The sequence below is a fragment of the Crocodylus porosus genome, unplaced genomic scaffold (genome assembly GCF_001723895.1).
Source record: "Crocodylus porosus isolate Cpor-Errol unplaced genomic scaffold, CroPor_comp1, whole genome shotgun sequence".
Taxonomy (NCBI): Eukaryota; Metazoa; Chordata; order Crocodylia; family Crocodylidae; genus Crocodylus; species Crocodylus porosus.
In genome coordinates, this window is record NW_017728914.1 from 33,587,032 (window position 1) to 33,640,905 (window position 53,874).

The 53,874-nt window shown below is 58.3% G+C and overlaps 1 protein-coding gene and 1 long non-coding RNA gene across 3 annotated transcripts; both read left to right on the forward strand.

The window, feature by feature from the left end:
- Positions 1-10,805: 10,805 nt before the first annotated feature.
- NDST1 (N-deacetylase and N-sulfotransferase 1) lies at positions 10,806-28,074 on the forward strand. Of its 2 annotated transcripts, XM_019535232.1 has the most exons (15): positions 10,816-11,141; positions 13,964-14,719; positions 15,647-16,129; positions 16,795-16,882; positions 17,693-17,847; positions 19,700-19,885; positions 20,586-20,714; positions 21,068-21,250; positions 21,723-21,819; positions 22,213-22,336; positions 23,934-24,108; positions 24,337-24,507; positions 25,401-25,510; positions 26,397-26,499; positions 26,757-28,074. In XM_019535232.1, the coding sequence occupies exons 2-15, from the start codon at positions 14,210-14,212 to the stop codon at positions 26,874-26,876; spliced, it is 2,634 nt and encodes an 877-aa protein (XP_019390777.1). In that variant the 5' UTR covers positions 10,816-11,141; positions 13,964-14,209; the 3' UTR covers positions 26,877-28,074. The 2 variants fall into 2 exon arrangements, with proteins under 2 accessions (XP_019390778.1, XP_019390777.1); XM_019535233.1 differs by lacking the exons at positions 25,401-25,510; positions 26,397-26,499; positions 26,757-28,074 and adding an exon at positions 25,167-25,256 and having other exon boundaries at positions 10,806-11,141.
- A 13,585-nt stretch (positions 28,075-41,659) lies between these two features.
- LOC109310169 lies at positions 41,660-49,340 on the forward strand. Its single transcript, XR_002101149.1, has 2 exons — positions 41,660-41,946; positions 48,813-49,340. It is a non-coding gene; the product is annotated as an uncharacterized LOC109310169 (long non-coding RNA).
- Positions 49,341-53,874: the final 4,534 nt, after the last annotated feature.

Genomic DNA, 53,874 nt, shown 5'->3' on the forward strand with positions numbered 1-53,874 from the left:
GCTGACCCCCCCTGACCAGTTTGTAGCAGGCCACAAGGTCCCCCCTTAACCTTCTCTTGTGGAGGCTAAACAGGTTCAGGTCCCGTAGCCTCTTGAAGTGTGGCGCCCAGAACTGGACGCAGTACTCCCGCTGCGGCCTGACCAGTGCCGCATAGAGGGGGAGGATCACCTCCCTGGAGCGCTGTCATCTGCAAATTTGGTTTTGAAATGGGGTGCCCTATGGTTCACAACAGTAACAGAAGGGCCTGGAGTCCAGAAAGGCTGTGACCACTGTATTAAAGAGCATTGGGTCGGCTGTGGCTCTCCGCATCGTGAAGCCGGAGGAAGGGGAGATTGGATGTTGTCTAGGAGGGAAGTGCCTAAACTTCTCTCTCTCTGGCTTTGCCTTTCTTCAAAGCACAGACGGGATCCAGCTCTGCGCTGGATACTTGCGGTCATGGCCGGGCTTGTGTTTTGTCACCTCCGTGTGCGAGGGGACAGAGAGGGCTGCTATCACGGGTGGGACCGGTGCTTTATCAGTGTGTCGGGACGTGTCTTTTAGGCGTCTTGCAGCTGGCACTAGGGCAGGAAAGGGGCTAGGTTGCTGGTCACACCTTCTCACCTGAGACCGCAGCCTCCTGGCGCTGAGCCCCGCCAGACAGTCAGGGCTGTTTGGCTGGAGCGCCGGGTTGAGCAGGACGGACGCGTCCCCCATGTCATGCAGCCTCGCCGCGGATGCTTGTGGCAGGAGGCCACGTGCGGTGGGCTCTCTTGCTGAAAGGCTGTCTCCAATAATAAGGACCTCGACTCCCACTCCCATCCCAAGCAGCCCCTCTTGGCACCCGGGGTACAAGAGCCTCCTCTTCTTCCCCTCCTCTGGGAAGGCTTAGGTGAGGTTTGTTCACCTGGGTTACTTTATGCCAGTGCCCTTGGGTCTCCTTGCTGGTTGCTTTGTGCCCGGCCAGCCTGCTGGCTCTGCTGCGGAGCACAAGCCAGGCACCCACCCAAGGACTGGAGTATAGTCCCTTGGGCTTGCTAGGGGCTGCAAGAGGTGATCCGGGCCAGGCTCAGGGATGGAGGGCATCACAGCCCTGGAGGCTGAGAGCACCAGGTGATGGGAGCATTATGAGGCTAAGGATGCTCGTGCCATTTGTGGCCTAATTTGTGCAGGCTGGAGTCTGTCTGCTGCTTTGCTTCCTCACCCCCCTGCTGTTCCTTTCACGTGAGGGTCAGGAAGATCTCGGGAGGGTGTATGCGTGTGTCTCGGTAAGATTTGGGGGGGTGCCTATGTGATGGAGGCTGTTGACCGCACCTGGGCTGAATTTGGCGCCGGCGCAGTTAGCATAGTTGGGAGGGACTTTTTGGCTGGGTAACCCTGGGTGGGTCAAGTTTGGATCCTTTGGGATCCACCTCTTCAGAGGTGGGCAAGAGACTCATTCGTTGTCGAGGCCGAAGCAGCTAGGTCCCGTGAGACCCGTCCTAGGATGACTTCCTTGGTCACGTTACCCAGCAAGGAAAGAGAAATGGTCACGTGGGTGACATCTCACAGTGGGCCTCTGCAAGCACTGGCTCGCTTATCAGGTTGCAGGGAGAATTTCAACCCGATTAGACCCCGATGGCTCTGATCGGCTGCCAGGAGCTGTCTTAATTGGAGGCGTTCAAGTGTGGTTTTGTCCCTCTGTTCCCAGCTCAGGGTAGAGGTGATCTTTGTTGCCCTGGGGATGGAGCTAGCTGTACCGTGTGCCACGCTTTCCCCCAGGAAACAGGCCGCGGAGGGGCCAGCACCCAGCTGCCACACGTGCTTTGGCTCTACAAACCGCACCTCTCGCACAGGTATGGCCTGGCAGCGATGCCCTGACCCCTTCTCTTAGATGCATTAGGGAGAAGGGCAAGGAAACGCTGTGAGAATTGCAAAAATTAAACCTTGCCTGCAAAGCGCCCCCCTGAAGGCAGCACCTTCCTGGCTTGCATCGAGGCCTGGCTCTAAAGTCTCGCCGGGAGCTCGCCCTTCTCTGGGCATTGGGGAAAACCCGGCAGAACGCAACAGAAAAGCAGCGTTTTGTTTTCCAGGAAATAAAAGGCTTCTTTCTGTTTCCCCGGGCGTCCGGGGGCAGCGTGGTGTGACGGGCCATTGATGCTAGGCAGTGGGAATCGCCTCCAAGCTGCAGTGGGAGGGTGGAGGGGGGCAGCCTTGAATTTTTTATTAAGGGCAATTAGACTTCTGGGCCTAGCTGTTAATGAGCAGCGGAGAGGGCTCAGCACATGCGAGGGTTGGGGGCTGTACCTTCCCCCCCTCGTCTGGAGGAAGTTGTTGCTTATATGGATCCCGGCGGCTGCAGGAGCATCGTGAAGCGATTATTTTGCACAGGCAGCTGCTGCATCATCCCGTGGTGAAAGCTCCTTTGTCTGGAGGGTCACAATGGTCTTTCTGCAGGCTGGGACCCAGGGACCGGCTCCGTCCCAGCAAGGCCAGACGTTTCTCTGCTTTTGGCTTCTCCATTTAGAGTCGGAGAGTCGCGGCAAAGCGGGGCTGGAGGGGACATCCACAGGCCACGTCTGGTCCAGCCTGCCCGGGGCAGGATCCGCCCTGTCCAAACCATCCCAGACAAATCCATTGTCTAATTCTTCCTAAAACTACCGTCGACCCAGTCATAAATCACTCGGTGCTTCCCCCCACCAAGCCCTGCACGAGCGGTTCCAACGCCCCTGCTCGGGAGGGGAGGGCTACGTGAAGCTGGGTTTGTGCCCCAAGGGCACGTTCATGAAACTTCTGCTCTTGAACCGGGATAGTCTTATGTCTCGACTTCACAAGGGTGGTTTGCTGGAAGGCCGAGGCTGGCTGGGTAGACTGGCAGATCTCCCCAACCCGAAGGACGTGGCGGTCCAGCTCAGCTCGGCACAAGCTCTCGATCTCCGTCAGCCCCCTGCACACGTGGATTCATAGGGTTCACAGACATTTGGGCTGGAAGGGACCTCGCGAGACCATCGCAGGTTTCCCCTGTGTCCCCTGTGGCTCATTGCTATATTCCTTGCCTTGCACCACCTTCATCATCATCACTGCCCATCGCATTGGCACTTGCCGCGCTGGGAAACTGGGGATTCGGGTACCATTTCGCAGAGGCATTCTCAGTGACACATTTTTCTGCGGACGACAATAACGTATTACCCAGTGTCTCACCTGGGCCTGAAGCCTGAGGAACGTGGGTTAATAATTGTACTCCGTGTTCATGCAGGGCTTTGCATTGCGGGTGCGCTCTCCCAAGCACCTTCGGCACCGCTCAAGGCACGCAGAAACGGAGCTGATGTAGTCCCGTGAAGACGGGAGCGGGTTTATGCAGCCCGCGTGTGCATCTCTGGTTCTCCCTTTCAAAGGCTTGGCCTTTTCACCTTGAATACATTTTCCGTGGCTTTGAAGATGGCGTTGGAGAGGTGGTTCTACATGTCGCTTATCTCCCTTGCAAAGGAGCTTCTTTAAAAAAGATCTCCTTCTTTAAGCTCAACGTGCTGGCTTCGCTTTCATCTTCGAGCCGTCTCTGTTTTTAGCCCGTGGTCGTCTCTTGAGTGATGGAGCGGCATTAAGCTTCTGTCTGCGGCCTCGTTCCGACAGCCTGAGTCTGGACGTTTTGGCTCGCGCCTTGGCGAAGCGTGATGTGGACGAGACGGGCGGCGTGTGTTGGAAGCCAGGCATTTGTAGCCCGATCTTGTGTGGAAATACCAGCCTGGCCTTTGTGGCTGTCACGTGCTAACATTGCACCTTTAGATCCCCATCTCGACCACACCTCCTCTAAACTGGGATCTGAAAGGGTGGCAGTCGGCTATAGGGAGAGGACAATGGCTATGTAATGGCTTTGCCAAGAGAAAGCAGTGTGTGGACTGTGGCAGGGGCTAAGCGGGTTGTGCAAAGGCCTAGAGGTCTTGATTATAGCTGTAGTTTGAGCTCGATAAGATGCTCGAGTAGCACTTTTCTGTCCTTTCCCAGCCAGTGGGGGTTTGTGAGGCCAGGCATGGTGCTAGCGGGACGCTGGTTTAGCAAGAGCTGTGCAGGTGGGCACTGAATCCCAGTGCAGAAGTAGCTGGACCCCGCCACGATTGCACTGGGGAGCCCGCGGCGGACAGCACAGCGGCTCGGGCACTGTCTTCTGGAGCCGGAGGCGTGATGAGCAGGAGCTGGGCTCTGCTGAAGGCTGCCGGCAGTCTGCCAGGCTCTTTGGGTGGGGGAGTCCTAGGTGGGACAGGGAGATGCTGGCCGCAGGAACTGGTGGACCGTAGGCCAGTGGTTCTCAGTGGGTCTTTTTAGACCCAAGGCATCCCTCCATGTGCTCGAGGCCCCCTTGGAAAATGCCAGCTCTTCATTTTCACTTGTGTTTTGGCTACCGAAAACATATTGCAGCGGTTCTTCTATGGCAAAGGAGGTGGAAAGACCCCAGCAGGGCAGAAGACTTTGAACCTCTGGATTCCTATTTGAAGTCTCTGCGCTTACCTTGTGAATCCCGTGTGCCCACCTCACCCTGCTACAGCCATGGGGCACCCTGTGGCACCCTTGAAAGCATCTCCCTGGCTGAGAACTGCTGCTCTAGGCGAGCCTTAGCTTGACTCGATTTTCCTAAACCCTGCTTGGACCAGAAATCTCCTTTTAATGAGTCCGCAGCACCTGCTATTGCTGCCTCACCTGCCTCAGTCCAGTGCCTGGGGTGCCTCGTGGTCCATAACGCCCCTTCCTCTGCCTCTGCTCTTTGTGTCTGAGTCCTGGCAGCATTGTGAGAGGCTTTGCCATCCCAAGAGATTATCAGCACTCAAGCCAGGGGTTGCAGAAGGAAACCCCTTCTTCTGCAACCTCCATCCCCTGCGCCCTCCAGCAGTCGGGAAAGCTCATCCTCTCGCCTCCCTGCTCCTTAGCCAACCTCCCCAGGCTGGGCTGGTGCAGACTTGGCTCAGAGCTCAATTGTTTTTTTCTTTTTTGGTTAAGGAGTCAGCAAGTGGATTCCCTTTGCCTCCCCCAGAGCGCAAGTCCAGACAGACTCCCCCAGCGCCTCCCCAAGCAGACGGGTAGCTGAAGGGGAGAGGAGAAGGGATGCGGGAAGGGCAGCCCGCGGGTCGGAGAGGAATTCTTTTCTTATTAAAATAACCACGAACCAAATGCACGTGTGCGGAGGAGCTGTGCCGGAGGAAAGGAATGAAGGAATTTGGGGCGGAGGGAGGGAGAGGAGGAGCGTGACCCCGAGAGGCCACGGTGAGCACAGAGGGAGCTCCCCACCCTTCCTCTCCCAGGCCTGGCTTTGCAGCCCATGGAGCTGGAAGTGCTCAAGGAGAGGCAGAAGATTTGGGGGGAGGTTGGGGAAGGCAGGTGCTGCCCTGTTCTGGCGCCTGTTGAGCCCTCCAGAAGAAGGGGCTGGTTTCTGGGCCTGGCTGGCAGCAGCACCAGCAGCCGCCTGCCCTTCAGAGCTGTGTGGGGGACTGGGATTTCTGCTGCCATTAACGCAGAGAGGCTTGGGATTTCCCGCTCCTCCGCGTGGCTTTGCAAATCCCAGCCCCAGCCCCTCCGACTCGCGCTTCAGCCCCTTGGCTGCGGCACTCGCGAGCTGGTTTCTTCTGCAACCCCTGACTTGTGCTGCACCTGCATCTTGCAGTCATTATCCTCCTCCCCCTCTTAAATCAGCATTTCCTCCTGCCGTCGCCATCCTCTGGCGAGACCCGCAGCCTCTTCCTCCTCCAGGCCACACACACACACACACACACACACACGGGTCCTGCATGATTCACCCTCCTGTCAGATCTCGGTTGTATCCTGCTCCAGACCAAGGGGGAAATGCCTGCACCAGGTGCCGGGTTGGGTGTCAGACCCTTGTTCTCTTCCCTTCCTTACGTTTGCAGCTCTTGGAGGCTTTCATCCGGGCAGGGCCCCCTTGAAAGCTGCTTGCGCGTGTTGAGGAAGCCGGCGCGCTCGTGCTTTCTCCTTTGCAAGCAGTGCCCCTACCTCTCCTCCCCCCATCTTCATTCTGGGAGAGAAGAATAAGCAAATCCCATGTGGCCAATTAATACAGCTGGAGCTGCTCACCTCCCTTCCTGGCGCAGCTGCTGAGAGCAGCTACCTGCTCGCGCGCCTGGGAGCCGGAGGGGGAAGCACAACAGGCTGGAGAGGGCCATCCCAGCGGAGCAGGGAGGAAGCGGGAGCACGTGGCTAAGGGTGGCACTGGGGGAGGTTTCCCTTGGCATGGGGCTGTGGGGAACACGTTCGATGCTGCCAGCAGCGAGTGGGAGGAGGTGACTGGTGTTCTCTAGGGGGTCTACACGGCGCAGCCTTGCAGAGGTGCCTGCGTGAGCTCTCCACCTTGGGGGACGTGGGCTGGGGCAGTGCTCGGGCAGCACCATGCATCCTGCAGCTGAACGCGGTCCCCACGGTATAGTCGTAGCCTCTGCATCCTCTGGCAGCCGCTCGGGCATGACTGGGGCACGGGGCAGGCCCGTGTCCCTGCAGTGCTGGCAGGGAGGGAGGTGGGCGGCTGATGTTCCTCCCAGCTCAGTGCCAGGCTCCTGCCCACATTTTCCGCCACGGCTCTTCTCCCTGGCTCCGCTTCCCAGATGACCTTTTGGGAGCGCTGTCTTTTTCCCAGCATTGAACTCTGACTCATCGCCTGGCCTTGCTGAGAACCACAGCCCCCAAGCTTGGGAAGCCTGTGAGATGAGAAAACCCTTTCATTCCCCCCCCTCTTTTTTTTTCCCCTTTTCCCCAGCAAGCTGTTGCATGCCAGTTAAATCGGGGTGGAAAGCGGGCACTCACCAGGCCCTGAATTATTGCTGCCTATGTCTCTGCCTGGTTGCCTCCACCCTGGGGAAACTGGGCACCTTCTGGCCTGGGATGGGGTGGAGAGAGCGCCGAACCGGCTTGGGTTGAGTCCTTGAAGCTGCCACTGGGTGGAAGCTGCTTGTGTCTTATCCCCTCTGCTTATTTCCTTGTCTTGGGTAGCGACACGGTCGCACAAAGCAGCTCGACTCATGCGGGAGCCCAAGCAGGTTGCGAGACGCATGGCAGGCTACTTTTTTGCTTTATAAAAAAAAAAAATTAAATTCCCCATAGGACCGGGCCTGGATGCTGCACGCCCAGATGAGAGATCCCCGCTCCTCCCTGCCCTGCGAAGCTGCCTTAGACCACGGCATGGCAAATCTGCCCCTTCCCCTCCCCCTGCCGCCTTCGATGATGAGCTTGAGCAAAGCAGAGCTATTCCCCTCGGAGAGCAGCTGGCCCAGATTGGAGACAAAGCACAAATGAGTTTGGAGCTGCCGTTAATGTTTCATGATGACTGGCACGCTGGGGCTGGCTGCGAGAGCGAGGGGGGAGGGTGCCAAGCCGGTTTGACGGTGATGCTGTTTGTCAGGGCCTCGGATTAAAGTGGCCGCGTGGAGTCCCGCGGCGAGCGGCCGGCTGGCAGGGCTGGGCCCGGGGCCGCACGGGGTCTGCCCCACCCTGCCTGGTGCACACACGTGAGCTGTGCTTCCCTTCTCCCCTTTCTGTTAATCCAACTTTCCCGTGCTTTGGTCTTGCAGAATCAGGAGCAATGCATGCTGCTCGCAGAGCCCCTCGCTCTGGGTTTGAAGCTGCAAAGACGGGAGATCCCCTGTGCTGTGATCTGCACCGGTGGGACTGGTTGAACCTACTGGCTTGGCCACAGACCTGGGCATGGCAAGGGGCTGGGCGCGCCAGGGCCGTGGGAGAGAGGAGAGGTGCTGTTGAAGGGGGCGGACGAGCTCTTTCCGTCTGGTGGGGGTATGGGGCATGCTACCTAGAGGATGAAGTTGTTCCTCATCATCAGAGCCTCTTGTCCCCCGGGGCTTGGCCCGCACCTGGGAAGTGACATTGCTGTGGTTTGAGGTCCTGATAGGACACTTCTCGTTTTCCAATGCACAACTGAGCCTTGTTTTAAAGGGCCCCCAGTTTGTTTTTTTTTATGAGGCTCGTGTCTCAGGGTGTTTTGGAGGCACTGGGTGCTGGCTGCAGCCCAGGCTGGGGATGGGGACTGGGCTGTGGCAGTGCCACTGCTGGGACTTGAGCCTGGAGGGTCCTGGCTAGAGGGTCTTGCCCCTCTGCTCGGGGTCAGAGCATGCATATCTGGGGCCAGGAAGGGATTTTGCCCCCTGGTCAGATTGGTATGGACTGAGGGGGGTTTGCTTTCCTCTGCAACGGGGCGGCATGGCTCTTTACCGGAGTCTCTTAAGTGTATATTAACAGCCTTTCATAGAAGCAGGACATTGATTGCTGAGGTCCCCCGGCTTTCCCTGTGTCAGGTCTGGGTGTGATGTGTGGTGTTGTGTCAGGGTTGACGGTGTTGGTTTACTTAGAGGTTAGGCTGTGGAGTTGTCTGGGATGGTTTGGACAGGGCGCAGGTAGGGGTTGTACTATACGTCACCTCTGGAGCTCCCTTCCAGCTCCACTTCACGATCGGAGATCCTGCCACTGCGCTGCAACCCCCGCCAGCTGTGGCCTAAGCTGTACGTGCCACCAAATTTCCATTAAAAAAAAAAAGTCTTTTTCCTCCTTGCTGCAGCCTGAGACCCATACATGCAGAAACCGCCGGTGTCCCGAGCATTTCCACACGCAATGCATAAAACAACTGGAAGGAGATTTCCAGGTCGTTAATCGCTTGCTTTGGCTCTCACCTGCACAGAACGAGGGGCGATGGCCGAGTTGTGTCCCTCTCGGGTGGCCGGTGATGGGCAGGCCGTGGACGCTGGTGGCAAAATATCCACAGGCTTCTCCCCCCCTGCTAAAAAGGAGTTGAAAACTGTTTGGCTAGCAGGAGGTAGTGGCAATGGTTGTGGGGCTGAGCAACAGGTGCTTTTCCTGAGTCTCAGACCTCGGGGCATATCCGATGCCCTGTGTTCACGCAGTGGGCTGACTCCTTGGCCCGGTGCACCGACCCACTCGTGCCAGGTGATGCCTTCCCAATCTCTTCTTAGAAGCAGGCAGGGGCAGCCGGGACGAGTCCTTGTCCCCTGGGGCTTGGCATGCACTTGGCAAACCCTTCTACAGCCAGCGTAACTCCAGGCGGGTGGTTGAATGTGGACAGGGCCCTGTTTGCACCGTGCCCTCAGTAGAGGAGCCTGGGGAAGCGCTGCCCAGGGATTGCGTCGGCGCGGCGCGGCGCGGCACTCCCGGGCCGGGAGCAGGCAGGGAGGTGGGGTGGAGCCGCCTGCCTCCCCGGGGTCCGGCGCACACCTGCCGCCTCTCTGTCCCCTGGGCATCTCGGGCTGCCCTAGCGCTCTAGGAGTGTGGCAGCCCTTTTACTTGGGGAGGCGCGTGGAGATCTCGCCACGGGCAGGAAATTAAAGAGTGAAGCCGCATGGCCTATATTTAGCGCTGGTCGAAGTTGAGGCCTGACAGCTCTGCTTCTGACCTTTCCCGTGGCTCTCTTGGGTTGTTTTACAAACTACGTCTCACGTCCCTGACAGCCTTCCTGCCGGGCTGGCACCTGCCTGTTGTTTGGGAGCCCCGGAGTCTGAGCAGGGAAGAAGGCAGGGAGCTGCAGCCCATGGGCACGCGCCATGGGGAGGCCACAAGCTGAACACGAGCTGCAGGCCCGGCAGGGACAGGGGACAGGTTCGTGGCAAAGGAAAACGGGGCACAGGAGATGGGTTGGAAATGTCCTGCTGCCCTATGCAGCCTGGGGTTGCTCCTGGGGTAGGTTTCCCCTGTGGTGCCAGGTTCCTGGAAGCTCTTCAGCGAGCGAGGATGACGGGAAGAGCGCGGTGGCCTCCTCTCCATTTCGTGCAGCCGCCCGAGTGCTCGAGCTCGCCGCGCCGCTGACTCCATGTGGGGCTGCCTGTGATAGCTCGGGGGGCACGGGGCGGGTGTGTGTGTGTGTGCTTGGTACCCCAGTGTCCTTACCTGTGTGTGCCACCCGAGTGCGTTTAACTGGGGGTGGGTGTGCTCGTGACCCCAGTGTGTTTAACCAAGGGGTGTGTGTGTGTATGTCACCCCAGTGTGTTTTACCAAAGGTGTGTATGTGCACGTGTGCATGCTTGTGACCCCAACATGTTTAAACAAAGGGCGCCTTTGTGTGCGTGCCACCCCAGTGTGTTTAAGTGTGGGGGGGAGGGTGAGTGACCCCAATGTGTTTGTGATCCCAGTGCTTTTAACCAGGTATGTGTGTGTGTGTGTACGTGTTTGAGTAACCCCAGTGTGTTTAACTAAGAGTGTGTGTTCATGATCGCAGTATGTTAAACTGGGGGCGGGGTGTGTGCTTGTGCCCCTAGTGTGTTTAACAGCTGGGACTTGAGCAGGGTGTGCTTGTGTGTGTGCCACCCCAGTGTGTTTAACTGGCGTGTGTGTCCCCAGTGTGTTTGTGATCCCAGTGTGTTTAACCTGGGGGGGGGGGGGGGGGGTGTCACCCTGGCGTGTTTAACCACGGGGGGGTTGCGTGTGTGTGTGTGTGCCTCCAGGAGACAGGCGACTCCAGCGAGGAAGCTGCCGTGCTCGCGGCTGTGCGGGGCAGCGATCGCGCCCGCGAGCGCCGGTGCAGGAGCTGCGCGGCGAGCGCCCTGCAGAAGGGGAGAGCACGGCGCCACTGGCCGCCCGTCTCCCCATCCCCGCCTGGCTGGCGATTAAAGTCGGATGCATAATCTCTTGCTGTCAGTACCCGTCTCCCTTTCTGCCTCTCCCGGCATTGACATTAAATCTGGTGGCTGTCACTTCCCTGCCTGTAGCCATGGGAACTCTGATGTCACTCCCAAGGAAAGCTGACGGGGAAGGCAGCAAGAGGCTGGTTGGAGCATCAGCCATCTCTCTCTCTCTTTCTGTCTCTTTTTTTTTTTTAAGGATGAAAGAAATAAGAAATCCAGGCGGAGCGTGGAGATAGGCTGCTTAATAAATTGCTCCATCTCGGCGTGATCCCTGGAGACAAACCCTGACCCGGAGCAGCGGTGTCTGTCCGGAGCCCTTCAAAGCAAAGTGCTGATGCTTGCTCCGCGCGTCGGGAGTCGGGGGGCGTCGTGGGGGACATGTCTGATGAGCGTGCTGGAGATTAGCAGTGCTCAGTAGCCTCATTGTGCATCGGCAGAGGGATCGGCTGGGACGCGGCAGCCGTCTGCTCGGGAAGCCCTCTCCGGTCGGCTGGAGGGAGCAGGGCCCGTTGGCGACGGAGGACGTGACGAGGAAATGAACCCCCGAGGTGCTTCTCTCGCCGCTCCCTGGGTGCCCCAGCCCGGGGTTGGGAAGCGCCCTAGGCTGGGGTGTCCGGCGGGGTTGCAGGCAGACGAGGTGGGGAGTGGGTGTAACGGGCCTTGATGCACACCAATGAAGTTGGTGCCTGCCTAGGAAGTATGGGCTGATATTTACAGCAGGGAGATGAGGCCTCTCTTGGGCTAGGCGGGGACCTTGCTTTGGAGAAGCTGCCTGTGCATTTGGGGGGGTTACATGGGGCGGGGTGGTTTGGGGGTCGCTCAGTCACGCGCGCACAGTGCTTTGCAATGCATGGATGGAGGGGCGACTGCGCCGCGTGCAAGGCTGGCACCAGGAGCTTCGTGGCATGCTATCCAAGTATGCCGAGGGCCCCAGGTGCTTAGCAGGGCACCTGCTGTGCCTCACCACCATCACGCGTGGGATTGTACACGGGGCCCTGTGTTGCACCCCACCACAGGTGAGCTGTGGGCTGGGGGCCAGGCCGTGCGTTCGCTCTGATCCGCAGGGTGCAGGTGACCCGCGCTCTTTGCGGATCAGTTCTTGGCAGCTGCATCTCAGCCCACAGTCCTAACCCTGCTGCGGGGACTCAGCCGATGCCTCTGCTCTCTGCAGGGAAGTTTCCGTGGTCTCGACTCTTCCTACCCAGGTTGCTTCCCCACTGCACAAAGAATGGGTCGAAATACAGAGACGCGTTTCCTTTTTTTCCCCAAAGAGGAATAATTTGCAGCACAGCAGCACCGTGAAGCACTCCTGCTTTGTGACCCGCCGTGTTTCCAAGTGGCCGGTCGCACTCCCGTAGACTTTGGGGGATCTGTGTTTCCCTAGAGACTCTGGCCTGTTTATTGACCCGCAACTCCTCCTAGCTCCCTTGAAAATGCCCTCTGTCATCCCGAGCCTGAAAATTTAACTCAGATGTTGTTTGGGAGCCTGGAGAGACAGCAAAAAAAGCAGGGCAAAGAAATTTTGGGGGTGGGTGGAATTGGATGAGACAGAGTGAGAAGCCAATGCAGTCCCTGCCGGCGTGCAGAGCCCGCCTTCTCCGAAATGGGGTCATGTCCCGCTGCATTTCCAATGCAGTTATCTGAAACCTCGCTCCGCGGATGGTATTAAATATCCCCGTGACGTGTAGGAGAGGAGGCCGCCCTGTGCAGCCAGCCGGGTGGGGGGAAAGGAGCGGAGGGCGGAGAAGAAGATGGAAATAGGGAGGGCTCTTTGGCCTGCATGCTTGTTAATGGGGCCGGGGGCGAAGGGCAGCCCGGCATTAACGAGCCAGGGCCCTGCCTGGGGAATTTTTGTCACCAGCTTGCTCTGTTGCACTGCCAGGGCTGGGAGCGGGTGTTGCCGGTGGGTGGGAGAGACGGGGATGTGCTCAGGCTTCTGTGTGGATAGCCACGCCAGCGTGCCGCAGCTGGTCCAGCCTCGGTTTTGGGGGCGTTGCGTGCAGGGAGGGGCCGATCCAGCAGCAGAGTGGGCAAGGAAAGCCCAGCTGGGGTCACGGACGTGCCAGGAAGCTCAAGGTGGGTGTGAGATGCCGGGAAGGGCCGAGCTCTGCTTTTGTTTGCACCACCGACTTGGTGCTCTGTGGGCAATTGGGAGCCCCCCCAGGGCAGACACACGTGTCGTGGGGGCTGGTGGTAGGTCATGGGCGTGCTCCCCGTGCACCAGGTAAGGGCAGGAATGACAGGATTATGGTGTAATCCCTGCTCCCGATCAGCCGGGAAAAGTTTAATCCCATTACTCCTCCTCCGGCTGAGCGTTTGAAAGTGGCCCCACGGTGCGGGGGTGGCCTCCAGGGCCGGCATCAAGCGGGCTGCTGTGCAGATGCCAGCCCCAGGGGACAGGGCGGGGTGTCTGACCCTGGCCCCAATTTATTGCCCTGCCAGGGAGGGCATGGGCTGGTGTTGGGTTAAGCAACTCGGTGGAGCCTACTTGCAGCCCCCTGCCGAGCAAGACACCGGCAGAGCATGGAGCTGGTTGCCACCGGGTTTGGGGGAAGCCGACAGCTTAGCCATGTTCCCAAAGGGGCTGGACACGTTCTTGGAGGAAAGGGGCATTGGCCACTATGGGAGCGAGGGGCATGGGCACTGAATCAGAGCGAAGACCTGGGCTCGCCTCCTCTGTGTCCAGTGGGGCTGGAGGTGCCAGAGGACAAGGCTCAAGGAAGAGAGACAGGTGCTCTCTGTTCCCCCCCGCCGCCTCGCTCTGTAGTTTCATAGTGGGATAGTATAGATACTGCTCAAATCCCACATAATGTCGTGCTCACTCCGGCTCTTGTTGGCAAGGACGAAGCTGCTGCTCCCACACGTGCCCGGCTTTTGGGCCACCAGCGCTCCAACCCTCATTTTCTACGAGTCTGTGACTCTCACGTCTGTGATGTCCTGGCAGCTGTTTGGGAAGCTGTGCATGGCATTCCCTCCTTGCAGGGGTGGGGAAACTGAGGCACGTGGGGGGTTGCGACTCATCCAGAGCCTGCAGTGAACCAGTGCAGGAACCGAGGCCAGAAACTAGGAGTTCCCTGGGTCTCCCCCTGGCCTGGGTCGCCCCGACCCCCGGCTGACACTCCCTTGGCCCCACAGGCACGTGCGCCCTGCCCCTCGACCTCCCTGCTCCGTGCCCAGCTCCACCGGAGCCGGCATGTGCATGGGCTGCGAAGAGGGCTGCGCCGCTGCATCGATGAAGGCTTTGGAGCTGCGCGCGCCGGTATTTACAGCATGCGGACATTTCCGGGGTTTCCAGGGGTGCAAGACGCGGCGCTTTCCAGGATCGCTGGCTATGCTTCCCTCTCTCTCTCTCTTTCTCTCCCTTGCACAGAGCATGCAGCGGGGACCTGCCCCCGGTGCCCAGGCATCCCCTAAGAGCGAAGCCTGAGGCCCTGGCCCGTGGGAGGAGGCGATGCCGGGGCCATGCCGTTTCTCCTTGGGACGGGGCCACTGAGCAGATCTGCCATGGTGACATGAACCGGGCCGGGAGCCAGACGAGCCGGGCGGCGGGGAGCTCCCACTCGCGTGCCCTGCCGGCGTGTTCGGCTCCTGCTCTGTGCTGAGAAGAGGGGCCAGGATGAGCGCCCTGGGGCGGCTGCGGCGCGGCGCGAGGCAGGTGTCCCCGCAGGGCGTGCTGCTGCTGCTCTTCGCCTTCTGCGCGCTCAGCGTGTTCATCTCGGCGTATTATTTGTACGGCTGGAAGCGGGGCCTGGAGCCCTCTGGGGATGTCCCGGGACCGGACTGCGAGGAGCCCAAGGTCGCCCCCTCGCGCCTCCTCCCCCTGAAGCCACTCAAGGTGGCCGACTCGTCCCGCACGGACCCACTGGTGCTGGTGTTCGTGGAGAGTCTGTACTCGCAGCTGGGCCAGGAGATCGTGGCCATCCTGGAGTCCAGCCGCTTCAAGTACCGGACGGAGATCGCCCCTGGGAAAGGGGACATGCCCACGCTGACGGACAAGGACCGGGGCCGCTTCGCCCTCATCGTCTACGAGAACATCCTCAAGTACGTCAACCTGGACGCCTGGAACCGCGAGCTCCTGGACAAGTACTGCGTGGAGTATGGCGTGGGCATCATCGGCTTCTTCAAGGTACCGGGCCCGGGGGAAGGAGCAGGGCTGGGGCATCTTGGGGTATGAGGTTTGGCTGTGGGGGGTACTCTGGGTCTCTGGCCATCAGCCCAGTAGCTCACCAGCTGCTGGCTGCTCCATCTGCTGAGACCGGCAGCTTCTCCTGCAGCTGGACGTGAAGTGTCTTGCTGTGGAGGGTGTTGCTTCTGGGTTTTCTAAGCCAAGAGGATGGTAGCAGGTCTCTGGGGACTGTGTGGGGTCATCACATAAGTGCCTGGGGGTGTCCTTCTCCAGCCACCCTGTGACTGTCCCTGTAGGAGCTGTCCCCAGGGCTTTCGGAGCCTTCCCTGTGCCTGCAAAGCTTCCTCCCTCCAGTGAGGAAGAGCCTGTGGGCTGATTACTGCTGCCTGCAGTCTCTGTGGCTTGCTCGGGCTTGTCCCTCCAGCACGGCAAGGGTTAACCTTCCCTGGGTACAGGGGGGTGGGGTTGCTGGGAATCTCGCACTGGGATGCACTGGGAATCTCGCTGGTCCCCAAGCGGGCAGGGGCGTGAGCAGGCCCGGAGCCCGCTGCGGGAAGAGGACAGGGTCCGGCCTCCGGCTTTGGGGGCCTGGTCTGAGCGCAGGAGCCTGTGGTGCCTGCTGCTCTCAGGAGACCCTGTGGACAGTGGGAGGTGACAGGTGCCACCTCCTGTGGGAGCCTGGCTAGTCCAGGGGGGTGCACACGGCACTGGTGACCTGTGGCACGCTCTTCCCCCTTCAACCCATCCTTTTCCTTCAAATTGTACTGCTGGGCCATCCTTCCCGGGGGTCCTACAGGTTGGGGATATGGCCTGGGTCCAAGCCCCCGTGGTGGCTCAGAGGACCTTGAGGGGTTTGGTGGATAGGGGCTGTACACAGGGCGGCACAGCGGGGAACCTGCAGCGCCACGCTGTCCGTCCCCACCGCAGGCCAACGAGAACAGCTTGCTGAGCGCCCAGCTCAAGGGCTTCCCCCTCTTCCTGCACTCCAACCTGGCCCTGAAGGACTGCAGCATCAACCCCAAATCCCCGCTGCTGTACATCACGCGGCCCAGCGAGGTGGAGAAGGGCGTGCTGCCCGGCGAGGACTGGACCGTCTTCCAGTCCAACCACTCCACCTATGAGCCCGTGCTGCTGGCCAAGACGCGCTCGGCCGAGTCTATCCCGCACATGAGCGTGGATGCCGCGCTCCACACCACCGTGGTGCAGGACCTGGGGCTGCACGACGGCATCCAGCGCGTCCTCTTCGGCAACAACCTCAGCTTCTGGCTGCATAAGTTGGTCTTTGTGGACGCCGTCTCCTTCCTCACCAGCAAGCGGCTTTCATTGCCCCTCGACCGCTACATCCTGGTCGACATCGATGACATCTTTGTGGGCAAGGAAGGCACCCGCATGAAGGTGGAGGATGTCAAGGTACCATGGGGTTCAGTCCCGGAGTGATGGGGGGAGGTCTTTGGTCCTGGGGGCTCACTGGTGCCCAGTGGGTTTGAAGGCAGGAGTGTTGCAGGTCTGTAGCCCAGGTGAGACGACTGCATGGCTTCACCTGGGGTCCCGTGTCCAGCTTTGGGCCCAGATTTGAAGAAGAGTGTGGACAGCTAGGGTTATTCAGTCCAGAGAAAAGTCTGAGGGGGGGATTTGATCCCTGAAGCCCCCCTTGCCCGCCTGCCACAGGTCCCCGACTCGAGGCAGCCCCCAGCCAGCGCCCAGCATTCAGCGCTGCTTGTCGGAGACTATGCACGGCTTCATCTCCAGGGTTTTCTCCTGCGGAGAGGGAGGGAGGGAGTGGGTGGCCTCCCCTGGGCACTGCCGGCGGCAGAGCGGACGTGACTGACACTGATGCACGGTCCCGCAGGACTTGCTACCAGGGCTGGGAGCGTGTGGCTGTGCCACGGCTGCACAGGTCTCCTGGTGCTCTGAGCTGACGAGGCCCAGGCTGTGGGGTATGACCCAGGGGCTGTAGTGCTTGAGAAGCATCTGGAGCACCGAACTTTCCCTGCAGCAGCTGAGGGGGGACCTGGTTCCTGACTGGCTCTGCTGGTGTTGTTATTGCCCCCCAACCATCTCTCTCTGTGCTACAGGCTCTGTTTGACACCCAGAACGAGCTGCGCACCTACATCCCCAACTTCACCTTCAACTTGGGATACTCAGGGAAATTCTTCCACACAGGTGAGTGCAGTCCCTGCACAAACCAGAGCTGCAGTCTCAGCCCTGCAAGGGTTAAACCCTCAGCTGCCCTCCTGTCCAGCTGGGAGGTCACGGCCTCTGCTGCAATGTCCTGGGGGCGAGGCAGTGATATGGAAAAGGGGATTTGTGCCCTCTCCTTCCAACGCTCCCTTTAAAACCTCTCCCAACCAGAGGAGAACAGCACGGGGCTGGGACCAGCCACGCCAGCTGGCCCAGGGGCACGTGGCTCTGGGTCCCAATGCCTCTTCCATGCATATCAGAGCCCTTTCCAAATAAAGGCCTATGGCATCGTCCCCAGGGACAGGGAAGGGGTCACAGCAGGTGACAGGGCCCAGTCTGCTCTCGTGCTGCGGCATGATGCCCACTGACTGGCTGTTACCACCCGTGCCCCGGTGGGGTCTGTCTCGTTGGATTCCCCAAGTGATGGGGAGCTCAGGTGTCCCATTCTGCTCTGCTTTGCCCATTGTCCCGGGCATTGCATGGCCGGCCGGCTGGCAGGTAGGCAGTCCATCGATGCATCTCATACCAGAGGGGAACCCAGACATTGCCATGGTGGCCATGTTGGGTGGCTGAAGACATTGCTAGGCTCACCCTTATGTCCTGATTGACCCAGCTCTCACAGGGCCATGGGGAGGGTTGTCTGGCTGCCCTGTCTACCAGCCCCCTACACCTCGAGGGGCAGGTGCCAGGCAGGCCAGGAGCAAGGCTGGCGACCGGAGTGCTGGGCGCAGGCGCTGGTCCTTCAGCGCTCCGGTGCTGGGGGAGGCGGCTGATGATGCTGCTGGCCGGCAGGCACAGACGCCGAGGACGAAGGCGATGACCTGCTCCTGTCCTATGTGAAGGAGTTCTGGTGGTTTCCCCACATGTGGAGCCACATGCAGCCCCACCTCTTCCACAACCAGTCGGTGCTGGCTGAGCAGATGGCCTTAAACAAGAAATTCGCTGTCGTGAGTAAGATGCCGGCCGCGGTCGCGTGCACTGGGGGCTCGGTGGGAAGGGGCAGGGAAGATGCTCGCTGGGCTGAGTTCAGTGCCCGGGTCTCCCGTGAGGGCCAGAGCCTGCCTTCCCCAGGTGCCTCCCTAGAGGATGAGAGACCCACCTGAGATTGCCTTCTGGCACAGGTGGGTAGCAGGGCGCAGATGTGTGGGGTGCCCAGGCGCGCGCTCCTATGCTTGGCGTGTCCCCCTGCTCACCAGAGCAATGGATGCCGTGTAAAAAGGAGACAGGCACTAAGTTGGGAAAAGGATTTTTGACACCAGACGTGAGTTTCCTGGGGCAGCGAATCCTGCAGGTGTGTGTGAAACCAGGGGCTTGTCTGCACACACGATTTACTCCACTTCAACCAGAGCTGCGGGGTTATATCTGTGCAGCCTGGCCCAGGGGACAGATATGATTGTATCAGCATGGTTTATCCCTGAGAACAACTACCCTGGGATCGCACCTTTTGTCCTAGGTATCATTGTGTCCCGGGCATGGTTTGTGCTGGGTCAGTTGCAACCTACAAGATTTTGCTCAGAGACGGGTCAGGGCAGGCTATACAAGTCCTGTTAAGGAAAATTGTAGGAACAGCTAAGCTTTAGAGACAACTCAGTTTGCAAGTTGTACATTTTTGTTTCTTAAGTTAGAAATGTAGAATGGATCTTCTGAGGCCTCAAGGGGCAGTTATGCTGGCAGAAATGTTGCACGTGGCCAAGATGAAGCAAAGGGCTCGGCTTCAAGAGCTTTAATTGGAGTTATTTGATTGCTTGTTAACTGGTGGTGTTGACCTGGGGTGTCTGGGAAGGGCCACAGGTAGGGAGCAGTGAGTGGGGGGGTGGAGTGGTGGTCCGGCAGCGCCCTGCAAAGCATCCGAGCCCCTGCTGCCTGTGGCTGGAGGTGGGGGGAAGAGGAAATGATACGACGTTGGTGATCAGATTAGGAAGCATCTGCCTTCAGTTGAATCAATTAATGAATCGATTGCTTGAATCAATTAATTAGTTGAATTAATTGGGTCAGTTAGAGACCGGGGGGAGGTGGCTTTCAAGTCACTGGTGGCCCAGGCAGGAGGTTGCCATCGCTTTTTGGGAAGAGAGACGGAGTGGGGCTAGGGGTGCTCATGTGGATGCAGTCACTGGAGCCCCCCATGGGTCCCTCTGCCGGCCTCCACGCTGTGTCTCTGCTGGAAAGCTGAGAAGTTCACAGGAAGAGCGGTTGTCTGCTGCCCCCTTCCCCGCACTTCCTTGCATCTCCTCAAACAGCTGAAAGCTGGCGTGTGGGCAGTTCCTGCCCCACGAGGGAGAGTGAGCATCTCTGAACAAGCATGCCTGGGTTTTCCAGGGCTCACCCCAGCCCTGCCAGGTCAGAGGCGCTGCTCCGCCTCATGCTGATACACCTGGCAGCTTCGAGCATGGCCAGGAAGGGTTTGGAGCATCGCTGAGTGTGGTCAGACAGGGCAGCGCCCATTGCAGTGCACCTGGCTGGAGCTCCCCCCTCGTGTGCACGAACCCTGCTGCTGGGAACACGCTGAGCCACAGAGCCTCCTGCCTTAAGCCCCAGGCAGCCCTGATCTGTCTGAGGGCATGTCTGCTACGCACCGTGCCCAGACATGCCATCCTGGAGCTCACGAGCTCCCAAAATTGCCTTCGGGAAGTGCTAAGTGCAGGCATTGGCCCCAGTGCTCTGGCAGGCACCCCGGGGCTCCCCGAGGCAGCTGCAGTGCCCGTTCCCAGACCTTGGGGTGTGTGGGAAGGCAGCTGGTCAGACCACTGGTGCCTGCCTGGGCGTTGCAGCCCAGCTTGGTGACCCTCTTTTCCCACACAGGATCACGGCATCCCCACCGACATGGGCTACGCCGTGGCCCCGCACCACTCTGGCGTGTACCCGGTCCACGTGCAGCTGTACGAGGCGTGGAAGCAGATCTGGGCCATCAAGGTCACCAGCACTGAGGAGTATCCACACCTGAAACCAGCCCGCTACCGGCGCGGCTTTGTCCACAACGGGATCATGGTAGGTGCCGAGGGCTGCTTGGGGCTTCTCCTCTCCCTTCTGCCCACCGGTGGAAGATGCAGACTGCCACATCAGGGCACCAGTGGGGTCTCTCCCAGCAGTGGCTGAGCCCAGGGATACATCTCTTGGGTCCATGTAAAATGGGATGGGGGCATCTCCCCAGGCCAGAATCCACTGCCTCTACTCCTAATGCTTCCCTTATCAGCAGTGCCCTCAGCCAGGCAATGCAGGGGCTGAAGCATGGGCTCAGTGGGTGAGGAGATAGACCGGCTGGGCCCCATGGCAGGAAGAACAACATGGCTCTTAGCTTTGCATCCCTGCTGCTTTGGGTTTCCAGCATCCCAGTTGAGTGGAGGGTTGGGGGCTGTACTAGAGCCTCCCCCTTTCTTTCCCCTTTCTTAGCAATCATTTCCCAGCATCTCCTGAAAGACCTGGGACCTGTACGGCCAAACCAGCCTTGTGGGAATATGCATCTTGGCAGCTCAGAGCGTGGCACGAACCCTTCCTCTGCCCCTCCGTGGGCTGGAGGATCCCAGCTCCAGCCCTGCTGGGTTTGGGAGTGCCAGGCGAGGCCGGTGTGGACAGCTAGCAGGCTGGCACTGCCCCGAGGCCTGGGCAGGAGGCAGGGGAGCCAGGCCTGGGCTTTGGCAGTAGGCTGGTCCTGGGTGCCTGTCCAGCAGCGCGTGGTCTATGCCCCCAGGTGCTCCCGCGGCAGACCTGCGGCCTCTTCACGCACACCATCTTCTACAATGAGTACCCTGGCGGCTCCAATGAGCTGGACAAGATCATCAATGGGGGCGAGCTGTTCCTGACCGTGCTGCTGAATCCCGTGAGTGCTGTGCCCTCCTCCTGCCGGGCCGCCCCTGCGCGTCTTGGCCTGATGAGGGTGCCTGGAGCTGGCACATGGAGGGAGGCAGAAGCTTTCCCTGCAGACCTCCAGCCACTCCTGGCTTCAGAAGTGAGAGCATGGGGCTGGAGCTGGAACCTGGGTCTCTTGCATGTTTCCTCCCCAGCCTCCAAAATGCAGTGCCGAGGCCTGGCTGTGACTGGCACTTCTCAGGGTGCCGGAGCTGAGGCTGGGCGATCTGGGGTGCTGGCTGTGCAAAGTAGCCACTGGGGAAGCCGGCCCCCAGGTCCTGGCCCCTGGTGTCACTCACCTGCCCCCGTGCTGCTCCACTGCAGATCAGCATCTTCATGACCCACCTGTCCAACTATGGCAATGACCGCCTGGGCCTGTACACCTTCCGGCACCTGGTTCGCTTCCTCCGCTCCTGGACAAACCTGAAGCTGCAGACCCTGCCACCTGTGCAGCTGGCCCAGAGATACTTCCAGATCTTCTCCGAGGAGAAGGACCCCCTCTGGCAGGTACTGCAGGGGCCCCTGGCTCAGGGGATGCTGGCAGCCCCAGGGAACAGTGGAGCTGGGGGCCAGTCAATAAGGCTGAGGGCTTCATTTATGGTGGAAGCCACAAGTTACTTGGAAAGCCATGAAGCAGTGGGCAGGCTTTCCCCAGGGGATGGCTGTGCTCTCGTGGGTGGACAGCACGCTGCATCCTGCTGCTGGCTGGGCTCTGCCCCTGCTGGCAATGCAGGATCTGCCCTCAATGTATTGCAAAACCTGCAGTGCTACCGGGGGGCTTTTATGCAGAGTACAGCATCCACGGACCTCTGATGCCCTTCCCAGGGCAGGGAGGCTTTGTTCTCCCCGTGTGGGGAAGCAGAGGCCAGGGGAGGAGGGAGGTGTCTCATCCCTGGGCACTCAGCGGCAGCACTGGGGTAGGAACCCGGCTGGAGCGGGCGGTCCTGTGCTCCTCTGACCCTCACGACCCTGCATGCAGGATCCCTGTGAGGACAAGCGCCACAAAGACATCTGGTCCAAAGAGAAGACGTGTGACCGGTTCCCCAAGCTGCTCATCATTGGGCCTCAGAAGACAGGTACATCCTTCTCCCACCCACCACGCTGAGGCCTCTGCCCCGGCAGTGAGCTGGTGTCCCCATTTCAGCAGTGCTGTTGCCTTGGTCCTGCCGTTTCTCTGTATCCAGGGTTCGGGGCGGAGGGGGGAGCTGCTATGTCTCCTCCTTGGCTGGCAGCCCCCGCATGACCTCCCGGGAGCACTGCCATCCGGGCTGAGTGGATTGAGCATTTCAGAGCTGGTGTGGCCTCTTTCTGCTCAGTGCTGTTCATCAGCACAGCATGCCCCTGCCTCCTCGGAGGATGGCAAAGCCCGATCCAGCCGGGGGCTGCACTGGGTACCCTGACCAGCTGTGGAGGCTGAGATGGAGGGGGAGGAATCATTCCCCTCAGCTCTGCTCGCTGTCTGTTCCCAGGCACGACGGCCCTCTACCTGTTCCTGGGGATGCACCCGGACCTCAGCAGCAACTACCCCAGCTCGGAGACCTTTGAGGAGATCCAGTTCTTCAACGGACACAATTATCACAAAGGCATTGACTGGTAGGCTTCCCTCGGGGCCAGTGCCCACCTCCGAGCATCCATGGCAGTGGGGGGGGCACGGGGAACTGGAAACCTAGTGAGCATGGGGTTTGTCCCAGGCTCCCTGGGGAATAGCAGAGCAGGGGAAAAATCACACGTAGATGCTGGCTACCCCCTCAGCCAAGCAGCCCCTGTGCCCTGAGCAGAGAGACTTACTCTTACAGATGTTCAGCTTCTCTTTGGAGAGTCTCTTCTTTCCCAAGAGAAACCACAAGTGTACAGATATTCAGGCTTTTTCTCCCAGGGTAACAACGGTTGGTCCAGGAGAAAAATAACCTGGGCTTAACCACAGTTAAATCACCCCCGGAGAGTTTATCCTGGGAGAGCAAATGTCTGTACATGCTGTCCCAGGTGAGTTTTCTACCAGGAGAACAAACCTGGGAGAATTCTCCCAGCTTATTTGAATGTGTGTTCATAGCCTAAGACAGATGCTCAGTCTGTGAGACACCTTATGCATGCAGTGTCCAGCAGCTCAGCCTAGTTCTGACTCCTACCCCTTTCAGCTTGGCATTGTGGTTTGTACATGCTGCATATTTGGATACTAGTGCATCATTGCCAAGGGTGGTTACCTTGCTCACACATCTGTCTAGTGACTCCTGGGCCCTGCTGCGTGGTTATGGTGAGCCACTGCTCCAGGCAACAAGTCAGCCCCGCCGCATGTGCCCTGTGCTTGCTGTGGCACATATAGCAGGGACTCAAAGTCCATCTCCAGCAGAGCTATCCCTTACCCAGTTACATCGCTCTTCCAGCTGGTGTAGAGCCTTGCTTGCATTGGGTAGCAGGGCTTCGAGTGCCTGGCTGGTGGCTTTGTAGACTCCTGGAGAAGTTGGACTAGAAAGGAGCTCCAGAGCTCATCTAGTCCAACCCCCTGCCCGAGGCAGGATCAGCCCCATCCAAACCATCCTATACAAATCCATAGTCTAACTTCTTAGTAAAACTACTGGCAGTCCTGACACGACATAAGACATCACCCCTGAACCTGACACAGGGAAAGCCAGGGGGCTGCAGCAGCCAGCATCCTGCTTCTATAAAAAGTTGTTAATATACACTCAAGAAATCCCAGGTATAGGGCCACGACCCTGCTAGAGGAAGACGAACCCTCCCTCCAGTTCGTACCAGTCTGACCATCGGGGAAAATTCCTTCCTGACCCCAATTATTGGTCTAACCCTGAGTGGAGGAGTAAAGTCTTCTAGCCAGGATCCTCCAGCTTTGGTTCCAGCAGCAGCAGCATTGGCACAGCCTGGTCACCATCCCCAGCCTGGGCCTCAGCTAACACCCAGTGCCTCTGAGGAGGGCTTCAAAACCACCCGAAACCCGACACACGTCCCTTTTCTTGGTCACCTCCACTGATGGAGCATCCACAGCTTCCCTAGGTGTCTGTCCCACTCCTTCCCTGTTCAGACAGGTGTGACTTGGCTGTTTGTAGCAGGGGCATGGGAAACCCTTCAGTAATGTGTGTCGGGGGTTGGAGCTTCCAATGCTTCAGTGCCCATGAAGGGAAGGAGGCGGGTGTGCGTCTCGGTCCTGCCCTGCCTCATGCCACCCTCCTCCCTGCAGGTACATGGAGTTCTTCCCCATCCCTTCCAACACCACCTCCGACTTCTACTTCGAGAAGAGTGCCAACTACTTCGACTCAGAAGTGGCGCCCCGGCGGGCAGCTGCGCTGCTTTCCAAGGCCAAGGTCATCACCATCCTCATCAACCCTGCAGACCGTGCCTACTCCTGGTATCAGGTGAGTGGCTCTGCTCTCCCTGAGCTCTTGGCACAGACGTGCAGGATGCCCGGGGGAGGGGGGATGCTGGCCTTGAGAAGGGCAAGGTGGCAGGGAGAGCTTGGTGATGGTGCCAGCTCTCAGAAACTGCTGGCAATGAGCATTCGGCTCCTGCGCAGCCTGAGTTCCCAGCCCCTCTGCATGCGGGGTTTGCTCCAGGCACTGAACTGGTTTGCTCTGCTCTGACAGCACCAGCGAGCCCACGACGACCCAGTGGCTCTGAAATACACCTTCCACGAAGTGATCACGGCTGGACCCGAGGTCTCGCAGAAGCTGCGGACGCTGCAGAACCGGTGCCTGGTGCCGGGCTGGTATGCCACCCACATCGAGCGCTGGTTGAACAACTTCCATGCCAACCAGGTAAGGGTGAGGGGAGCATTGGTCTGTGTCGTTGTTCCAAGCAGCGGGCTGCGGGGAGCTCCCCTGTGTCAGGCAAGAAGGCACCGGCGCCCAGCCTGTGCTGGAGCCTGTGGTCAGAGGGCAACCAGGGGATTCACAGGCACCTTTTAGATCAAGTCCTGCCTCTCCCCAGCCCTCGTTTCGTGCTTGGAGGAGCTGGGACTAGGAATGAGCATGATGGGGTAGTTGTGCGACCCGGGATTGCTTCTGGCTGGGGCACAAACTCCTCTCCAAGTCCTTCTCAGCTCAGTCGGTTCACCTCAGCCTCTGGATTTGCCATGTCCTGAAGGGTAGCAGTGGGGAGCTCATACCCTGCTTCTCCTTGTCTCAAGCCCTGGCTGGGTGACCAAATCCTCCTGTGAGATGCATGTTTGGTGTTGCACACTGGAACCCAAAGCGCATAGACATGTGGCAGCCCAGCGGGCTTTGCATAGTGGGCAGCTATCACCTTCTAGTAGCAGGGAGCAAATAGCTATCCTGGGATAAGCCATAGGCACACAATACTTATTCTAGTTTAATTTTACCCCTGGCTCTTTCTGCAAAAGAGCTGTCTGCAGTTTCCGAGCAGCTACCCCAGGGAGGCTTTGCCCTTGCTAGCTCTGGCTTATTTTCCCCCCAAGCTCCAGTTCCTCCTCTTCACAGCTGGGACGAGAGCACGGCACCCCCTCGCAGGTGTGTGGAGGGTCAAGATGTAGAAAACAGGTCCCCCAAAGGGACCTGGGATAGATCGTAGTTGTCTGTAGGACCTTCTCCTTGGGCTGGGGACAAAATGACAGTAATTAGCACTCAGCTGATGTGGGGTGAGTGACCTCCCAGCCCAGCCCAGCCCTTACAGCCCTGCTCTTACCCCACAGATCCTGGTTCTGGATGGCAAGCTGCTCCGCACAGAGCCAGCCAAAGTGATGGAGACAGTCCAGAAGTTCCTGGGTGTGACCAACATCATTGATTACCACAAAACCCTGGCGTGAGTCCTCCTCAGACCTTCCTCTTCCTCCTCAAGGCCTTGTCCCCATCACTCCGGTCGGGTTTTCTCTTCTTAGGGTGTTCTCTCTCAAGGAGGTGATGTGCTGCTGAGTGGAGTCAGCTTAGGGCAGTGTCAGAGGCAAAATCCTGTCCCTCCTCCCCCAAGGCAATGATGAAGCTTTTATTGACTTCGGGGGGCTTAAGACAGTAATCTGAGAGCTCCCTCCCTGCTGGGGTGTGGTGAGCAGGAGCTGGTGATGGGGAAATCAGCCCTTTCTCCGAAAACGTGTGCCCTCTAGGTCCACATGTCCTGACTAAGGCACGTCCTCCCTCAGCCCTGCTCCCCTTGGCCAGCTCTGCACTTTGCATTGCTGTATTTGTGGCATGTTGATCATTACCGTGCTACTCTGCGCAGGAGAATCGGGAGGACTTGAGCATGGGGTTCAAGGCACAGCAATTGAGACGCTTCTCTGCATGGTGGGGAGCCAGGCAGGGACGGGGTTGGGGGGCTCTACTAACATGGTGTCTTGTCCCATTGTCAGAATGTGGGGGGGATTATTACAGTCTTTCCCCTCCTTTGCAGCTTACGATGCACATGCTGGATGCCTATTTGTCATTCAGAGAATCCCACTCTGGGTGTTTAAGCCATTAAAACACGGCACCTCATTACCACAGCTGAGTTCCCTGCAGAAACCCATGCATGGCCTCCGTGCTGCTAGGGGTGCACCCTGAAGGGCCAGCAAGGGCCTGGAGGGATGGGGCATCCCCCTGCTGACAGCATTTCCCTGGGCACACCGAGAGCAATCTGAGTCCCAAGCCCGTTCACGGCACGTTTCTGTTAACAGCCTTGATTTTTTTTTTTTTTTTGCCCCTCTCATCATCTGTAGATTTGATCCCAAGAAAGGATTTTGGTGCCAGCTGCTGGAGGGAGGAAAAACCAAGTGCTTGGGGAAAAGCAAAGGGAGGAAGTACCCCGAGATGGATTCAGATGTGAGTATCCCGGACCTCTTGCTGCTAAAAGGGAGGCGTGTGTGCTGGCTTTGCTGGCATGTCCGGGTGATCGTAGTGGGTGGGCGGGCATCTACGCCAGCTGTGTGGGGCCTTTGGGATGTATCTGATTTATGCAAGGAGGGCACGGAGGGTTTGGTGGGTATCCAGTGAACAGCCGGCCACCCCAAGTGCAGCTAGTTCACAGCGTGCTGCTGCTGCTGTTGCTGACGGCGGCTCCCGCTCTCTCCCCGCTGCAGTCACGAGCCTTCCTGCGGGATTACTACAGGGACCACAATATCGAGCTCTCCAAGCTCCTGTACAAAATGGGCCAGACGCTGCCCACCTGGCTGCGGGAGGAGCTCCAGAACACGAGGTAGCTGCCGCCCTCGCTCGCTGAGCACTAGTGAGGAAGGGTCCAAAGGAAGCAGGGCCCAAACCCAGCGGCGAGCCAGACGGACACCCGGGAGGAGGACGATGCAACCAGGGAAAAGCGTTTCTGAGCAATATTCAGCCAAGGTCTTCGAGGGGGGATGATGGAACCAGGTGGTCACCGGCGCGGCTCTTGGAGCGGCGAGCCAGGTCGCCCGACTTGGCAAACCCACGGCTGTACGGCTCTCCGCGGCCCTGAGATCCATTTTAGTTGCAGATTTCCTGCCAATGAGGTCACTTTCTGGTTTGCGATGTCACTTCTTGGTTGGTGATGTCATGCTAGTTTACAACAGTGTCACTTGCTGAGGTGGGGGGTGGGATTCTCCGGTCATGGGTGGGCCCAACTTCTCCATGCTGGAGCCAGTATTGCAGCGGTGCTCGGACTCCGGTTCCTGCATGGTGGAGGAGAGGGTCTAGGAGAGGTGGACGGCTCGTTGCAGGAGCACAACCTGCTGTTGGGATCCAGGGGCTGGAGAGCAGCTCTCGCCCGGCGCTGCAGTCCAGTTCCAAGCTGGGGGAACTGGCGGTCACGGCTCGTCTGTGGCTTGGCGCCAGACGTTGGAAGAGATGTCTTGATGTTCTCGAGAAAAAGCTTTTCGAAGACTTTGGCATTGCCCATATTTAGTTTGTCACTGATCATTCCCTCCCTGCCCGCCAAGTCTTTTATCTGGATGAAAGGGGCCAAGGGACAGATGCTCCTTTGACAAGCTGCCAGGGCAGGAGGATGGAGAGCCGGTCCCTACACCCCTCCCTCCTGCGTTGCAATGTTTTACATGCGTGGTGTTTTCTGTGGTCAACGCCTGAGGTGCCCCATCACACGGTGCCCGGCGCAGGCTCTGCTTCACGTGCCCACCCGCTCGGAGGGCGGCGGGTTCTGGTGCGGCAGGCGGTCAGCAGCCCGGAGGACGCTGGGAACGTGGAGCCTCTTGAATATGAAACCCGAAAGTATTTTAATAATGTGGTTTTCTTTGTTCTTTTGGTGCCAGAGTTTTGTACCTGAGAGACGAGGTTTTGACTTGGTCTCATTCACTGTTACACACACACAGGTGGACAACTGTGGGCTTCAGCTCGGTCTGTCTCCAGACCAGAGACAAGCGCTTCTCTTTTAATTTTTTAATTATGGGATAAGTATATTGTTGGCCTGTTTCTCTCTCTCTCTTCCCCTCCCCTCCGCCTTGTTATTTTCCTGCTGATATCTCAGTATTGAGGTTTTCTCCTAGTTTCTTTCTCCCCTTGTCCTGGGGCCCGTGTGAAGGGGAGCCAGCCGCTAACGATGAACTGGGGCACTTGGTTTATCCTGGAGCATGAAGCAGCCCGATGGCTTGTTGCTCATCGAGGGTGGAGTTGGCCCATCCGTGTTTGCTGAGGGCTGGGCGAGGTGGCACACGGAAGGAAGCCGCCTGGTCTGGTAGAGATGTTGGTTGAGGGATGGGAGACGAGGAGACCCTCAGGGTTGAGTCGGCTGAGGGCAAAGGATGGTGAGATCTTTGCACCTCTGTCCTGCAGAGGCAGGAAGAAAAGGGGCACTGAAGCCCACCCTCTAGTTTGAATGAAGAGAGGAGCCCCCATGCAAGGAGGATGCATGACCCCCAGGCCCGTGGTGCCCCCCAGTCTCATCTCATCAGCGTTGCAACAGCAGGCGGGTGCTGGGCGGCACGGTGGGAGTGCATCCCTTGCCCAGCTCCAAGCAGGCACCCCTCCCATAGCACGCACGTGCGGCTGGCACCTCGAAGGCCAGTAGAGACCCCTGGGACCACCGGCTCTAACTCGCTCAGACCTTTCCTGTTGCTCCACCCTACGATGCTGGTCACCGAGCTCACTGGAGCCGCACGGGCTCGGGACATATCGCTGCCAACCCCCCTGCCCTACCCACCACCCTGTGCTTGCCATCCTCCTCTGCTCTGGAGGGTCGCCTGGGGCTGGGGAAAGGGAGAGAGAGATGTGGACTCGGTGGGCTCTTTGAAGCCGTTCTTTTAGCTTTTGTTACTGACTAAAGAGGGGGCCCCGCCGCGGGCTCCCGGTTTTATTTTTGCATGGTATTCTGTGCCGTACCGCGGCGAGCGGGGATCCTGGGGCAGGCGGGAGAGAGGGAGGGACATCGGCTCTGTCTTGGTCCCCCTGCTCTCCCCATCTGCGGCGGAGCAGGGCGTGCGTCCCCCGCGCTGCTGGAACGCCTTGTTGAGCAAATGGCGAATAAAGTGAGATTCTCCATTTGTAGTCGCGCGCTCGCTGGCTCCCTTCTTCCCCATCGGCACGCGCAGGGGTTGCAGAAGGACTTGGGTCTGTGCCCGCGTGCTGCTTTCACAAGGGCAGCACCTTGTTGCGCTGCACCAGTCGGCTTCCCGTCCCCCCCCGGGTGACGCTGGGATACGGGGAGTGGATTTAACCCAGCAAGAAACATCTCCGTGCTGGTAGAGCTGCAGCAAGCAGGCTTGTGCTGGTATTGAAAGTGTGGAAGAGGCAAGGAGCCGCTTGCACTCAGCACCGCTCTTCCCCTCTGAAGTGCCCTTGCCCTGGTTTGCTGGTGCCCCACACTGCTGTTGCTTGCTCCCCGCTGTACCCGTGCCCATCCTAGCCCCTGCACCTGCGCAGCTCCATGCCAGCCGCGTTCGTGAAGGCCGATGCAGCGTCCGGAGCGCTGCGCCCACACCGGCACCTGGGTGTCGGGGCCTTTGGGAGGGAGGCCTGGGCGGATGTCCTGCAATACTAAGCGCAGGCGAGGAGGAGCGGCCGGCTGGCCCCGTGCCCAGTGGCCTAGCACCTGGGTGTGTGCTGAGCAGTTCCTTCCCTCGCATCCTTCGCCATCCCGCCAGTCCTTTCCGCCGGGGACCTCTCCCAGCCGGCACAGGGATGGACCTCGGCCGCGGGGTGGCAGTGTCGGCCCAGGCTCCGTCCCTGCACAGGCTTGAGCCGGGACCCGACAGGACTGCTCATCCCTGCGGTGGCCGGGAGAGAGGCACCCCCTGGGCATCAAGGGGCCGACTCCCCTCCCGTCCTGGGAGCCAAGCAGGGCAGCCAGGCGCAGCATGGGCAGGGTGCCCCCGTGGTGCTGGGCCCCATCCTTTGAGCTCAGCCTGCAGGACGCTCATGGGCAGAGCCGTGACTGCAGCTTGGGTGGATGCACCGAGCTGCCAGCCTGGCGCAGGGCACAAGCAGCACGCCCCAGCCCGCTCCCCGAGCCATTCCTCCACCTCCTCCGGGCAGCCCTGAGGCCAGGCCGCGATCCCCACCTGTGCTGCAGGGTCCCGGGGTGATGCTAAGGGCCTGCGGCAGTTGTCCTTTGTGGGGAGGTCGTGGGGGCAGCAGAACTGGCCAGCACCATCCTCGCAGGCCCCCCTTGCTCTCTGCCCGGCCAAGGGGGCGCTCGGGGTGGCGGCAGGAAATGATCAGCTGGTGCCCGAGGCTGAGCCATATCTCCCAGGCCAGGAGCTGGGTGTCTTGTGCAGCCCCTGTGATTACCCCCCCCACTTTGCCAACGCGTCGTGGCAAGAATGACCCCTGGTACTGAACATCCCCTCGTTCGTGCCCCAACACCACAGGGTGGGTGAACGTGTGCACGTGCACGGACAACACGCAGCTCTTCGGCGAGCCACGGCCACGAGCTCCTACGTGCCAGCGGCAGTGCCAGCCTCGCTCCAGTCCGGGGTGAGCACGCCTTCCCCAGAGCGTTTGGCCTGGCAGGGATGTGGCCTATGCCCTCCCCGCCCGCCCCGCTCTGTGCTGTCCATTTGCTAATGGGGGGAGGTGGCAAAATGCTCCTCCTAACTCTCCCCCTCTCCCTTCAAGGCTGCTTGTACCGACCCCCGGTATCCCCAGAGGGATGGACAGGTTTGCTCACTCTGCTGCACGGACACACGTGCACATGCGTGGGACACACGTGTGCACTCCGGGTGGCTGTGGCAGCCCCACTTGAGAACCCCCTTGTGCTGGAGGTGCGTGACCGCTGCTCGGAGACCGCATGGACTCCAAGGGACAGTGGGTACCGGCCGTGTCGTGACGCAGGGGCCCCTCGCTCTGGGCTGGGTACTGGGGGGGCTTCTCTTGGGGTCATCCCCGGTGCATTCAGAGCAGCTGGGTTTGCCCACGGTCTCCCAGAGGAAGGGGATGCCCTGTGATGTGGCCGCCCCGAGCAAAGCCCCCGCCTGCAGGCTCCTCCAGATAAAAACCCAGCAGCCGACCTCCTGAACCAGCCAGCCCGCCTCCGCCCCACACCGGGTGCTGGAGGAAATGAGGAAAGAGCCTAATGAATCCCAGACCCGGCGTGAGGGCAGCTCGTTTTAACCTGTCGGAGTGAAAAATGGAGTGCGGCTTTGTGGAGGGGGCCAGGCGGGCGGCTGCCGGCGTGGGGGACAAGAGAGGGTAGCTAGCGGCACACCGAAGGGGATGTGGCAGCTGAGCTCGGGACTGGCCCCTCAGTAAAATCCCACTGCTCCCACCCGTGCCCACCGCTCTCTGTGGGCTCCCCCACACGTGTTGCTAGCTGCTCTGGGCATATGTTGAAGCTTATACCCCACCAGGCCATGAGACGGGGTAGCTGCCCGCTGCAGCCATGTAGCCCTGCACCGTGCCTCAGTTTCCCCCCAGCCTTTCTGCCCCCCCGGATTCAGGCATGCTGGGGAGAGGGATTGTGGGCCTGCTTCGGACAGTGTAAATGCCATAAGACCCCCTCCCCGGGGCCCATCCTCTGGCGGCTCAGCCTGGCAGGGTGCTCAGCTGTGGTCCCCGGTGCCCCAGTGGGGAGCGGCTGCCCGGGCAGCGTGGCAGGGCAGGCTGTGGGCCCTAGCCTGGTGCCAGGGGCTCTCTGAGAGCTTCTCGCAGCATGCCCAAGACGATGCTAGCACAGAGTGGGGGCCATGGCTCTTCCCCTGGCTGAGTTAGCCAGCACCAGTGCTGGGGGTGCATGCACGCTCCTGGGAGGAGTTTGCTTCCCTGAAACGAGCCATCCTTGGGGGCAAGGACAAGGAGCTCCAAGGCATTAACTCGCCACCCTCCTGCAGCCCTGGCCTCTGGGACGAGGCATCCCCAAGTGGGCTCCATCAGTGTGCCTGGCTCTGCACAGCCGTCTAGGCCCGCTGCGGGCTGCTCCTCTTCCCCCCACTGCCAGCTCCCTCCCAGCCAGCTTTTCTTGCTGGCCCACTCGGCCCTTGTGCTCTGCAGCTTGTGCCTGCCCTTGGCTGGGCGTGGGGACAGGATGATTAATGCACGTCCTGGGCAGTTCCAGGCGGCGTGCAGGAAGTGCGGGGTGGGGAGCAGCTAGCCTGCGGCGTGGCTTGGGCCCATCGCTGCGGGGTCATGGGGCAGGGGTAGGTGGGGGGGGGGGCTCACTCTTGCTCCCTTCAGGCTGTATCCCCCGGTGGGCAGCACCAGGCAGAGGGAGGCTGTGCTGTGTGCAGAGTCTGTAGGGCAGCCTCAGCCATGGCCAGCTCTGCGGGTGGCATCCCCCCACCAGCCCTGCTCCCTCTGCCCTGTGCTCCCGTCTATGCCCCTTCCCAGGGGCACAGGGCTGGGGGGGATGCCTGACTCCTGTGCCTACATCCAGCCCCCTGCGTAAAATCCCACTGCTGCCACCAGCACCCACTTTTCTCTCTCCCCATCTCTCCCCAGCAGCGACTCTCTGCCCCTTCTAAAGCACTGTAGAGTTGTGCCCATCTGCAGCAAAGCATCATTCAAAGGAAGTCCAGTTTCCATTTCTGGCTCTCTGCCCTTGGGAAAGCTTGTTGGCCCCACTGTGCCTCAGTTTCCCCATTGGCAGTGATGCTCTGCTGTCATCTCACAGGGCCTCGAGACCCCCGCGTGGCAGGCGAACAGCCTGGGGCCAGAGAGGTGCAGCCCGTGCCGAGCTCCGTGCTGCTGTTGTGACTCTTCGGCTCCTGCCTTTCAGGGTTTGCCAGGACTGCAAGTTTGGCAGTAGGCTCCCGAGGGGATGGGAGAAAGCGGGGAGCTCAGCGCCTGCTCCTAGAGCTCCTGCAAGAAGCTGCTCGAGGGGGAGATGGGAAAGGCAGGGAGGGAGGAGAGCGGAGACTCCAGGGTTGCTGCCAGGATTGGGGTGGGGAGCCACGGGCCTGGAAAGATGATGTATGGCCATGCCGTTCCCCTCGCCGGTTCATCCGATACGAGACCATGCCAGTCAGCCAGCAGCTGTGCAGATCTTGTGCTTGTAAGAGAGGGAAATGGGGCCAGGCTCACATTTTAGGAGACTCGCTGTGCTTGAAACAGCTGCTGGCAGCGAGGGATGGGTGGGCGAGGGGCTCTGCAGTGCTTTGTGCGAGGCAATGGCAAGGCACAACACACCAGGGCTTCGCAACAGGGCTGCTGGCACGGCCTCTTGCAGCAAGCCCAAGTGATAATTGCAGGACCAGGTTGGCCCTTGACCCGGCTGTCCGTGACAGGTGCAATTGCCCGATCCCCCACCGGGTCACGTCCTTGTGCTCAGACTTGCAGCATCAGCTGGTGAGACTGTTGTGGGACTGTCCTCTCTGGTCCTTGCACCTTCTGGTAAGTAGATGGGCTTCAAGGGGACCAAAAGAAATGCCACATACATGCCAAAGACTCTTCCCTGCATTTGTCTTCCCACGCTGGAAATTTTCAGTGGAGGTGTCTTGTCTTTTCTGCACCCACAGCCCATTCTGTCTTGAAAATTAGGCTGGGAGACTCGTCATGACCAAGACTAATGCGGATGTAGATGCTGCATGGCCTGATTCACAGTGCTGAGCCAGCGAGCTCTGCTAAGGGCCCATCCCCGGGCAGTGTGGGTTTGAGCCCTTTTGGAGGCGATGCTCCATCAGCATGGTGGCATCTACTTTGTCTATGGGAACCGCTGCTCGACTCTGCCCTCGCTGGCTCTTTACCGTTTTGGTTCGGGGTGGATTAGCCTCTCAAGCATACATATATTTATTGCATTTAAGTTGTGGGAAGCTGGGATCTTGGGAATTTAAGGGAGGCAACGTCTAGACAATGGGGTGAGACAATAAAAAGTCAACAAGAAGGAGAAGGATGTTGACATTGCTGAGATTCTTCAACAGAACCACAGAGAGAAATTCTTTGGCATTTATGATTGCAATTGTCTGGGAAGGGCCTGCGAATGGGTAGGGTTACATTCCTGATACCACATGAAACCAAGCATATGATAGATGTGGGGACGTATCGAATGCCATAGACATAAAACAGGCTACTGCCGCCCTCTGATTGGATGACGCTGTGTCATGTGATCTTTCAAATTTTGAGCTATTGTCTCAAAAACTTTGACAATCCCTCACTCGAGCCTGGCCTGTTAATGCCTTTGTTTAGTCATGCCGCACGTCCAGGAAGGCAGTTAGACAACACCAAAAAAGTTCTTAATTTTTTCATAGACATCAGATTTCATAGGCATCGGGGCTCAGAAGATCATCGAGTCCAGCCCCCAAAATGATTGCAGAGCATTTCCCCCCCACAAGTGCTGGCAGTACCCCATATTGTTTGGAAAGTGCAATAAAAAGTCTGTCCCCTTGAATAAGAGCCATGCAAAACATTTCCTTTAACTTGTCTCCGATGATTTTGGTTTGCATTTTGTGACAGGGCAATGCTAAATTGTAGTAACTCTTCTTAGCCCTGGGCAATAGTATAGCCTCGTCTGTTCATATAGCCCCGTACTGTACGACTTTATAGAAAGCTTATGCAATATTTCCCATCTCTGTGTTGTCTGTTGAAGAAATGGTCTAAATTTATATCTTACTAGAAATGTGCTGTATGAGTAATAATATTTAGGAGTTTGAAGAATAATAATATCTAGGAATAATATGGCTAATATTGGGGACATCTGACTCTACATGAGTCACATATTTGCACTGAATGCCACGGAGTTTAAATATAACACTGCTATACGACACAAAATGGGTTTGAAATCTCAAAATCTCACTTCTTAAAATATGTTTCTTCCATGTGGGGATATTGCCTTCCAACTGGATTATATGGATAGGCTGAAAGGACAATGTTCTGTTTTTCTACAAGAGAAATGAAGACGAGAAGGTTGAAACCCTTGGGGTCCAACCTGCCGGTGACTTGCCCTTGGGTGCAACTTGCTCATGCAAGTGGCCCGACAGGGTGGTCACGAGGAGCGCGCTCAGAGAAGTCAGGCTTGCCAACTCATTTTCTTTCCGTGAAGTTGTGAATGGGAAAGCACGCCGGGTTTGCTGCGCCTGCATCTCAGGAGGCTTCAGAGTGCACCGTGCACTTGTGACTCCCAGCCATTCAACCCGGGGGCCAGAAGTCCCGGTGGCTTCGTCTTGGTTGCTGCATCCGTCCAGATGACGGAGTCCATAAACGACGTGTCTATTAACCGTTCTCTGGATGCTGCGTGGATCCAGCTCTTCCCCGTTCCTTCCCCCAGGGCCGTGGCATCTCTCCAGCAGGAGAAGGAATATGAAATGGCCAAAACTTTCATACTTGCCCTAACTGACGTAGAGTAGACTGGCTGATTCCTGCGCCGTCATCTTTATACCTTGCCTCCCGCTGGTTCTTGCATGCTCAGGTTTCCGATTACTTACCTTATCTCGCTCTGTCTTTTCCGTGACTTCCGAAGAGCCTCATCTTACAAAACCTAGCGCACACGAACAACTAACCCTTTGGGTCCAGGGATTTCAGTAGATCTGGAGAAGGGGTAGATAGGTTGCTGGAGGACCTGGGGGTGAAGCTAAATGAGGTGGCATTGCAAAGACCGAGAGGCAGTGGGATACAAGTGGGGGAGGGAAGAGCCAAGTCAAAACAACCCTCCTGACCGTGGGATGTACTGAGCTGTGGGATCGCCTCTGAGAATGGAGGGCGCCTGCTTGGGTTATGCCAGTCAAGACTGGCCGACGTGAGCTGTAAGGGGGCTTTCAAGGGGCTTTTTAACAGCACTCAAGGGCTCTCCCAACTCTTAACCCATATGCCCCATTCAGGGCTTTCCCATCTCTCAGCGCCATTCATCTCCAGCCAGAGCGCCTCCAAGGAAGACAAGTCTCTTACTTGTCGGCTGGCAGCGTCTAGCAAGGGGGGTGGCCTCCATCCTAAAGTGGTCCCAGATGACAGCGATCCTCAGCATAGCCCTTAGCAAGCCAGAGACGCCTGCTTTATATATAAAGCCCCAGTGTAGCTCAATGCTCAGCCTCTGTCTGACCCGAAAGGCCACCGAGGGTGGTGGCAGCTCCGCCGTGAGCTGGCGGGGGCTGCTTGTTCGGTGCCCTCGGCTGCACTGTTTGAGGCTGAAGAGCCCCGTGAGGCCATCCCACCCTTCCTCCTACCACGGGGGTCTGTTCCCAACCCCGTTTCCTACCTCTGCCAATATTATGTATTATCATCTCAACAACAGGCCATTACGAGGCGACGCGGGGACCCTGGAGTCTCAGGGGAGGGGTGTAGGTGAACTAGCCCGGCTCCTGCTGCCCACCAGTGATGCCCCGACGTCCGACCCCCTCTCCCCCAGCTGCGGACGGGCACGGCCAGGCCGGTTCCCGTTAGCAGCACGGCTCGTTCAGTGCTGTCCCTGCCGAAATTGCAAATGCAAGCACCTCAGCAGCACCCCCACTATGATTTATGGGCTGAAACCGCTCTCCCCCGGCCTCTTCCACCCTCCCCACCTGCCATTTCCCCGCGGCCGAGGGGGAACATATGCTCCTCTCACAAGCAGCCTTTGTCCCTCCCCGCACTGCTTATTAAAACCACGTGTCGGAGGGGGCTCCGGCCCCGGAGCGGGGCCTGCCCATGTACTCTCCGACAGCCGGAGAGAAGCAGGGAGTCATTTCCTCCACTTGGTTCTTCTTCCCCATCTCCAGCCTTTCCCTTTCGGGGCCTCGTCCCTCGGCCGTAGCCTCCCCTGCCCTTATTTTCAGTGCACGTCTCGCCTTGCAGCCCATATTCTGCCCCCCCATTTTCATGGGAGAGGCCCTGGCGTCCCCGGGAGGAGGAGGACGGCCCGGCAGGGTAGGGCATGGGGCCGGCATATGAGCCTGTATCTAGCTGGAGGCAGTGACCCTGATGCTCCTTACGCTGCCTGCCTTCCCCCCACGGCACAGCCGTCTTGAAGCGCCTATGGGGGCTATGCAGGGGCCGCGGGAACCTGGGATACACGGGTGACACTGCCTTTCCTTCCAGGAGCAAGGCGACGTCCCACCCAGCGCATCGTCCTGGGGGTAGTGAAGGACCACGGCAGGGAGCTGTGGCTGGCACGACGCACGGGGTGGAAGAGCTTCTCCGAGCGCCCGGGTCGGCCTGAGCCCGCAGCCGTGCGTGGGAACGGGTGATTGAGGACGGCAGGGACCAGGAGGAGCGGAGCAAGGAGGACACGCCACCCCGCCTGGATGCACGTCGCTTGGCGGCTGCAGTGACCCCCCTGGAGCCCTGGCCCGCTTGCCTTTCATCCAGGCAGCGAGGAGGCAGGGCCGGGACCCGCATTCCCGCTCCATCTGTAACAACACGGCGCGTCTGGACTCCCGCGTGCAGAACATTGCCTGGCCTTGTTCAGCCGAGTTGGCCGGGACTCGCACCGGTCCCCCGCGGGGCGGTGCCGGCGCAGGAACGGGCACCTGGGAGCTGGCCCGGGGGCACCATGCCGACCGCACAGACTGTTCCTTGGCTGCTTTGACGGCAGCTCCCCGTGCACAGAGAAACCCTTATAGACGCATTGGTTTCCATTTTGCAATAACAAGTGGAGAGGGCCTTACAACTTTTCCCTCCCCGCCCCCTCCCCAGCCAAACGCTGGCCTGATCAAGGGAGCCCGGAGATGCGAAATGGGTCCCCGTGGGGACAGCGCGTTCTCCAGCTTACGAGCAGATGTAGCGGCGAGACGGGTCTTTCAAAGGCTGCGCCGTGTGTGCACGTGCTCTGCGAGCTACAGCCAGCCATCACCAGCTTGCCAGACTCGCCCTAGCCCTTTCCCTTTGCCCCCCGGTCTCCTGTCCCTCGCTGCTGAAATCAGGCCCCGCGCACTTGCATGCTGGACTGCCACCTCGCACGCTTGGCACGTGTCTGGGAGCCCCGTGAGTGCCCGTGGGAGGATGGGGGGAAGGCAGAGACCGGGCTCATCACCTGCTTGCTTGCATTTGGCCCCTTCTGGGATGAAACAGCCATGAGTTTCCTTTGCCTATCAGTGCAGCTGGAGGCCTTAGCAAGGGCAAAGCAAGACAATATAGCTGGTAAGGTTAATCTGGTTTTAATAATGCAGTGAAACACCTGGGGCAACCTGGGGATCACAATACCATGGGCCATTTCAGGATGACAGGCACCGGCAGAGCTGCTAAGTCCTTCATCCAGCCCCTGGGAAGGAGCGGGAATAGATGCGCCTGTAGCGCTGAAACGGGGCGAAGGAGTCCGGCGGCACTGGCCTCGTCTCCCCCGGACACAGGCTGCAGCCATCCAGCACGCCGGCCGCATTTGCTCTCTGAGCCTGGCGATGCCGTCCCGGGTACGGAGGCTACCTTCTTGTCTCCGCTGGGCCAGCTCCTCAGAGCCCTTCCCCTGTAAGTGAGGCCGCTTTTGCACACTCGCTCACAGCCACGTGAGCTCTGTATTGGGCAGAGCTTGTGATGCGCACCTGGCCCACGCATGGCTCCGTGACCAATGCCGCACACAGGTACCGTGCTTTCCTGCGTACAACATGCACCAGAGTATAAGATACCACCCCCTCCAGCACACACACACCACTGAAAAGAATAAGACTGTGTTTTTTGGAGTGCCCCAGCCCTTTCCATTTCCTGGCAGACCCTGGGGTGATTTCCCCTGGGCGCTGGTGCGGGGTGTGCTTGGGGCAAGAGGGTAATGAGCCAGCGGATGGACTGTGCAAGGGACAAGGCCCGAGATGGGGCTGGTGGCTCATCAAGGGATGCATTTCACTTGGTTTTCTCTTTTTGCCGGGGTCTACTTCTAGTATCCAGAGATCTGCATCTGCCCTGGCTGCCTGTGCCTATTCCCCACCTCCTGCTCAACGTGGAAACCTAAGAGTCGGAGGAAGCGGGACCTAGCGTGAAGCCAGGGCTCAGGACACCTGGGTTTTCTTTCCCAGCCTGCAAAGTGGCTGTGATATCTGCTGGAGAGAAAAGCCAGATCAGCGCCGGGGAGTTGGGGTGGGTAGCACAGCACAAGTGGCTTTGGGAGAGCAGCCACCAGGCTGGATTATCTTAGCCCGAGGTATGTTTGGGAAGAGGGTGAAGGGTTCCTGTTCTTGCTGCTCTTACCAGCCCCATGCCCCTCGGTCATTTTGCACACCCGGCTGATGAGACAAGGCCATCATCAAAGAGAAGGAGGGACATGCACATTGTACCCAGTAGTCCCATGTCTTGAGAGCTCAGACTGGGAGGGCTTCGACTGCCTTCCTGGTGGAGTCCTCCCCTGGGGGCCACAACAGCCCCGAGCCATCGGCATCCTCAGGGGCTCCCATCCCTCCAAGCCTACGCTGGTCCCTACGCAGTCGGAGGCAGCCCAGCTCGTCCCACGCGTCGTGGCCGCGCCTCTTCCCCTCCGTCCCCCGGCATCCGTGCAAAGCGCGGTCTCGCAGCATCCGCAAGCCAAGCCCAGCCGGCCCGTCTTTATGAGACCACCCGTGCGGCCCCGGGCTCCAGCCGGGCTCCCCGACAGCCGCAACATGTGTTTCATATTCTCCCTGGACGCATGCGGACTTTCCCGCGTCTCTGCTTATAGAGGGTGACACGTCTGGGGGCAGCCACCGCCGCACAGGCTGGCACCACTCGCCGTCACGCTCTCTCGGCCGCTCCCCGGTCATTTTGCGGCCCAGGCGTTGTGAGCCATGGACGAGGCAGGGACGCTTGCCGTTGTGCCGAGCGGTTTTGGAGCAACCGGGTGACGGGTCTGAGCAGCTCGCTGGGGATACAAGCGGAGAAGGAGTGCGATTGTCTCTCTCTGGGCCCGGTGGATGTTTAACCACGTGTGATGGCACGTCAGGGGAGTGGTGATAGCCTGGAGGGCGACCCGCTCTTCTCTGTGTCCAAGAAGTCATGGGATGAAACTGCGCCCTGAGAGATCAAAGTTGGGTCTTAGCAAGATCCCTCTAATGATAAGGCTGGTGAAGCCCTGGACCAGACTGCCCAGAGCAATGGTGGGATGTCTTTCATGGGAAGCTTTTAAATACAGGGTAGACACACGCGTCTGGGCAGGTTTCAACAGGGAGGATCCTGTCTTGAGCAGGGCGTCGGAGCAGGGGCAGATACCTGCCCTGTTCCCTACGAGTCGATGACGGACTGTCCAGGTCGCCCCTATCCGGCAGGGAAAACTCCCCTTGGCATCAGGGCAGCAGAGCCAGACCCACCCCGGACGCTTTTGAACATGCCACACATGCTGCTGTGCTCTGATTGCCGCTTGTAATTATTATTTATCTGCCCGGAGATCTGGAGGGTGAGCTAAGAGTGCCTAAGGCAACATCCTACGGGCTCCGAAAGGATCGGAGGAGCTGGTTTTTGGCTGCTAGACGTCGGCAGCTATTTACTTTCCCCTTTACCGTCCTGGGGGGCGAGACTTTGGTTGGTCGGATGTCCTTGAGCCCATGAAACAGCTTCATGTGAAACAGCTGGTGGCATCTCGGAGTGACGGGGTCACGGGGAGGGGGGCCAGACTAGGCCGTGTTTGAGGTGTGCCCCGTGGCAAAGCCGGCCCCGGCCCGAGGAGGCCGCTCCGTGACCCTGGCCTGCGTCCCGCTCTCCATGCGCCGTGCACGCTCGCGGCAGCAGGGCTCGGGCGCGTGATGGATGGCGTCGCTCTGGGAGCCAAGGGTTTCTGCCACTAGCCATAACGGGGAGGCCTGGCTTCTTTCCAGCATCCAGATGTTTTGCAACAGCAGCCTTCTGGTTCTCCGGGGGCCGGCGTGGGGGAGAGCGGCCACGCCAGCCGGTCCGCGGCTGCCTGGGCATCTGGAGAGCCCTACCTGCTTTGCCCCGGAGCTGAGGAGCCTGGGAGAGACGAGGGGTGAGATCCCGGAGAAGAGCCCCCTTCATCCCCTGGCAGGAGGACACTTTGCTTCCTCGGGTGGGTGGCGGCGAGCAGCCACTGCTTGTCCCACGCTGTGTCCTGGAGATGATGGATCGAGAGGCTTTCATGCTTCTTCTGGCCGCCATCCCTTAGCTTGTCAGCGCAGGAGCGCAGCCCCTGGTCCTGAATTCACAGCTTTTATCCCGGGTCAGCAGCGTGATGCTCCCAGGCGCCGCAGTCAAGGAGCCCTGGGTGACCCTCAACAGATGAGGCAAAGGGGTCTGCCCCCCTTGCATTGAGGTGCTTGCTTTTGAGGCATTTTACCTCTCAGAAGTCCCCAAAGGAGCTTCCTATGAGCATTGCTGGGGGGGCTGAAGGCCTTTTCTGCCCCTTTCCGTCTCCACTGGCAGGTAGGGGAGCATCCCCTTTGCTCCGTGCTCCACCCCTCGCTCTTCTAACTGCGGTTTCTTCAGTCCAGTCGCATTGTTGCACTGCTGCCACTGCGCCGCGCCAGGGCGCTGGAATGGCTGCAACAAAAAAAGTCAAATTAGGCACCTGCTTGCACACAAATTAGGTGCCTGATTGCACCGCCTACGCTGGGGGGGTGTTGCCTTAACATCTGAATGCAGGTGCACTGGGACAGGCCCCAGCTCCGAAATCCGGGCTCCCTTCCACGTGTCCCACGCAGTCACGGGACAGACCCATTCACACGGCCACGGGCAGCTTATGCAGAGATGGGCAGAGGTCTAGGCAGGGCTGGTCCCACTTGGAGCAGGGCTTGGACTAGTTGTGATCTCCGGAGGTCCCTTCCCACCCTCGTTTTCCATGGGTCCGTGAATCGTCGCTGTATAGACGGACATAACTCATGCCCGCTCTCACTTAAGACGCACACGCAGCTCCCGCACCTGCAATCACTGGGATGCTCACAGAGGCGTGCTCTCTCCCACACACATGCACACACACATGCACACATTCAGTCCGTGCACGCGCACGCATTCATGCACACGCGGGTTTCTGGCCTCGCTCGGAGCACAGACAGGCCTACCCAAATCAGACCCCTCGCTGGGAGCCAGGATAAATATTTTCCGGTAAATTACTAGCACTAATAATTATAAAAATCTGGACTCGCGACTCGGAGCCAAGGGAAGGCTTCCAAGCAGCTGGCGAGCACATGACCTGTTGTACCCTTGCAGGCCTGCGTGCAGCACCCCCGCGGCACCAGCACCCGGCTCTGAGCAGCCTCGGTCCCAAGGCCCCGGAGGGGAGAGATCAGGAGGCCAGAGGGCTGATTACCTTCCCCTGGATACCAGCTGCTCTTACTGGTTCCAGTGAAGGGGCGTTACCGAGGGCAGTCATGTGCACAGTAGTGTGTGTGTGTGGGGGGACTTTGGCATCTGCTTCTGGGGTGGTCAGAGGCTGCACCGCTGCTTTCCCGCTTGCCGGGGCAGGCTGCAGCGAGGGGAGAGGTTGCGGTGGGTGTTTTCTCCAGGGCAGCCTGGCTTTGGGGCTAGGTTTTCTTACTGGGAGCATTGCAGGAAAGAAACCAAGTGTGATGCGGCAGGTGCAGGAGAGGTGGCATGGCGTGGGCTGACCAGCCATGAGACTGGGACGGGGATGGGCTCTGCCACATCTGGCGCTGGATTCATTTGACCCAGAATCCTCCTCATGATGGCTGCCTCCATTCCCTGGCTGGCTGGCCATTGTGGACCGCTGCCCAGGCCACCGGCCTCTCCTAGAGTTGCTCCTGACCTTGGCACTGGGCCCTAGGGCGGCAGAGAGGGGGCAAGAGCAGGTGGTGTGCAACCCCAGAGAGCAGGGGTGTGCAATGGTGGCGGGTGCATGGGGAAAAGACTGTGTTACTTCAAATCCTGGCCCAGGAGGGAAGGGTGCATGCATCTGTGTGTTTAATGGTTTCGGTTACAATAGCATTGTATTTGCAGCCCGGCTTTTGTTGCTTTGAGCTGGCACTGCGGGGTCTGATGGGGACCTCCTTTAGCTCAGCCAGCGGAGCTGCTGCCCCCATGCCCCTTCCCCCAGGTATCTGAAGGGACTTTGTCCTCTGAGGCTGAGGGGGATGTGTGGGGTCTATAAGCACGAGCACTGGTAGTGGGGGAGAGTTATGGATCTGATCCTTTGGGATGGAGACTTCTTGGCATGCGATGAATTGAACCCGTCCCCAGGGTCTCTGATGCCCTGGGAGAGGTTTGGGAACAGCTGCACCTGCCACCGTTGCACAGTGAAATTTCCGCTGTATGAATATTAGCATTGCTTCAAGATCCCAGAGCTCAGGGCTGCCGGCACTTGGCCGAAGGCGGCCCCTGCCCCAAGCCGCTCGCAGACCAGGATACAGCCAGGCTAGAAAGATGTCCCGGCTCCATTTAATGCTATCCCTTGTCCTCTCACTGCAAACGGGAGGAGAGCACAGGTAGCTGCCTAAGGGGTCGGGGTTGTGCCAATGTGTCCGAGGCCTGGAGAAGAAGCTGAGTCGCGAGGAAGCGGTGGCTGGGCACCCTGGGATTAGGGTGGGGGTGGGGGCAGTGCGGGCATGTTGGCCCTGGGAGCCCACAGCTGGACGAGGGAGAGGACAGCAGGGAGTGTGGAGGATGGGGAGCCCTTGGACGTGCAGGGGGGACAGGCTGGGTTTACTCCTGGTGAGCTGCAGCAATGCAAGCAGGAGGAAGGGGAGAGTAAACCTAGGCACACAGTATCTCAGATCCTGGCTCCAAAGACACCAGATGCTTGTGGCCCATGGAGAAACCCACTGACTCCACCACGACTGCCGGCGGAGGGGGTCTTCCAGCATGCATCCGGCTGCAGGACTGCAGCTTAGGGCTGCACATCTCCAGGGCAGGCCCTGTGCTTTCCTGCACCCCGTGCAGCTCCGGGCACATGCCGACTCCAGAGGACAGCTGGGAAAGGAGGGCATGGCTCATTTCTCCCTCCAGCGCAGGAGGCCTTTGGCTGGCAACGAGAAAAAGAGACGCGCACTTCCCTTTTCTGCATGGATTCAGAGAAAAAGAAGATGGTTTACGGGTCAGTGCAGAGTCTTTCCTCCCTCAGCTCCTCTGGGTTCATGACGGACGATGACTCAGGCAGTAAATAGCAGCGGTATCTGAGGCTGCACACCCCGGTTGGCTGGGCTCCCTGCCTGGGAGGACTTCACAATAACGGATCTCGGCCTTGAGTGGAGCTTATGCAGAAGGTTGCAGACTCCTCTCCACACGAGACATCTGCAGAAGTGGTTTTGATTTAGGCCGAGTGCTCTGGAAAGAGCGCGAGGGAGAGAACAAGGGATGGAAGAAAGCCATGGGAAATGGAAGAACAGGATGGAGGGCTGCTGCACGTCTGGAGAGGAGGAGCTCAAGGCATTTTCCAGATGCCCACTGATTTTTAAGGTCAGAAGGGCCTTGAAGGAATTCAAGCCTCCAGCCCTGCCAGAGGCAGGCAAATGTTGTTCCCCGTTTTACCAGAGAAGGGCTCGGGCCAGCGTCTGTGCCAAAGTCGTGACATGTGAACTTGCACTCGGATCCACCTGACTGCCAGCCGGAGGCTGGGTGCAACGGCCCATGCACGGAGCGTCGCCCTTGTTTTCCAAGGTGCTGCTGACTTACAGCGCCGGCGGACTCGAGGGTGAGCAGCACCCCTGCAAATCAGACCCCCCGGTTCATGTCGGGGAAGCCAGAGGGCCTGATTCGCAAGCACCACGTTCATGGGAGCCCGGCAGCGTCCCACTTCCCGTCCCCGGTTGCAGTCGAGCAGCCCGAACGATTGGGGTGGCTCTGTTTTAACATCAGTGCCAAGGGAGTCCAGTAGTGCCTCACAACCAGCCCCTCCCGGCGCCAGCCAATCAAGCATCTGACTGTGTGATATCACCTGGGAAGTACCGTCCTCCAAAGGCGGGACTTCCTGGAATGACCCCACGATGGACAAGCGGAAAGCTGGAACGGACACGTTCGTTTGGATTCACAGCTGAGCGGACCGAGCCGCAGTGCAAGCCCCTTCCTTCCCTGTCGTTAAGAAAGGACGGTCGTTCATTTGAGTTCCAGCCCGCAGAGGTTTCTGGCTCGGTTCGGATTTTGGCTTTCTGCAGTCAACAGGAAATGGGAGATGGATTTCTTGGTAAACTGGGGTTTCTATAAACAGTCTGAGGGCCTGACCCCGTCCGTGCCGGAGCAGGGCAGAGCAATAGCCTGGGAAGTTTATATCTGTTTATGACATTTTTCTGCTCTCGTTTCCTCTGGCCGCATTGCTCCTTGGAGTTCTTCTTTGCCAGGCTTTTAACCTTCAGGAAAACCTCCAGGCAGCTAAATGCAATTAGTTGCACTGGCGTGTGCTGACTTCTTGATCAGGTAAACTCAGGCGTGCCCCATACTACACTCGTGCACACTCCAGACACGTTCATTATATGTGAGCAAGCTAGCACACACACACGGACTGCACATCAGCTCCCTCTCAAACATATACAGACACAGGCATGCCATGTCTGGTGTAACTGGTATATGCCCTGGATGTGCTTCTGGTAGCCCTGCAAACCAGGCAATGAAGGGCTTTTATAATGGCCAGAATTGCTGTAGGTGATATCTTTTATTGGCCCAACAGCATGGTTGGGATAGACATAGATGAGCTTCGACTCTCATGCCATCAGTAGGATGAGGCCCTTGTGATTGTGGTCAGGGGGCTGCTGGGAGGAGAGGGGTCCCACTTAGTCATAGGAACAGAAGAGCTGCTCCGACCATCGGCCCGTCTTCCCCAGTCTCCTGCACCTCATAGCTTCGTCATAGTTGTTAGGGGCTGGAAAGGACCATTGGGTCCAAACCCCCTGGACATGGGCAGGAAAGACATCTCACAGGGGCAGGGGGCAGAGAGTGAACTGGGTCTGACCGGGTTTTTGCCCCGGTTCCTCTTGCACCCTCCAGCACTTAAGGTTTGGGAAGGTCTGATTCAGAGGCCGTGCCCCGCGCTCCCACGTTCGATAGCGACTCATGCCCCTTTCCTCCAAGCATGTGTCCAAGCCCTTAAATCTGGCTAAAAGTTGCTCTCAACCAGGAAATTGCCTCCTTGGAGAGCGGCTTCCCCCTCCTCACCACCTCCTTCCTGCTCCCCTCTCCCCCTGGGTCCCGGGTCCTGGGGGAGCCCACGTTTTGCAGGTGTTTTCCAGCTCCGCGCGGCTACCTGGGCTGCGAATCCCACTCCTCCGCGCAGCGACGTGCTCCCGTTGCTGAATCCAGAATCGGGCTCCTCCGTCACCTCGGGACCCATCGAGCCTGATGGACATCGTCGTCGACTTTGAGGGACTGCTGATGATACTAATGATTTGGTTTTTATATTATGTCACTGCTTAATAACCCGCGCTGAAATGGGGCCCCGGTGGAAATACAGTACAGGGACGTCGTCCTCGACTCCGAGGGACGGCCAGCGACGACTGGGTCAGAAACCTGAGCCCCATCTAGGTTGTGACCCCGCAGAGGTGTCTGCAGGGGTCTGAGGGCTCGCACCCATTGCCTGTTTATCGGTGACTGGGCCTGAGCGTGTCAGAGGTGTCACGTGAAGGGCTCTACGAACCGGTCCATGGCCTTCATTCGTACACCAGTGGCACGTGGCTGAAAGGGCAATGCCTGACTCATGTGCCATGACCTCTTCCCCCAGCTCCTTGGCCCACCCTAATCCTTTTGGTGTCCATCTTCTAGGAGCCTCATGTAGGGAGAGGGGGCTGGACAAGCCCCAGGGAGGATTTCCTTCCTGCTGAATCCCAGAGACAAGGTGGGACAAGGCTGCCGGCCAGAGGCAGCAGTGGAAATCCTTGCCAAGACCGACTAGACGTTAACCTTGCAGGGGAGGGCAGCAATGCCAGAGATGCCTCCCATCACCGACACTTCATGAAGGAAGGGGAAAGGTCCCATTGTATCCGTTAGAGATAAATGAACCTGGCTGTTGCTCTCTGATAAGGAGCCTTTTTTGCGCAGGGATCCACTGGGACGTTGCGCTCAGGCAGCTTGTTAACGAGGCTTTCCGACGAAACGCGTTGTCGGAGGAGAAGGTGGCAAGTGATGGTTTCCAAGCGCTGACAGCTTTGAAGCCCTGCCCCGGCGAGGTGGAGGAGGCAATCGTGGCTGTCCACGAGGAAAGAGATTGCATGTCCCACCCCATCCCTCCCCTCGGCTATCTGAGGAACGTAAGGGAGATGTTTCCTGCGGAGTCAGCTTTCTTGTGGGGCAGGAGGGGCACGGGCGGGAGGAGTTTGCACCCCAGGCCGTCGCTCTACCGGTCCAGAAACTCCGCTGATGCCCGTGTGGGGAAGCACCGAGAGGCCTGGCCTGGTCGCTGGGTCCTCTGTGCCGGTTGGGGCCGGGCAGGCTAACCCCTGGGAGGGAGGGCAAGCATGCCTGCAGCAGGCTGGGTGCTACTTCCAGCAGCGGGGAATGGTGCCCAGAGCCTGTGCGTGCCTGTGACTTCGGTGCTCTGCTGCACTCGAAAGCAGCCCCTTTGCCCACCCAAGGGCAAAGGGTTCGGTGCTTTCATGTCAGGTTCACAATCAGCTCTATCCCTGCTTTGTTGCTGCCTGAGCTGCTGCTGAGCTAAAGCCGCAGGGCCAAGACAGGATGCGAGGAGCACCATCAGCAGGTGGGTTGTGTTTTGTACAGCGCCTTGCACAACAGACAGCCTGGTAAGGGTGCACGTTCCCAGGGCGAAGGAGAAGAGGACAACTAGCCTTGGGGGTATCTTCTTGGCTAGGTCAACTGTGCTGAGTCGGGGCGCTTGTACACGTGGCGTGTTGTTTAGATGCACGGCACGAAACGGCACCAAAACCCCACGTTTCGCTAGGTTAGCTGCGTGTGAAAACACACGCTGACACCTTTTGATCGTGGTAGGTTTTGATTTATCGTGGTAAATTAGACCACCTCCAACATGCTTTGGTGGCTGGGGTGAGCTCCCTTCTGTGCCACCCGTGTGATTTCCGTGTTTGCGGTTCTCACGTGGGAGCCACCTGAGCCGTGTAAATGCCTGCAGGGTAGGTAGGCCTTCCTGGAGACCACGTGTCCATGTGTTTGCTCAGGGAGGGGGAGGCAAGGAGCCCCTGAGGTTTGGCCCTGCCGCTGGTCGGCGCTTCCCGAGAGGTCTCCAAGACGGGGGTTTCGTATTTTTGCTCCTTCCAAACTGTCCCGCTCTCCTCCCGGATGGGAGCCGCGTGCGTTGCCGCTTGTAACTCAGTTCCTCACGTTTCAGAGCACTTTGCCGCGGGCCTGGCGTTAACAAATCGGACCTTTGTTGGCACGCAGGCCTCCAATTTCTCGGCAATCAGTGCTTAAGAAAATACAGGCTGACCCCGGGGGGGGGGGGGGGGAGGGAAGGCGGGCAGGGAGCAGGGGATCTTCAGCTGGTTCTCATTAATCGTGGCTCATTCATTGAGATCCAGCTTCCCCTTTCCATCTTCCACTGAGGCTCATTATCCTGCCTTCAACTTCGTTGCAACGCTCAGCTGCCCCCAGGCAACTATAAGGAGCAGGAGGGCTTTTCAGTGAGGAATCCCTCCATCCCTCCATCCTTCCTTCCCTTGGCAAAGCCCTCTTCAGCCCTGCTCCAGCATCCACCTCCACCGTCAGCCCCAGAGATGAACCCACTGAACTCTCATCTCAAAGGACTCATGTTCTTTCTCACAAGCCCTGATCCCTCCAAAGGCACGCGCACGTGCATGCATGCACACTCTCGCCTCTCCCTGCCTTGCACACGCCCCATAGCGTGGTGGGCGGTGGAGAACACTACTCTGCATTGTGGAGCTAAGGAGACAAGGCCCTTAGACAAACATGAGGTTAAGGCGGGGGCAGTTGGCTAGACAGCGGGGGTGACCCCAAAGCCCCCCAAGGGGCAGGCCGTCATTAGGAGCTGGGGGCACTTCGGGGCATGGTCCTGTTTGCAGATGGGAACAAAGGGGCTTTCTTTCTGTTTCTGCTCCGAGGGAACTTGGCTGGTGGAACAAAGGGGGCAGGAAGCCGCCTGCGTCAGAGACGACGGCGAGATGGATTTTTTGGAGGAGCGTCGAGGGCCCGGGGGATGAATGGGGAATGTCTCGCTGGACTGGCTTGTCTGACGACTCCTCTGAAAGGACAGAGACCCTCCGAGCTGGGTAAAAGACTCCCTTGTGAAGGACCTCTCGCCGTATGTCCACAGGCAGGAAGCCCGGGTGGCTGTCGGGCCAACCCGAGCCATGCAGCTTGGCCCCGGGGTGAGATCTCCAGGTTCCTTCATTACTTGTCGTGGCAGCGCAGCTAGGACCCCTGGCAAAGTTTGCAGCAGAGTCTGAAATGCCTCCTGCATTCGGTCTGGGGTGGATCTCTGCCGTGCCCCCGGCGGGGAGGATATCGGGGTATGTTTGGAAACATCACCCTAGTGCAGGGGAGAGGATTGAGCTATCCAAATATGTGTTGTATCTGTCCAGCTTTGAAGCATCCTTCTTTTTGCAAATTAAAAGGCCTTTCTGCTGTGAGAATGGTACCCTGCACCGATGCCCCCATCTGCCCTGAAGTAAAAGCCTGCAATGGCCAACCAGACACCCAGCCGACCAAAACAGAAACGCCACGAAGAGAGCTCCCCTTGGCCAGTGGCTTCAGAGCTGGGAAGACCCCTGGAGTTGGGAAGGGGCTCAGGGGTCATCCTGACCTGGGGGCAGCTAGCATCCCAAGACAGACGTAAGCAAAGCTGTCTCGAGAGAAGTACATTACACAATCCCCGAAGCCCTCGATCCGGCATTTACATCTGTGTGTATTTTCAGTACGGGCATGTGCAAGCTTTGCTGCTGATACACCCCCATGTTTCCGCATGGCGGGCGCGTAGACTAAGTGGGATTTCGGTGTCGTTGGATCTAAATGCGTCTCCTGCATGTTCTGGAATAGCTTGGTGGGTGAAACTTAGACGGAGCCATGCTCCGTCAGAGCAGGTGGTTTGATCAACACTGGAAGGCAACATTGGGTCAGTTTTGCTCGAATTTTATTTAGGAGGCAAATTGTGGGTTGGGGGCAGAAGGAGCTTACAGTGTCTCGATGAACGATTTGGGCGTTTCAGTGGGGAACGACTTGTTGCAGATCCTCGAGCCTGTATTATACTGGAATGTGAAATGAAGTTAAAAAGAAACTTTAAAAATAACATTTCCAACGTGGAGAATATCAATATTTTCCTCCCCCTCCCCCTCGAATTTGGAGCAAAGCCATATTTTAAAAACCTTGACATCTTTTGCAGAGAAAAAGGACTTCCACCCTCTGCACAGCTCTGTTCCGGAGTAAGTCTGTAGGCGTGCGTTTGGCACGGGTCTGTGTATTTTGACTTGTGCGTGTTCACATTTTAAATGGGGCGCGGGCACGTGTACCCATGCACTTCTCCCGCCCTCTTTTTTGTAATGCTGATGCCAGTGTGAGCTTCATTGCTTTTTCATGTGCTTACTGGAAAAAGCATCACGAGCAGGTTGTTTTGGCCAGTGATTAGGTGTGCCTGGCTGCACAGTGCCCTGTCATCAAAGGACGCTACTGGCATTGACTGTGCAATGAAAATAACACTGGGCATGCGAGCAATTAGCCTGTGCCGTAGTGTTTTCTTATACAGCCGGGGCCAACTTCGGCAATGATGCAAATGCTGCTGTTAGTTGCACATTGGAGTTGGGCTGATCTTAAATCAGGTGCAAGTCAGCGGAAGTAGCCAAGCAGAGTAGTCCGCACCAGTTCAGCGCAGTGAGGGAGCAGTCAGGCCCAGTGTAAGTGGCTGCGGCTCTCCGGGAAGCGAGCGGTGGTGGCTCCCCACTGCAGCAGGGCTGAATTGCTAGCGGAGTCATCAATGAGTTCTGCTTTTCCTCGCACGTCCTCTCAGCTCCTTCCCCGCTGGAAGGCACCGAGCTTCAGGTCGTTCTGCAGATGGAGGCCCGGGATGCACGTGTGAGCAAGTTACAGAAGCACGCGGAAAAACCGATTCTCCGCGCCGTGCAGAAATGCCTACCTCCTGCTTGTTTGCTTCTTAAGTTTATTCCACGGGACTGGACTGGTCTCAAGAATGACGCCATTTATTGTAGGCTGCTTTTTTCCCCGTGCGCCATTTGAATTTGCATTGCACCCTCGTTCGGAAGCGAGGTTGTACCATGACACATTCATTACAATGCTGCCAGACCTGTTACCTCTAGGTTCGCCGCAGAGCTCCAAGATCTGCTGGTATTCAGTCGTAGGGGGTCCGTGCAGGTTTTGCTATTGCAGCTGCAAATCCAAAGAGCAGCTTGTAAGAGGAGCAGGAGGAATAACATGGTGGAGGCCGGGTTGCGTGTGGCAGGACTCTTGCCTGTATGGTCGCTGGTGGTGTGACCTCTTTCCCAACATAGATAGTGCCCATCATGACTCTTCTGTATTTTGCTGCTTTAAGCCACTTAAGTGGGCTCTTGCCTAGCTGGTCCTCCTAGTTCCTTGGCAAGATTAAAAAATGATTAGCATCTCTCTTCCCCTTCATCAGCTAGTTTAGCCCCAAGTCTTTTGTAAAGACATCTCCTTTTCATCCGGACTCCCTAGAGGTGTTTTAAGCACTGGCAGTGACTCCAGTCATGTGCACTAAGTTGAAACAGTCTGATCCTAATTCTTCTCCCAGTTTCACCAGTACAACCCAGTCCTATTCAAGTCAACAGCTGGGTAAGGGAGCCCCTAAGGGCAGAATGGGGCTGTGTGGTTTCCCCCTTAGCTCTGCTCATTGTCAGCATCTGCTGTCGTCTCCATTTTTCTCAACTGCCTTTGAGGACAGAAGAGCCAGTGGTGTTCATCATTTTTGGAAGGTCTCAGCACTGGATAGGTCTTACATGTAGATTTTGTGGGGACATGGCCCGCCTTCTTTATCTTAGGGCTAGATGAGAGGGGAGGCATTCCTGCAACTTCTTCCTCCTGAGATGGGATCACAGTACAGAAAAGGCTGAGGAGCACGCAGCTAGAAGATCGAAAAGAAGAGAGCAAGAAGGACCCCAGCCCCAAAATTTGGATCTGATGCTTTTGCTGTGAGGCATGCGAACCATGCAGTCCTGTTCTTTGCAGAACGGGAACCATGGACCTGAAGACTGCCAGGGCTCAGGGAAATATATTCAAAGTTCATTCGTTTCACACCCCGAGGGGGAATGAGAGAGGACGGAGAAAGCTCCCTCCATCTTCGAGCCAGACATGTCTGGGTGGCACATTCCCATCATAAAAAGCTGCTGTTTTGGATGTCTGTGTCAGCCAGAAGTGGCTCAGCCCAGAAGTATGCAAGTCCTCATGCGCCGGGGAAGGCCCGGCTGATTAGAGCCATTTCACATTCTTCACTCTGCCAAAGGGATATTTTATCAAGATCCTTCTTTTTTTTTTTTCAGCAGACTATTTTCTTTTTGTGCAAACATTAAATGGTCTGAGAGATAAGGAGCAAATTTATACGTGCTCGCACCAAAGCAGCCAAAACACTGGAAGAGAAAAATTCCTTCTCCCCTCCGTCCGCGAACTCCCCCGCCCCACCCGTTTCCTCTCATTCTCTCCAAATTCTCATGGCTCCCACAACATACTTGGCTGTCCAGACTCTTCCTGCTGCAAATCGGGACTTCCAGTAAAGGCGCAGGATCTGTACGGCTGCAGTGGGGGAGAGGTTAAGAGAGTTCACCCAATAAGTCACTCGCACAGAGCCGGGCCTGAGGATCTGGGACAAAGTCCGTGCGCAAGATTGGGGTTCATAATTCTGTGCACAATAGACATGAAGCAATAGGATGCTCTTCCCACCACTACTTCCCGATAGGATGAAGCTGGCCAGTATAAATGGATGAAGTCCCTTGCCTTCTGCAATGGGACGACTGGCTCGTAAGCGAGGCAGCTGCCTAGACCTGGGACCTAGTTAGGAATGTTTAGGAAGACGTTGCTCTCCCTTGGGTTTCAGCATCTTCATGGCTGAAGGATCTGTATAATATTCAGAATAATGGAGCAGGTGGGAAATGGTTTGATATTTGCTTCAGGTGTCAACTTTTTAATGGAAAAAGGCAAAATATGCAGGGTTTTGGCTGTCTGATGAAAAATCAGACGTTGTCCAGTAAAGTGGGCACTTTGGGTGCCCGCTGTCATTTTGGCTAAACCCCCGTTGCCCCCTAAAGGTGACGAGAAAATCACCGATCAGTCCTTTCTTCGTGAGGTTTTAAATGGCATCTCAAGGGAAGGATGCATACCTCTTTGTGAAGCCAGACAATTCCTGACGCCGGGCCCCCTGCGCTAGCAGCGTCTCCCGGCGGTGTGCACAGAAACAGGTGTGTATTTCTTTCAATACTTGCCGAGCCCTGGTGATGCTCGCTGCTTCCTCTGCTGCAGAAGCCAGAAGATGGCTGCCAGCGTCTCCACAGCTGTGCCTTGTTCTTCGGGCTTCATGAGCTAACGTTATTCAGACTGTCCTCGTGCCCATGTTGCTTCACATCATGTCTGAGGCCCAAAGAGCTTGAACATGTAAGCCTTCGCCTGGCCTAAAGAGCTTGAACACAGAAACCTTCGTGCATAATGGGCTGGATTTGATCTGAGCTCTGCTGGTGCACCATCCCACTCCCCAAGGGCTCCGGGAGAAGTTATGTGCATCTGTTTTCTCCAAGGGGGATCCTGCTGTCACTCCTTGTTGTCTTCTAAAACGGCTTCTTTCAGAAAATGACCTCCTTATCTTGCTGATTGGAGGCCCACAAAGCCCCGGCACTGTCCACAGCTCACCTGGTCAGCCATTGCTATGACCAGAGGACCCCTCTTGGGCCTTCAGTCCAGGCCTCTGCTAGTGAAGGTACCCATCAAAACAATTGCCGAGTTCACTTTATTATTATGATAGAGACACTAGTGGTCTTCCCAATTGCTTTAAAACTGTAGATATATCAATAAAGCATGCCCAACTGATCGCTGTCTCTCTCTCTCTCTCTCTTTATAGTGGTCTTTTGTTTTAATTGTGGAGGAACATGGTGTGGCGGGCCAGTAGGGGGCGCTCCTGTGTCTAGCCGCCCACCTCCCTGCGCCCAACCACCT

Bases quoted from the DNA above. Each gene is read 5' to 3' on its own strand.
- NDST1 (XM_019535232.1), top strand. From the start codon at position 14,210: ATGAGCGCCCTGGGGCGGCTGCGGCGCGGCGCGAGGCAGGTGTCCCCG. The intron at 16,883-17,692 runs GTGAGTGCAGTC...GCTGGCCGGCAG, and splicing joins AGGGAAATTCTTCCACACAG to GCACAGACGCCGAGGACGAA. The intron at 17,848-19,699 runs GTGAGTAAGATG...TTTCCCACACAG, and splicing joins TAAACAAGAAATTCGCTGTC to GATCACGGCATCCCCACCGA.